Raw genomic sequence first — 69,327 nt, forward strand, 5'->3', positions numbered from 1 at the left:
AAAACAAAACAGGAAAAACTTAAATCCACTCGTAGTAGCGAGGACTGACTGGAGACTCGACCATAGACTGCAGGTTGCTTAGGGAAGGCACCGACCGTAGCAGACTAAGACACCTGCTCACACGCAGCATCTGAAGAAGACAAAACACGACAGGGCGAGACCAGGACACAGAACAGCGAACATCATACAAGGATCCGACAAGGACAGAAGCGGAAAACAAGGGGAGAAATAGAGACTCTAATCAGAGGGCAAAATAGGGGACAGGTGTGAAAAGAGTAAATGAGTGAGTTAGGAGAATGAGGAACAGCTGGGAGCAGGAACGGAACGATAGAGAGAAGAGAGAGAGGGAGGGGGAGAGAGAGCGATAGAAAGAGGGAACGAACCTAATAAGACCAGCAGGGGGAAACGAACAGAAGGGAAAGCACAAGGACAAGACAATATATGACAAAACATGACAAGTCAGTTAAGAACAAATTCTTATTTACAATAATATAATATTAATAATAATATTAATAATAATTAATAATAATTAAATAAAGTTTTAGAAGTAATTTTCAAAGTACCTCGTTTTGATGTAGTTGTTTTGATGTAGTGCTGTGTTTCTGCCTGGTAACAGTTCCCCTAACCTGACCGTCCTGCCCCCCTCTAGTGAGGAGCTGTCCAGTATAACAACAGCCACACTGACCGTCCAGCCCCCCTCTAGTGAGGAGCTGTCCAGTATAACAACAGCCACACTGACCGTCCAGCCCCCCTCTAGTGAGGAGCTGTCCAGTATAACAACAGCCACACTGACCGTCCTGCCCCCCTCTAGTGAGGAGCTGTCCCGTATGACAATGGCCATGCTGACGTGTCTGGCCAACAAGGGTTTCCCCTCAGACTGGACCAGGAGCTGGAAGGTGGATGGCAACAGCAAGAAGCAGGGCGGCAAAGACGGCCTGTACAGCTGGAGCAGTACCCTGACTCTGTGAGGCCTACCAGAGTTCCCAGCCTCCGGTCACCCAGACCCTGGGGAGTGCTGACTGTTCTGGGTAGGACCCACCAGTCACACACCCCTGTGGAGAGAGGATGTTGGTTCCTCGGCTTTGACTTTCTTTGTTCTAAGATCAGTTGTTCTCTGATTTAGTGATCACTCTCGTGTAGACTAACATGGGGCTTAGATTGAGTTTATGTGTCAATCCATTCTGTAGACTGAAATCTTGTTTGATATAGATTTAATGTGATCTGCGTTTATTCACTATCATGTTTACTTTGATGCTTTGATCATGTAATAATGGATTAAAATAAAGATTTATTTTTGGAATGCAAATTTATGTTGTTTCTATTAATAAACTGGATCATATATACTAAACCTCATTTTCACTTAACATCATCGTTGACCAGTAATCACAATATAGCATGTTATAGTCTGTGATTTCAAGCTTAATACATGTAAAAAATAAAAAATATAAAAAATTCTACAAGTGCCACTATTTCAAGAAATAGAGAGCAGAGTGATAGTCTTCTCTACCTCCAACCCCCTGGGAACAGAGTGAACATCTGGTAACAGTGCTGCTCTATTCTGGGACAAGCAGAACCACCCAACCCTGTCTATGTAAATCTGTTTCACTCCCATAGTTTAATTTTCACTGCCTGGATAGAGCCAAATGTGAGTGGGTGGACTCATTTTACTGCAACCTCTATGGTGGATTCAAGGAGGGAGACATTCTTACAATGAATAAATCACCATTTAATAGATGACAAATAAGATGGGTATGACTAAAGACAGACATTGACAGTTACTGACATGTGTCTAATGTCTGAGTTCCACGTCGTTTTCCTGAAAGCAGAGGGCAAGCATCCAGATGAAGATGGTGATAAAAGTCATGGTTGTTTTGGGTTCTGTTGTCATGAAGGACAGCTCTCAGTCATGAAGTGTTAAACTCACAGGGTTATAAATACTCCCAGAGCACTGAAGCATGTGCTGCCAATGCAAACTGTCATATGTAAATAGTCTTACTGCTAGTACCTACATTCATAACTGTTAGCTATATAACTACATACAGATTATGCAGATACAGAATATTTTATTGTGTTATAAATAACTTATACTGTAAATCAGTGATCTAAGAGGGACATGTAATTATCTAAGTGTGTCAATGGATTATACTCATAACCCAGGATTATCAGTCCCTATTATGTTATTCCAGTACTTCAGTACTATCAGTCCCTATTGTATTATATTAGTAGTTCAGTACTCTCTGTCCCTATTATGTTATATTTGTACTTCAGTACTATCAGTCCCTATTGTATTATATTTGTACTTCAGTACTATCAGTCCCTATTGCATAATATTAGTAGTTCAGTAATGTCTGACTCTATTGTATTATACTCGTACTTCAGTACTATCAGTCCCTATTCTGCCCTGCAAAGGCAAAACTCAGTAACAACGAAACTGGTCAAAGATCTTTGATCTGTTGTAATGGCCAAGTATATTACCTGATTAATGTGGTATTTAGTTTCCTGACACAATAACAATAATAAAACAGTTGACAGTTGGTTATCAGAAATTGCTATCTGTCTATGCAGAAAAATACTTTTAAGTCAGATTTGGAAGATTTGCCATTGTTGGGTATTATTGTATTATACTAGCACTTCAGTATTCAGGGTGGGACTGAGAGTGCTCTGTGTGTTAAGGTGCCTGCCCACTCTTGTGTGATGGAGGTTTTTGTATGGTGACTTAACCATTATGAATCGTTGTGGTGGACTTTTGGAAGCGGAACAAAACTAGTGCTGAAAAGTAAGTACATTTTTGTCTTCTCTCATTAAAACAAAATGTAATCATACTATGAACAACATTATGAGATGTTATCATCTTCTCCAGAATAAATACTTCAAGGCTATAGAGATTTCTGGGGACAGATACGTAGAATGTAGAATGTATGCACACATGACTGTAAGTCGCTTTGGATAAAAGCGTCTGCTAAATGGCATATATTATTATTATTATATTAGATAGGTAGATTGGTAAATGGCACCAAAGTGAGAGAATTGTTCACGTACCACCAAGTTTATATTCTAACGTGATTTAAAAAGAGGACATTTTGATACACAGTATTGCACGTCAGCTCATTGTTCTGTCAATATGTAGCAACTACTTTTTCTATATTATAAGCAACACTTTGTATTGTATTCATCGTAGATGTTACCACTGACATGGTTTAAAGGGGAACCTCCTCTATAGTTTTAAAAAGTACTTTGAGGTCATTTTGGCTTGTGTCTCAGGGTAGATTTGACAACATTTACATGTAGATTTACAATTTTAACAGTATATACGATTATTACATCTGAATATGTACTATCTGTTTACTGCATGTCTTTGTAGACTATGGGACGGTTTGTCAGACACATTAAGCTTAGTCCTTAGTCCTAAATGTCTTCATTGAAAGTGGTTTTTAGTCTAGGACAATGCTTCATCTGTGTCCAGGAAACCCCCTCCTAGTATTTTGTTGCTCTTGGTGGGCTATACTGTAGTGCATGAATGTAACATACATGTATCTGATGGATTGCTTTGTCTAAAAATATTTTCAGTGTTTATTTTTGCCTTTATCTTTATAGATTAAGTGTTTTGTTATCCTTGGTACTGTAGCTAGTTGTTTATCCTGTGTATATTGCCTCTCCTCTCCCCTTCCCTCCTCTCCTCTCCTCTCCTAATATATTCCATGATGCAGTAGTAGCAGTAGTATCTGACCCTCCTCTCTCCTCTGTCCTCTCCTCCAGCTGGTCCCTCTATCAGACCCACAGTGTCTCTGCTCCCCCCGTCCTCTGAGCAGCTCTTCGGGGGCTCGGCCACACTGTCCTGCCTGCTGAGTGGCTACTCCCCCCAGGGGGCGATGGTGAGCTGGGAGGTGGATGGGGAGGAGGTGCAGGATGGGGTCCTGACCTCCACAGAAGAAGAGAAGGGCGGCCACTACAGCCGCAGCAGCACCCTGACCCTGAGCAAGGCACGCTGGGAAGAGGGAGAGGTGTACACTTGCAGGGTCGCCCATGATGACACCAGTGATTCGGCCGCCTTCCGGAAAAGCCACTGTAGTGTCTAGAGACCGGAGAAGCCATTGTAGGGGGCTAGAGAGTCCCCACATGGTGCTGGTGAAGGAAATATTACTGTTTTACAGCTGAATGCTAAAGTATAGTAGTGAATCATTTCAGGAGTGATGTGCTAAATGAAGTATTTTGTGATTAAGTTGTAAAGGTCATCTTGCTTCTGAGTTCAAATAAAGCTTGTTTTAATTGAAATATAACCACAAGAGTTACTTTAATGTTCATTCCAGTGATCACTATCTCATGAACAGGAAGCAAATTTGATACTAATTTATATAAAAGGGTATCTGATTCAACAAATACTCTGCAATCATTTCTACAAATGAACGATCCTGTTAAACTGCAGCACCAATAGCAGTGAGAATAATTAGTGATATTTGATAATAAACCTCTAAGATCTGCTCTCAGAACTGTCACGAACCTGCTCAGAGCCCATGGGGTGGCAGGGTAGCCTAGTGGTTAGAGCGTTGGACTAGTAACCGGAAGGTTGCAAGTTCAAACCCCAGAGCTGACAAGGTACAAATCTGTCGTTATGCCCCTGAACAGGCAGTTAACCTGCTGTTCCTAGGCCGTCATTGAAAATAAGAATTTGTTCTTAACTGACTTGCCTGGTTAAATAAAGGTAAAATAAAAAATAACAAAAAGGGAGACAACGTAGGAATAACAAAAATAAATGTATTAACTAAAGTAAACTATTTACAATTAACAATGGTGTGTGCAGGCAGTAATCAGTAGTGTAAGTGAGTGGTTGCGTGCATAGATGGTGATAATGAGGGGTGTTGAAATGTGCCAAAACAAACAAAAAGGCCACAACCAAATCCAACAGTGTGTCTGCATTGAGAGTCTCCTCAATGAATGGGGAAGAGGTGTATTTATCCTGGGACACACCCGGGCCCAGGTGACGACCCTCCCAGCTCCACCCACCGACATCCTATTAAGGTAAACAAAGAGCAAAGAATTCGACAGACAGAGTGGGAAGGTCGTCATAGAGCTCACACTGCTGAACAGTTACTTTCCATAACATATATACAGTGCATTCGGAAAGTATTCAGACTGCTTCCCTTTTTCCACATTTCGTTACGTTAGAGACAGGATTGTGTCGAAGCACAGATCTGGGGAAGGATACTAAAACATTTCTGCAGCATTGAAGGTCCCCAAGAACACAGTGGCCTCCATCGTTCTTAAATGGAAGAAGTTTGGAACCACCAAGACTCTTCCTAGACCTCGCTGCCCAGCCAAATTGAGCATTCTGGGGAGAAGGGCCTTGGTCAGGGAGGTGACCAAGAACCTGATGGTTACTCTGATAGAGCTCCAGAGTTCCTCTGTGGAGATGGGCGAACCTTACAGAAGGACAACCAGCTCTGCAGCACTCCACCAATCAGGACTTTATCGTAGAGTGACCAGACGGAAGCCACTCCTCAGTAAAAGGCACAACAGCACACTTGGAGTTTGCCAAAAGGCACCATGAGCAACAAGATTCTCTGGTCTGATGATGCCAAGACTGAACTCTTTGGCCTGATTGCTATACGTCACGTCTGGAGGAAACCTGGCACCATCCTTACGGTGAAGCATGGTGGTGGCAGCATCATGATGTGGGGATGGTTTTCAGAGGCAGGGACTGGGAAACTAGTCAGGATCAAGGGAAAGATGAACGGAGCAAAGATCCAGAAATATCCTTGTTGACAACCTTTGCCAGAGCATACAGGACCTCAGACTGAGTTTCACCTTTCAACAGGACAGCGACCCTAAGCACACAGCTAAGACAATGCAGGAGTGGCTTCGGGACAAGTCTCTGAATGTCCTTGAGTGGCCCAGCCAGAGCTTGAACCCGATCGAACATCTCTGGAAAGACCTGAAAATAGCTGTGCAGTGACGCTCCCCATCCAACCTGACAGAGCAGAGAACAATGTGAGAAATTCTCCAAATACAGGTGTGCCAAGCTTGTAGCGTCATACCTAAGAAGACTCGGAGCTGTAATCGCTGCCAAAGGTGCTTCAACAAAGTACAGAGTAAAGGGTTTGAATACTTACCGAATGCAATGTATCTATAATGTTTCTTTCCTAATGTGATTTTATTATATTAGATGTTTTAGCAATTGTTTTCAATAATGTGTAGTCTACACTTTTCCATTATTTCCCCCCTGGTCTTCTCTACCTCCAGCCCCCTGGGAACAGAGTGAACATCTGGTGACAGTGCTGCTCTATTCTGGGACAAGCAGAACCACCCAGCCCTGTCTATGCAAATCTGTTTCACTCTTACAGCTACCAGTCTAGCAGTTGACCTGTTTTACTGCCTAAAGGACCATGGACTGGGCCAGATGGGAGGGAGTGGACTGGTTTGAACCTTCATGGTGGATTCCGGGAAGGTACAGTAACAGATATTCCAACATGTAATCTATGACAGATAAAATGGATATTATACATTATGTAGATATATCTAATGCCTGAACCCAGCATCATGTCTTACCCACAGATCTAACCTTCAGTAACCTCCTCATCAAAATAGTTAATATAATGCTAGATGATCACATCAATATCTGGTTGTGAGGTCTGGTTGTGAGGTGAATATGGGGATTGTATCTAGGGGGGGATGCTGATGCCGATGTACCATCACCTTCTTTTTCTTTACTTCTGTGCACCACTCAGGCTCCCGAGTGGCGCAGTGGCCTAAGACACTGCATCTTAATGCAAGAGGTGTCATTGCAGTACATGGTTGAAATCCAGGCTGCATCTCATCTGGCCATGATTGGTCGTCCCATCAGGCGGTGCACAATTGGCCCAAATTGTCCAGGTTTAGCTGGGGTGATCTGAATGATCTGAATGATGCTTTCTAAACATATTCCAAGTTGACTTCACTACACCAGTGGTCCATGTCACTGTCTCTTCTATGACAGAACCTCAGGTTGTTTTGATGGGTTATGATCATGTTATTTCATCTCAATAAATCTTGAATCTTTGCTAGAAACTCATTACCTGACTGGGGGACCTTGCAGAGACTGGGATATTTATTCCGAAATAATGTGAGACATTCTTTCACATGGAGTCCATTCAACTTATTGCCTGAAACGTTAATTAAAGGTTTGTTTGCCATTGCAGGAGGGAAGGAATCTGTATGTAGTCTGGACCTATGGGTGTTGTCAGTTCAGAAATGCTTATAAGTTCTGTGTCTTTGTACTGGATCATCTCCTCCCCTCAGCACCTGCAGTAGGTCCCAGCTGTATCAGTACAGTCACTGTGCAGTCTGACTGAGGGAGGGTTTTGTACGGCTCTGTATTTTTTTTTAAACCTTTATTTAACCAGGCAAGTCAGTTAAGAACACATTCTTATTTTCAATGACGGCCTGGGAACAGTGGGTTAACTGCCTGTTCAGGGGCAGAACGACAGATTTGTACCTTGTTAGCTCGGGGGTTTGAACTCGCAACCTTCCAGTTACTAGTCCAACGCTCTAACCACTAGGCTACGCTGCCGTATCACTGTGTGAACAATCCACTACTGTGGTAATTCTGACAGTAGTAATCTCCTGCATCTTCAGCCTGGACTCCACTGATGGTCAGAGTGAAGTCACTCCCAGATCCACTGCCACTGAATCTAGATGGAGTCCCAGACTGAAGTGTTGTAGCAGAGTAAATAAGGAGTTTATGAGCTCCTCCAGATTTCTGTTGGTACCAGGCTACATAGTTCTACACATTACTGCTGGTTGTACAGTTCAGAGAGACTGTCTGTCCTGGGAGAACAGTTTCCACTGCAGGAATCTGGTGTCCCAGCGACCTGTCCTCTGGATTCTGAAACATAAACATTTAAGATCTCAGAGAACATTTGGTCATGTTGTCTAAATCTGTCCAAGTCTCATTTTCTCAATTTGAGACTAAATTAAGATGAAACAATTAAATAATATACTGATTTTAGACCAGCAAAATGTAAATCATACCTGGTCCTCTGTAGCTCAGTTGGTAGAGCATGGCGCTTGTAATGCCAGGGTAGTGGGTTCGATCCCCGGGACCACCCATACGTAGAATGTATGCACACATGACTGTAAGTCGCTTTGGATAAAAGCATCTGCTAAATGGCATATATTATTATTATTATATTATATAATTAAAGACATCAATATCCACACAAAGCTCATAATAAAAGTCATTGTTGAAGTTCTGTTGTTATGTAGGACAGCTCTCAGTTATGTGTTAAACTCATAGGGCTATGAACACTCCCAGAGCATTGAAGCATTTGCTGCCAATGCAAAGTTTCCTATGTAAATATTATTCCTGGTAAGGACCCACATCCAACTGTTAACTATGATTCAGATTACTTGATCATATATTAAATAACTACTACTGGAAATTAGTCATTCAAGACGAACATTTAATTATCTGCATTCTTCAGTGGACTATATTCATAAACCAGAACTATTATTATAACCCAGAACTACTATCAGTCCCGATTGTATTATACCAGTACTTCAGTACTATCAGTCTCTGTTGTATTATACTAGTACTTCAGGATTATCAGTCCCTTTTGTACTATACTGGTACTTCAGGATTATCAGTCCCTGTTGTACTATACTGGTACTTCAGGATTATCAGTCCCTATTGTACTATACTGGTACTTCAGGATTATCAGTCCCTGTTGTACTATACTGGTACTTCAGGATTATCAGTCCCTGTTGTACTATACTGGTACCTCTGGATTATCAGTCCCTATTCTGCCCTACAAAGGCGAATTACATAAAAAAATCTTTGATCTGTTGTAGTGGCCAGGTATATTATCTGATTAATGTGATATTTAGTATCTTGACACAAAATCAAGCCAGTTGATCAGAATATATGATGGGTTATCAGAAATTGATGTCTGTCTATACAGAATAATAATTTGAAGTCAGATTTTGCAGTAAAAAAAATGACATAGTTAATGCGTTTTGTTTTTATTTGGCAGTATTGTGTTATACTAGTAGTTCAGTACTATCAGTCCCTATTGTAGTGTACTAGTATTTCAGTACTATTAAGGTGGTACTGAGAGTGCTCTGTGTGTGAATGTGCTCACTCTCATCAAATCAAATGTATTTGTATAGCTCTTCGTACATCAGCTGATATCTCAAAGTGCTGTACAGAAACCCAGCCTAAAACCCCAAACAGCAAGCAATGCAGGTGTAGAAGCAAGGTGGCTAGGAAATAATCCCTAGAAAGGCCAAAACCTAGGAAGAAACTTAGAGAGGAACCAGGCTATGAGGGGTGGCCAGTCCTCTTCTGGCTGTGCCAGGTGGAGATTATAACAGAACAAGGCCAAGATGCTCAAATGTTCATAAATGACCAGCATGGTCAAATAATAATAATCACAGTAGTTGTCGAGGGTGCGGCAAGTCAGCACCTCAGGAGTAAATGTCAGATGGCTTTTCATAGCCGATCATTAAGAGTATCTATACCACTCCTGCTGTCTCTAGAGAGTTGAAAACAGCAGGTCTGGGACGGGTAGCATGTCCGGTGAACAGGTCAGGATTCCATAGCCACAGGCATAACAGTTGAAACTGGAGCAGCAGCACGGCCAGGTGGACTGGGGACAGCAAGGAGTCATCATGCCAGGTAGTCCTGAGGCATGGTCCTAGGGCTCAGGTCCTCCGAGAAAAAAAGAGAGAATTAGAGAGAGCATACTTAAATTCACACAGGACACCGGATAAGACAGGAGAAGTACTCCAGATATAACAAACTGACCATAGCCCCCCGATACATAAACTACTTATGTGAAAGACTTCACCAGTGTGAATCACTGCGGTGGACTTTTGGAAGCGGCACAAAACTGGTGCTGTAAAGTAAGTCCATTGTTGTATTCTCTCTTTAAAATATAATGAAACCATGCAATTGAACAACGTTATGAGATGTTATCTTCTCCAGAGGAAAGACTTTCAGGCTGTTTCTTTTTAATAATGTCTGTGGACACATTGGTAGAGGGCAGAGTCACCGAAGTGAGAGAATTGTCCACATAACATCAACCTTATGTAGCAATAATAAAAAATAAACCTCTAAAGATCTGCTCTCAGAACTCACACTGCTAAACAGTTGCTTTCCATAACATATACAGTTGAAATCGCAAGTTTACATACACTTATGTTGGAGTGATTAAAACTATTTTTTCAACCACTCCACACATTTCTTGTTAACAAACTATAGTTTTGGCAAGTCGGTTAGGACATCTATTCGGTGCATGACTATCACGTTCTGACCTTAGTTATTTTGTTATGTCTTTGTTTTAGTATGGTCAGGGCGTGAGTTGGGTGGGTTGTCTATGTTAGTTTTTCTATGATTTGCTATTTCTGTGTTTGGCCTGGTATGGTTCTCAATCAGAGGCAGCTGTCAATCGTTGTCCCTGATTGAGAACCATATGTAGGTAGCCTGTTTTCTATTGTGTTTCATGGGTGATTATTTTCCGTGTTAGTGTTTGTAGCACACGGGACTGTTTCGTTTGTTTCATTTTGTATTTTGTAGTGTTCAGTTTGACTTATTAAAATGGACACTTACCACGCTGCAAATTGGTCCGATCTCTCTTACTCCTCATCAGAAGAAGAGGACGAGCGTTACAATGACATAAGTAATTTTTCCAACAATTGTTAACAGACAGATTATTTCACTTATAACTTACTATATCACAATTCCAGTGGATCAGAAGTGTACATACACTAAGTTGACTATGCCTTTAAACAGCTTGGAAAATTCCAGTAAATGATGTCATGGCTTTAGAAGCTTCTGGTAGGCTAATTGACATAATTTGTGTCAATAGGAGATGCACCTGTGGATGTATTTCAAGGGCTACCTTCAAACTCCATGTGCCTCTTTGCTTGACATCATGGGAAAATCAAAAGAAATCAGCCAACCATGCAGCCATCATACCGCTCAGGAAGGAGACGCGTTCTGTCTCTTAGAGATAACGATATCAACCTAACCTGAAAGGCCTCTCAGCAAGGAAGAAGCAACTGCTCCAAAACCGCCATAAAAAAGCCAGACGATGGTTTGCAACTGCACATGGGGACAAAAATCGTACTTTTTGGAGAAATGTCCTCTTGTCTGATGAAACAAAAACAGAACTGTTTGGCCATAATGACCATTGTGGTGTTTGGAGGAAAAAGGGGAAGTCCTGCAAGCCGAAGAACATCATCCCAACCGTGAAGCACGGGGGTGGCAGCATCATGTTCTGGGGGTGCTTTGCTGCAGGAGTGACTGGTGCACTTCACAAAATAGATGGCATTCGACGGTGGAAAATTATGGGGATATATTGAAGCAACATCTCGACTTATCAGTCAAGGAAGTTAAATCTTGGTTGCAAAAGGGTCTTCCAAATGGACAATGTCCTCAAGCATACTTCCAAACTGGTGTCAAAATGGCTTAAGGACAACAAAGTCAAGGTATTGAATTGGCCATCACAAAGCCCTGACCTCAATCCTATAGAAAATGTGTGGGCAGAACTGAAACAGCGTGTGCGAGCAAGGAAGCATACAAAATTCACTAAGTTACACCAGCTCTGTCAGGAGGAATGGGCCAAAATTCACCCAACTGATTGTGAGAAGCTTGTGGAAGACTACCCGAAACATTTGACGCAATGCTACTGTTGTGGTTTGTTTCCTTGTTCCTTGTCAATCATTGGCTCATTGGTGAAATTAGCATTATGACAATATCTTTAATTAAATCATTAAAAAAACTTTATTAATGCAATTACAGACAGAAGTTGACAACTGGAACATAAAGCATGTTTCCGGGTAAGTTCTGTATCAAAGAAATGGTCCCAAGTTATTTTATTAAACCCAAAGTCCAGCCCGAGTGATGTCACTAACCACATCATTATCTTCTACTGATGAGACCAAAACCATGCCAACTCAACACTAAAACTCTTGTTTATATAGCTATCTAAAAGCTTAGCAGTAAATGTCCAAGTTGATGTATAGTGGAACGTCTAACTAATCTCTTCTCTTACACTCCCCTGCAGAGTTCTGTCTTCACAGTGACACATTTCTCAGAGAGGTCTCTTTATAAGAGGCAAAGAGACCAGAAAACAGTGGTGGAACAATTATAAACATCTATAATGAATATATATTGTTTAATCTGTAGTCTAGAACCATATAAATGTAAGGAGGGTGGGGTCTTATAACCCCTCCCCGTATATTAATACAACATAAGCATAATCAATTATTATAATACTTCAAACATTTGGTAAGCCCCTATCATGACCCCTAGGTGAACCTCCTTCACTACCAAATACTAATGGGGTGTAAGTAAACTTCTGACCCACCGGGAATGTGATGAAAGAAATAAAAGCTGAAATAAATCATTCTCTCTACTTTTATTCTGACATTTGACATTCTTAAAATAGTGATGATCCTAACTGACCTAAGACATGGCATTTTTACTAGGATTAAATGTCAGGAATTGTGAAAAAATGTGTTTAAATGTATTTGGCTAAGGTGTCTGTAAACTTCCGACATCAACTGTATATTTGTAATGTTTAATTCCTAATATGATTTTATTAAATTAGATATTTTTTCAATGGTTTTCAACAATGTGTGGTCTACGCTTTTCCATTACATTTTCCCTGGTCTTCTCTACCTCCAACCCCCTGGGGACAGAGTGAACATCTGGTGACAGTTCTGCTCTATTCTGGGACAAGCAGGACCAACCAGCCATGTCTATGTAAATCTGTTTCACTCCCACAGCTACCAGTCTACCAGTTTTACTGCCTAAAATACCCTGGACTGGGCCAGATGTACCCTGGACTGGGCCAGAATATATATAAAATGGAATGATACTTTCTGATAATAGTGTGTAGTGTATGTCTCTACATCAATGTGTCATGTTTGAGCCCAGCATCATGTCTCATTCACAGATCTAACAGCTCATGAAAAGGGTTAATACATGCTAGATGATCACATCAATAACTGATTGTGAAGTGCATGTAGGGAAATGGTTTGGGGGGCTGATACTTTTCCTCTTACTTCTGTACATCTTACTCTACTATGGACTGGAATTATCTTCCAAAACTACAAATAACTTTTACTGTATATACACTTTCAGTTCATGTCCAATATAACAAGTTACAACCATGATGACGATGATGATGACGATGATGACGTTGGGAGAACATGTGATTTGCATGATACTTTCTAACCATTTTCAAAGTTGACCTCCTCTACTGATCAGTGTTCCATGTCACTGTCTCTTCCCCCTCAGCACCTGCAGTAGGTCCCAGCTGTATCAGTACTGTCACTGTGCAGTCTGACTGAGGGAGGTTTTTGTACAGCTCTGTATCACTGTGTGAACACCCAGACACTGTTGGGAAGGTGGAAACTCTGACAGTAGTAATCTCCTGCATCTTCAGCCTGGAATTCACTGATGGTCAGAGTGAAGTCACTCCCAGATCCACTGCCACTGAATCTAGATGGAGTCCCAGACTGAAGGGTTTTAGCATAGTAAATAAGGAGTTTAGGACCTCCTCCAGGTTTCTGTTGATACCAGTGCAAATAGTGTCCATTGCTGTTAATGTGTACAGCACTGCTGGTCTTACAGCTGAGACTGACTGAGTGACCCACTGAAACAGCTTTCACTGCAGGAGTCTGGGTCACTGTGACCTGGCCTCTTGACTCTGAAACAGAAATGCAATGTATATTTATAATTTAATTGTTCATTCATTTGTCCAGTATAAAATAATTCCTTTATGTTGTCAGGGTAATTTTCTGTAAATTATATTACCTTGGAGACAGAGGGCAAGTGTCCAGATGAAGATGGTGATAAAAGTCATGGTTGTTGTGGGTTCTGTTGTCATGAAGGACAGCTCTCAGTCGTGAAGTGTTAAACTCAAGGCTATAAACACTACCAGAGCACTGAAGCATGTGCTGGCTATGCAAAGTCTCCTCTCTATGCAAATGATGTTCCAAGGAACAGCCATCACCAACAATGAATGCTGAGAACAGGATTTGTTTCAAAGGCTATCTCACCGTGGTATCTAAAAATAACATGAGTAAGCAAAAAGTAGGTGCCTGTGCTTCTAGAATTCAAGTGGCTTCTTACTGTGAGGCTACAGACAATCTGTTGAGGATAAAAAAAAGATGTGGTCTCACTCTCTCCGCAGTGGTTAGAGCTGGTAACAACATAAACCTCAGTGTTTCAGTGAACCTAGATAGATGTTAAAACACACTGAGAGAAAAATATACCACAGAAACATCAATGATATAGTAGTCAAACTCCACTCAAAGGAATTTAATCTAAATTGGTTCACTTGAAAAAAAGCCTTTTTTTAAAGAGTTTGCTAAAAACACAAATTTACATAAAATATATAAATATATAGCCTTTTGTTTGGCAAATAATAACAACAACAAAAAATCTAGAAGTTCAGAATGTCATGTGGTATTGACCAATTGTCGTTACAGTATTCCCTCAATCCAATCCCTTTAAAATATGTTGCTTCGTTAAGTTCAGGTCCTTATGTCACAACACATGTGCACTTACAGTGAAATACATGACAATAAACATCGATAGTCCTTTACACATAGATTTAAGCACCGATACAAAGGTTAAATACGTGTCTGTTTTCCGAAAAAGAAAAGTTGGTTGGATATTGAGTCTCTTCAGCAATATTCAACATAGCAACACTGCATCTTTTATAGAATACAGTACATCTCTGAAAACAACGCAGGAGACAGGAGACGTAGGTCATTGTAATTGTTTATACATCTCTTTTCCAGAAGTCATTGTTGAGTCATTGCATCTGTCCTGTGGCTCTACAAAACTGTCTTCAGATGTTCACTAATGTTTCCTCGTCATCAGATTGGAATAATACTCAGGTTCAGTTGCGTTGCCCTTGTCTGGCACTGCTCTGCTGTTTTCATGAAGCCCTGGTCAGCCATCATTTGAGAGATCTCTGTATAAATGTGTTCCATTTCAGTGTTTCCCCTCAGGTCCTCTTGGATTCTGACACTGCCCCATATGTCAAGGAGGGCTTCAGTCTCCTCAATGCTCCAGGGGAGATCTAGTTCCCACGGTGATGGACAGCTGCCTGATTCTGGAGAGACTGAAAAAAGCGTTGATAGTATACGGTAAAACAGCATCTATTGTACAGCGATTAGGAGATTGTTTCCCTTACCAGTTCCTTGGACTTGGCCACCTGGGACCTCTCCCATGTCTGTGGCACCATTCGATTCCTCAGCCAGAGAGTCACAGGGTAGATACTTGTTCCCGAATATTTGCACAAACTGATCGTAGAATTTGCACTCCACTTTTTCCCCTCCAATCCTGGGCAAATAGAACATTTGTTGTTGACGCAATACTTATTCCTCATATCTGATTGGTTAATGAGCTTTGCTTATCTAACATGAGCATAGCAAACCTCTGACCATGAATACACAACTTTTCCATCAGTATGGAGTCCTCATAATCAATTCACAATTATAAATAGTGGTTATCAATTTCATATGCATATCTTTTCCCCCATGGCTTACTGTTTGCTCTCGCAGAACTGGCGGAAGTTGGCCTTTAGCCGCTTCACTCTAGACTGGCACTGTTCGGCTGTCCTCAGGTAGCCCTCGCAGGCCATGGCCTGAGAGATCTCAGTGAAAATGTGTCTGTTTTTGGTGCAGCCCTTCAGATCCTCCTGGACCTCGTCACTCCCCCAGATACTGAGGAGGACCTGGGTCTCACTGTCGCTCCAGGAGAACTTGGAGCCATCAGTTAAAGGACGGCTAGCTGAAGACAAAGACACCCAATGAACACATTGTTTACAATGGGAAGGGGGTTAGTTGAAATAAGACAACTCATAGAACATTTAAAGGTATGGTATGGCTTTGCTTTACCTTTCCTTTGGTCAACTTCAAGTGTAGGCTCCCAGACAGCAGCTTCCTCATTGTCTAACGAATCTTCGGCCAAACTGTCAACATTGAGCTCCCTCGAGAAAATCTCCTCCATCTGGTCGTAGAACTTGCATTCCATTCTGAGGAAAGGGAAGATTCGACTATTTAATTTCAGTTGAATCATCATATCCTCTGACCACATGTACTACGTAACAATAACAGTGATAAAAACAAGACTGCAATTACATTGTTTACTCATGTGGTGAAAATAAGTAAAGCATTGATTTGTTGACTTAAAGATATTGCGTCAATTTATATCCGATGATGGTGTGATTTTTAAAGTAAATAACTAGACATGAAATGGTAGTTATAAATCTTATGCATTCACTTGTCATGGTGGAAGCTGGCCTTGAGTCGTTTGATGCGGGTGTGGCACTGCTCAGCTGTCCTGATGAACCCCTGGGCCGTCATCCTCCGTGAGATGTATTCAAACACATGTCTGTTCTTCAAGCAGCCGCGGAGGGAGAGCTGCACATGGTCCTCACCCCAGACCTCCAGCAGAGCCTGGGTCTCCCGATCGGACCAGGGCATCTTTCTGCTGGACTCCGCCACAGCGTAACTGACTGAGCCCTGGCCTTCAAAAAAATATGTTTTTGGGAGGCTTTAGGTGGCTACTAAGTACATTTTTGAAGATTGATTATGACTAAGGTCCTGATTTGACCTGACCAAGACAAACAACTGTTGGCACTGACACAGGAAAAATACAGGGCCCTAATTACATTAGACTTTGAGGGTAAGGATAATGAGGAGGCACCATACCCGTTTCCTGATCTGGTTCCTCAGTGGGATCTGGATTGAAGTCATCACACAAATCAACAATCTCTGCATCGAGGGAGAGCGTGTCGTTGCCTAGCACCGGCTCCAGGAACCTGTAGTATCTGAAGAGTAAGGGCTCCCCTCCGTTTCTGTAGGTATGACCAGAGGTAGAGGGAAGTGGAGGGTTCATTTGTAACAGATACCAATTTAGGCACCGTGACTCACCTTGCTCACAAATAATCTGTGCTTTGCACTTACGCCCTGCTGTGGAGACACCGTCGGTAGGTTTTCCTCAGCCGCTTAACCCTCGAGTGGCACTGCTCAGCTGTTTTGAAGTGCCCAATGGTGGCCAGCTTCTCTGCTATGTCGGCGAAAATGTGCCCGTTGCGGACGCAACCTCGTAGACTCGCCTGGACATCCTCGTTCCCCCACAGCTCAATGAGGGCCAGCGTCTCTGGCTCTGACCACGGGATGCATCTCATCCCATCAGCACCTGCTCCGGGAGACATATACATTGGAAACATCCAGTGTCTTCAGTGTAAACAGATAACGGTCTGTATTACCACCGTACCTGTGTCCTGGTCTACTGTTGGATCGTCTCTTTCATCATACGCATCAATGGACGCCGCTTCATGCCCAAGTATTCGCTCCAACTGATTGTAGAACTTGTATTCCACTCCCTTTCTTCCACATCTGAGAACAGCAGACAGAAAAGGAAGCCATTTTAAAAGATGAGATGCAGAATTGTGGCTACGGGTTAGATTAGAGTACACTTATTTGTATGCTTCTGCAAATGAAAATCAACATAAAGGGTCCAATTTAAACCTGTTTTGTACACATACTTTTTCCTGTCGTAGCACTGACGGAAGTTGTTCCTCATGGACTTGACTTTCCAACGACACTGCTCTGGGGTCTTGGAGTACCCTTGGTCATGCATCTTTTCTGATATGTCCATGTAGACAGGGCCGTTATAGACAAAGTCTCTCAGCACCCTCTGGACCTCGTCCTCCCCCCAGATGTCAATGAGGGCCAGGGTCTCAGGATCCAACCATGAGCCTGGTGTGATCCTCTCAGAAGTGGTGTAGTTGTCCACTTCTGTACACTCTAAATACAAAACAGCCCAATAACATTAAAGTGTCTCTGTTTAGACTTGGCAAAGGAACTTGTGTTGAGGGGACGGCACCTACAGTAGAACCAGTAGTTAAATACACTGCTCAAAAAAATAAAAGGGAACACAAAAATAACACATCCTAGATCTGAACGAATGAAATATTCTTATTAAATACTGTTTTCTTTACATAGTTGAATGTGTTGACAACAAAATCACACAAAAATGATCAATGGAAATCAAATCTATCAACCCATGGAGGTCTGGATTTGGAGTCACACTCAAAATTAAAGTGGGAAAACCACACAACAGGCTGATCCAACTTTGATGTAATGTTCTTAAAACAAGTCAAAATGAGGCTCAGTAATGTGTGTGGCCTCCACATGCCTGTATGACCTCCCTAAATCAAATCAAATCAAAATCAAATCAATTTTATTTATATAGCCCTTCGTACATCAGCTGATATCTCAAAGTGCTGTACAGAAACCCAGCCTAAAACCCCAAACAGCAAGCAATGCAGGTGTAGAAGCACGGTGGCTAGGAAAAACTCCCTAGAAAGCCCAGAACCTAGGAAGAAACCTAGAGAGGAACCAGGCTATGTGGGGTGGCCAGTCCTCTTCTGGCTGTGCCGGGTGGAGATTATAACAGAACATAGCCAAGATGTTAAAATGTTCATAAATGACCAGCATGGTCGAATAATAATAAGGCAGAACAGTTGAAACTGGAGCAGCAGCATGGCCAGGTGGACTGGGGACAGCAAGGAGTCATCATGTCAGGTAGTCCTGGGGCATGGTCCTAGGGCTCAGGTCCTCCGAGAGAGAGAAAGAAAGAGAGAATTAGAGAGAGCATATGTGGGGTGGCCAGTCCTCTTCTGGCTGTGCCGGGTGGAGATTATAACAGAACATGGCCAAGATGTTCAAATGTTCATAAATGACCAGCATGGTCGAATAATAATAAGGCAGAACAGTTGAAACTGGAGCATCAGCACGGCCAGGTGGACTGGGGACAGCAAGGAGTCATCATGTCAGGTAGTCCTGGGGCATGGTCCTAGGGCTCAGGTCCTCAGAGAGAGAGAAAGAGAATTAGAGAGAGCATATGTGGGGTGGCCAGTCCTCTTCTGGCTGTGCCGGGTGGAGATTATAACAGAACATGGCCAAGATGTTCAAATGTTCATAAATGACCAGCATGGTCGAATAATAATAAGGCAGAACAGTTGAAACTGGAGCATCAGCACAGCCAGGTGGACTGGGGACAGCAAGGAGTCATCATGTCAGGTAGTCCTGGGGCATGGTCCTAGGGCTCAGGTCCTCCGAGAGAGAGAAAGAAAGAGAGAAGGAGAGAACGCACACTTAGATTCACACAGGACACCGAATAGGACAGGAGATGTACTCCAGATATAACAAACTGACCCTTGCCCCCCGACACAAACTACTGCAGCATAAATACTGGAGGCTGAGACAGGAGGGGTCAGGAGACACTGTGGCCCCATCCGAGGAAACCCCCGGACAGGGCCAAACAGGAAGGCTATAACCCCACCCACTTTGCCAAAGCACAGCCCCCACACCACTAGAGGGATATCTTCAACCACCATCTTACCATCCTGAGACAAGGCTGAGTATAGCCCACAAAGATCTCCGCCATGGCACAACCCAAGGGGGGATGCCAACCCAGACAGGATGACCACATCAGTGAATCAACCCACTCAGGTGACGCACCCCTTCCAGGGACGGCATGAGAGAGCCCCAGTAAGCCAGTGACTCAGCCCCTGTAATAGGGTTAGAGGCAGAGAATCCCCGTGGAAAGAGGGGAACCGGCCAGGAAGAGACAGCAAGGGCAGTTCGTTGCTCCAGAGCCTTTCCGTTCACATTCCCACTCCTGGGCCAGACTACACTCAAACATATGACCCACTGAAGAGATGAGTCTTCAGTAAAGACTTAAAGGTTGAGACCGAGTTTGCTTCTCTGACATGGGTAGGCAGACCGTTCCATAAAAATGGAGCTCTATAGGAGAAAGCCCTGCCTCCAGCTGTTTGCTTAGAAATTCTAGGGACAATTAGGAGGCCTGCGTCTTGTGACCGTAGCGTACGTGTAGGTATGTACGGCAGGACCAAATCAGAGAGATAGGTAGGAGCAAGCCCATGTAATGCTTTGTAGGTTAGCAGTAAAACCTTGAAATCAGCCCTCGCTTTGACAGGAACCCAGTGTAGAGAGGCTAGCACTGGAGTAATATGATAATTTTTTTTGGTTCTAGTCAGGATTCTAGCAGCCGTATTTAGCACCAACTGAAGTTTATTTAGTATTTTATCCGGGTAGCCGGAAAGTAGAGCATTGCAGTAGTCTAACCTAGAAGTGACAAAAGCATGGATTAATTTTTGGACAGAAAGTTTCTGATTTTTGCAATGTTACGTAGAAAAAAGCTGTCATTGAAATGGTCTTGATATGTTCTTCAAAAGAGAGATCAGGGTCCAGAGTAACGCCGAGGTCCTCCACAGTTTTATTTGAGACGACTGTACAACCATTAAGATTAATTGTCAAATTCAACAGAAGATCTCTTTGTTTCTTGGGACCTAGAACAAGCATCTCTGTTTTGTCCGAGTTTAAAAGTAGAAAGTTTGCAGCCATCCACTTCCTTATGTCTGAAACACATGCATCTAGCGAGGGCAATTTTGGGGCTTCACCATGTTTCATTGAAATGTACAGCTGTGTGTCATCCGCATAGCAGTGAAAGTTAACATTATGTTTTCAAATAACATCCCCAAGAGGTAAAATATATAGTGAAAACAATAGTGGTCCTAAAACGGAACATTGAGGAACACCGAAATTTACAGTTGATTTGTCAGAGGACAAACCATTCACAGAGACAAACTGATATCTTTCCGACAGATAAGATCTAAACCAGGCCAGAACTTGTCCGAGTAGACCAATTTGGGTTTCCAATCTCTCCAAAAGAATGTGGTGATCGATGGTATCAACAGCAGCACTAAGGTCTAGGAGCACGAGGACAGATGCAGAGCCTCGGTCCGATGCCATTAAAATGTCATTTACCACCTTCACAAGTGCCGTCTCAGTGCTATGATGGGGTCTAAAACCAGACTGAAGCATTTCGTATACATTGTTTGTCTTCAGGAGGGCAGTAAAGTTGCTGCGCAACAGCCTTTTCTAAAAATTTTGAGAGGAATGGAACATTCGATATAGGCCGATAGTTTTTTATATTTTCTGGGTCAAGGTTTGGCTTTTTCAAGAGAGGATTTATTACTGCCACTTTTAGTGAGTTTGGTACACATCCGGTGGATAGAGAGCCGTCTATTATGTTCAACATAGGAGGGCCAAGCACAGGAAGCAGCTCTTTCAGTAGTTTAGTTGGAATAGGGTCCAGTTTGCAGCTTGAAGGTTTAGAGGCCATGATTAATTTCATCATTGTGTCAAGAGATATAGTACTAAAACACTTGAGTGTCTCTCTTGATCCCAGGTCCTGGGAGAGTTGTGCAGACTCCGGACAACTGAGCTTTGAAGGAAAACGCAGATTTAAAGAGGAGTCCGTAATTTGCTTTCTAATAATCATAATCTTTTCCTCAAAGAAGTTCATGAATTTATCACTGCTAAAGTGAAAGTCATCCTCTCTTGGGAATGTTGCTTTTTAGTTAGCTTTGCGACAGTATCAAAAAGGAATTTCGGATTGTTCTTATTTTCCTCAATTAAGTTAGAAAAATAGGATGATCGAGCAGCAGTAATGGCTCTTCGGTACTGCACGGTACTGTCTTTCCAAGCTAGTCAGAAGACTTCCAGTTTGGTGTGGCGCCATTTCTGTTCCAATTTTCTGGAAGCTTGCTTCAGAGCTCGGGTATTTTCTGTGTACCAAGGAGCTAGTTTCTTATGAGAAATGTTTTTCGTTTTTAGGGGTGCAACTGCATCTAGGGTATTGCGCAAGGTTAAATTGAGTTCCTCAGTTAGGTGGTTAACTGATTTTTGTCCTCTGGCGTCCTTGGGTAGACAGAGGGAATCTGGAAGGACATCAAGGAATCTTTGTGTTGTCTGTGAATTTATAGCACGACTTTTGATGTTCCTTGGTTGGGGTCTGAGCAGATTATTTGTTGCAATTGCAAACGTAATAAAATAGTGGTCCGATAGTCCAGGATTATGAGGAAAAACATTCAGATCCACAACATTTATTCCATGGGGCAAAACTAGGTCCAGCGTATGACTGACAGTGAGTGGGTCCAGAGACATGTTGGACAAAACCCACTGAGTCGATGATGGCTCTGAAAGCCTTTTGGAGTGAGTCTTAACGTCATTTCCGGTTACAACTTGCAGACTTGTTTTCGAGTTGCTGTGCGTTTTGTTGCCAACCTATTTTGCTACCTGACAACTTTACAGTTTTTACTTTTTAATTACCGTTTATATATATATATTTTTTTTTTCCTCAACTTTTTCACTCCGGACGCTTTATCTGGACACGATTCGTCAGGACGTCTAACAGCCGAAGCTAAGTAGTAACATTAACATGATGCCTTCTAATTGCAGTCGCTGTACTCTCCTTACGGCGAGGATAGCTGTGCTACAAGCCCAGCTTCAGACACAATCGTTAGGCAAGGGTAATTTCAGTGTAGGAAAGGATGAAACAGCGTCTGTGCCACCAGTAAGTACAGATAGTAGTATAAATCCCCTGGCACAGTCCCCGCAGCCGGATAACTTTCTCACGGTTTCTGGAAGGAAATGCTGTAGGAACGCTCAACCGGTGTCGCTCATTCAGCCGACAGAAACTTTCAACCGGTTTTCCCCATTAAGCAGCGGGTCGGAGTCAGAGGCCGAGTCTTCTCTGGTCTCTACTCCTCTCGTTACGGGGTCTGAGACGCCGAAGCTTCCCACCATTAGCTCTGACAAATTGAAAACTCTAGTCATTGGCGACTCCATTACCCGCAGTATTAGACTTAAAACGAGTCATCCAGCGATCATACACTGTTTACCAGGGGGCAGGGCTACGACGTTAAGGCTAATCTGAAGATGGTGCTGGCTAAAGCTAAAACTGGCGAGTGTAGAGAGTATAGAGATATTGTTATCCACGTCGGCACCAACAATGTTAGGATGAAACAGTCAGAGATCACCAAGCGCAACATAGCTTCTGCGTGTAAATCAGCTAGAAAGATGTGTCGGCATTGAGTAATTGTCTCTGGCCCCCTCCCAGTTAGGGGGAGTGATGAGCTCTACAGCAGTCTCACAACTCAATCGCTGGTTGAAAACTGTTTTCTGCCCCTCCCAAAAGATAGAATTTGTAGATAATTGGCCCTCTTTCTGGGACTCACCCACAAACAGGACCAAGCCTGACCTGCTGAGGAGTGTCGGACTCCATCCTAGCTGGAGGGGTGCTCTCATCTTATCTACCAACATAGACAGGGCTCTAACTCCTCTAGCTCCACAATGAAATAGGGTGCAGGCCAGGCAGCAGGCTGTTAGCCAGCCTGCCAGCATAGTGGAGTCTGCCACTAGCAGTCAGTGTAGTCAGCTCAGCTATCACCATTGAGACCGTGTCTGTGCCTCGACCTAGGTTGGGCAAAACTAAACATGGCGGTGTTCGCCTTAGCAATCTCACTAGGATAAAGACCACCTCCATTCCTGTCATTATTGAAAGAGATCATGATACCTCACATCTCAAAATAGGGCTACTTAATGTTAGAACCCTTACTTCAAAGGCAATTATGGTCAATGAACTAATCACTGACTATAATCTTGATGTGATTGGCCTGACTGAGACATGGCTTAAGCCTGATGAATTTACTGTGTTAAATGAGGCCTCACCTCCTGGCTACACTAGTGACCATATCCCCCGTGCATCCCGCAAAGGCAGCCTACTCAATCACTTTTTATAGCTACTGTTTACAGGCCTCCTGGGCTATATACAGCGTTCCTCACTGAGTTCCCTGAATTCCTATTGGACCTTGTAGTAATAATAAATAATAATAATATAATAATAATAATAGTCATAGCAGATATTCTAATCTTTGGTGACTTTAATATTTACATGGAAAAGTCCACCTCCCTACAACGCCTGGGCATGCTCCTGATGAGGTGGCGGATGGTCTCCCGAGGGATCTCCTCCCAGACCTGGACTAAAGCAGCCGCCAACTCCTGGACAGTCTGTGGTGCAACGTGGCGTTGGTGGATGGAGCGAGACATGATGCCCCAGATGTGTTCAATTGGATTGAGGTCTGGGGAACGGGTGGGCCAGTCCATAGCATCAATGCCTTCCTCTTGCAGGAACTGCTGACACTCTCCAGCCACATGAGGTCTAGCATTGTCTTGCATTAGGAGGAACCCAGGGCCAACCGTACCAGCATATGGTCTCACAAGGGGTCTGAGGATCTCATCTCGGTACCTAATGGCAGTCAGGCTACCTCTGGTGAGAACATGGAGGGCTGTGCGGCCCCCCAAAGAAATGCCACCCCACACCACGACTGACTCACCGCCAAACCGGTCATGCTGGAGGATGTTGCAGGCAGCAGAACGTTCTCCACGGCGTCTCCAGACTCTTTCACATCTGTCACATGTGCTCAGTGTGAACCTGCTTTCATCTGTGAAGAGCACAGGGCGCCAGTGGCAAATTTGCCAATTTTGGTGTTCTCTGGCAAATGCCAAACGTCCTGCACTTTGTTGGGCTGTAAGCACAACTCCCACCTGTGGACGTCGGGCCCTCATACCACCCACATGGAGTCTGTTTCTGACTGTTTGAGCAGACACATGCACATATGTGGCCTGCTGGAGGTCATTTTGCAGGGCTCTGGCAGTGCTCCTCCTGCTCCTCCTTGCACAAAGGTGGAGGTAGCAGTCCTGCTGCTGGGTTGTTGCCCTCCTACGGCCTCCTCCACGTCTCCTGATGTACTGGCCTGTCTCCTGGTAGCACCTCCATGCTCTGGACACTACGCTGACAGACAAAGCAAACCTTCTTGCCACAGCTCACATTGATGTGCCATCCTGGATGTGCTGCACTACCTGCGCCACTTGTGTGGGTTGTAGACTCCGTCTCATGCTACCACTAGAGTGAAAGCACCGCCAGCATTCAAAAGTGACCAAAACATCAGCCAGGAAGCATAGGAACTGAGAAGTGGTCTGTGGTCACCACCTGCAGAACCACTCCTTTATTGGGGGTGTCTTGCTAATTGCCTATAATTTCCACCTTTTGTCTATTCCATTTGCACAACAGCATGTGCAATTTATTGTTAATCGGTGTTGCTTCCTAAGTGGACAGTTTGATTTCACAGAAGTGTGATTAACTTGGAGTTACATTGTGATGTTTAAGTGTTCCCTTTATTTTTTTGAGCAGTGTATATAACAAACAGGGTTCAATCTGACATAGCCATGCTGGGTGTCAATAGAACGTTTGCATAGTTTGAAATGAGCTGAACTTTTTACCTTGAAGTGAGTCACTGTTTGATTCCTCTGATATGTCATTGGTCAAGTCTGTCACCACTGTGCTGGTAGAGGGAGGCTGCCTCTCAAGTATTTGATCTAAAATATTGTAGAACTTAAAATCAACCTGCTCAGATCCAGATGAACTAGGAAGAGCACAGGTAGAGAGAGATTGCAAAATTAGAATCAACTATGTAATCCAATTCACATTAGCAACATGACAAATGTATCAACAATAGAAGCTGAAATGCAATGGCCACCTGATGGTTTCCTGGCACTGCCGATAGCTGGCTTTCAAACGCTTTATCCTGGTGTGGCACTGCTCTGCAGTTCTGTGATAACCACGGATGTTGAGCTTTTCCGAAATCTCTGAGTATATGTGACCGTTGTGCGGGGAGCGCTTCAGGTTCTGCTGCACAGTGTCGTCTCCCCAGAGCTCCAGAAGGATCACCGTCTCGCCGTCCACCCAGGGGATCTTCTTCCTGTCCTCTGGCACACCCACCACAGCCTCTGGATGGATCAGAGTCAAAGGGAAAGAGTGTGTGAGAAGGATTGGCCCAATCCCAAACCATCCACTCACCCTTGTCCCTAAAACCTTGCTGACTTCGTCTCACAGATATCAAAGAATGAGTCAGATATGCTATGTTGAGTTTCTTCCCAGCCCTTCAAGTTGATCTTATTATAGTATACTAGTGAAAGAGGAACTGGTTAACCAGTAGAGAATGTGACCATACCCCTCTCCTGGGAAGAGTTAACAGAGCACTCGTTGTCTGCTGACCATGCTTCTCTAGACTCCATGTCTAGACAGTTTTCCGACACCTCCACGTATGAGGGAAGCTCATTCCCCAGTATTCTCTCCAGTAGGTCATAGAATTTGCATTCTACTTGCTCTCTGCCTTTCATGCTGTGTTTGGGGAAAGAAAACAAAGCACATTTTTAAAACAAATCATTTTTCTGGCTCAAATAGACCAAATATAAGCCATCACAGGATATCAAACAAGAATGTAAAGGCCAGAGCATAGATCCCTGTGGGACTCCCAATGCACAAAGAAAATGATTGTTAAACTATAACTGACATACTTGTTCTCGTAGCACTGTCGGAAACTCCGTTTCAGTCTTTTAACCCTTGTCTGGCATTGCTCTGCAGTCCGGATAAAGCCCTGGGCAGACATCTTTTGGGATATCACAGCAAAAAGGTGCCCATTTCTATGCATACCCCTCAATTCCCTCTGCATTTTGTCATCTCCCCATATGTTGATTAGGGTGAGGGTCTCCAAGTCTGTCCAGGGAACACTTCTTGTTCCTTCAGTGGAAATAGAGACAAACACAAGAGCAGTGATCACTGATTATTAATCATTTGATTGATTTAGATGAATCACATTGCAAATTCCAAATGTAAAATCAGCTGTATTAACATTCAAGCAGTTTGACCTCTTTGTAAGGTGGTGGGCAACATGCCGCATGCAAACACACATTAGCCCCTTTCCCAAGAGACAATTTTATGTGATTTACCAAGAAAGGCACAATCGGACCATACCCATATCTTCTAGACCAGAGTGGCCAGGGAACTCCCAATCATCAGTGTCTTCTAGCTGGTCATCTGTCACCTCTTCAACATCATAGGTGACCTCAGGAACCGTTAAGGGGGACACATTCCCAAGTATTCGCTCTAGCTGGTCATAAAATTTACACTCCACTCTGTATATAGGGAATGGTTTCAGTGTGAGAATATAGACAAGCACATTCCAGTGATATTGTCCATAAGAAATAAACATATATTATAATAATAAATTCTATATACATTGCAAATGTTCTTTAGTAGTGTACTCACTTCTGCTGGAGAGACTGACGAAAGCTGTTCTTCAATCGTTTGATCCTGGTCTGACACTGCTCTACAGTTCTCATGTAGCCTCTCTCAGACATGTTTTTGGAAATGAGAGTGAACACGTGGCGATTTTTGACACAGCCTTTCAGAACTCGCTGCACAGAGTCTTTTCCCCAAATGTCTATGAGGTTTAGAGTCTCATCATCCGACCAAGGGACTTTGATGTCAGTCGTCATGGGATAGGCAGCATCTTGGGGTTCTTGACAAAAAAAGGGTAAGTAAAACTGTCATGCATTTTCTTTTACCATGTATGGTATTTCACATTTAATTCAGAACGAACAGAGATTCCACACCTGTGTATTCTCCCCATATCGAGATGAGAGGAGATTCACTAAAAGATTTGATATTCACTGGAGAATCCCTGTAAAAGAGGAAGACAGCAATGTATAGAAAGCAGAATTAACCCCCCCCCCCCAAAAAAAAATGGAAGGACATCAAAGGCATGCTGGGAGACACACCAATATAAGCTACTTCAATATCAGTTCTTACTGAAAGAGAGGTGAATCTGCTTGCCGTTTCCGGGGAACCTCCGAACTGTCGCTCATTTTCCTCTTAGAGGGCAGAGTCTGCCCTCGCCTACTCTCATTTGCTGAAAATGATGTTCCCTCCTCCACAATTTCATCTGTTTCAATTCTGTCCCTCTGTTCATTTCGCTTCTGTCTCTTTCTCTCAGATATCCTCCTCTTGCCAGTCTCCAGATTTGATTGGTCAATGGGAATCTCAATAATCTCTTCTTTATTTGGATGGTTTGAATTTGGTGTGGCATCTTGCAGGTGTTTTTTAGTTTGTTTGTCAACAGTAGTCCCCAGTTTTGTGACTGGAGGGAGAGACAGAGAGGAGAGGATGAAGTCGTCCATAGGTAAAGAGCAAGTGTCTGAGAGAAATAGAGAATGAGAGGCTCAGTAAACCACTGCGACTTCTCACCCGTTTAGCTACAGTCAAATAATAAATGTATAATTCTAACAATCAAAGCAAAGTAATGCAGTAGCAAAGATCATGACTCATCAGTCATAATTATCTACTAAGCCAGCCTTACCTTTTACATCAACATGTCCAAGATTTCTGTGATGTTCAATTAAAGCCTTCATCTCCTCTGGCGGAGTCGCTGATTGCAAACACTCATCCAGAACTGAGGGGGCTCCATCAAGCCATGACACCATCTGAGAAAGAGCCCTTAGTCATTAGCAGTGGTAGGTTAAAGTTGAACATAATACATGCTGTATTTTGAAGGCAATAGTCAAGGTGCGTATGTGAAATATAATGTTGAGTTCAATGGTAGCACCTGTGCAAAGTCTGGTACAGGCAGCAGCTCCTCCAGTCTGGAGAGGAACTCCCAAAGGAGAATCTCCAGTGCTGTGTCATACTTCTGGCCGTACTGTACCGGGAACACCTCCTGGGGGAGTTAGAAGACATAAAAATGGAACTGTGAGTGAGAGGGGGGAGGGAGGGAGAGGGGGGGGAAAGAGAAAATTAGGGAGAGTGTCATCATCTCACCAGGAAGAAGTGCTCTTTCACACCTGGGTCTTGAAGAAGGGTTTGGACCAGCTCCAAGAAATTGGCCCCGGAATCTTCTACTTGTGCATCAGTCACCTTTAACATGCACACACACCGCGGGAGATGAATTACACAAACTGTGTGTGTATTTCTTCCTATTGATTAAATGTATTTTATGCACAGGAGGCTGCTGAGGGGAAAACGGATCATAATAATTGCTGGAATAGAGTGTTATTATTATATAACACATGGAAACCATGTGTTTGATAACATTCAATTTATGCCATTGCAGACATTACTATGAGCCCGTTCTCCGGAAATGAAGGTGCCACCAGCCACCTGTGGGTTAATGTGCATAGTAAATCACCCACACAGTGGTCCCTGGGTGTAGTAATGGAAGCTTTGATTCTGTCCAGGTGGGGCTGGATGGTCTCAGGGTCGACTTGGTGATCACCACGACACAACTCCAGAACCGGCTATGGTCACAAAAAAAAGTATTTAAACGCTATCATCTGCGCTGTTGATACACTTTCACCAGTGCGCTACTGGTTTACTGGTTCAACTATCAACCACTGTACGACAGATTGGAGGGAACTAATACGGTTGTTAGCGATAGCTAAATGTACAAAAATAAAATACATTTCAGCCCATTAAACAAATCCATCTGCAGACACACATGCTAACCCTGGCTCTCAGTCCCAGGATGAGTTGGGCCCTCTGCCGGTAACTCAGCAGCTCTGGAACCATCTCTGTCACCGAGGTGACAAACTCCTCCAGCATCCCATAATGCATGACAAGTCCTTTCTGCACAACTTGCCACATAGCAGCTGACAGAAGTTGCAGGGGTGGGGCCAGGAGCCGTAAATAAGAAATTGATAGAAGGGGATCTGTGAGAGAGAGAAATAATTATACTCACACATTAAAAACACTACTAAGATCTACCAGCTCATTGGGTATTTGCTGTTTCAAAGACATTACGTCATAGGACTGACTGGCCAACATTAGTGTAAGGGAGCCCTCTACCGCCCCTTCAAGACAAAAACAATGCCACATTATTTATTTAGCCACCCCATGCTTATACTGTAATTTGAGAATATTCATTAGCAGTGAGCCTCTGTGTTTAGTGAACATATGAGACACGTGATCTTAATTGTTGCCCTTAAAAATAGCACATAGCCTAAACTAAATATGAGCAGCAGGATAAACGTTCACGAGGATGGCACCAGCATGCAGATTCATTACAGACTCAACTATATAATGCTGCATTCGGGAAACTCGGAAAGTTCCACTATATACACGTTGTATGTAAAGCAATGATCGCAAACAGGTTTGTATAAGAAACGTAGGCCAAACACTGCCCAGGTGGTGAAAGAAAATCATTATTTTAATAGTCACGCACCTTTGTAATTTTCTGTACGGCTTCTTTCCATTGCTTGTTTCCAATTTTCAAAAAATATCCGACAGTGTCGCAAATATATCTAAATAACAATGTTATTTAGCGTGTGGTAGTAGTGTCAACGCAAACCAAAATGCTCTGACGCTATCTTGGTCAAATGTGGATGTATTTCTAATAAAAAACGTGCAGAATGATCATAATCATTCTGCAGGTCGAAGTAGATATCTTTGCGCGCATAAATCATTCAGAAATATTAGGAGAAACTGCTTCTCTCAGTTTGAACTTGGATGACCGAAAACCAAGATTCTGGTCTAATCCGCTTTGATCCGGATCACATGAAGCCTGATTCCCCCATTGGTTGTGGAGAACTACAATAGCCGGGGCGGCAGGGTAGCCTAGTGGTTAGAGTAACCGAAAGGTTGCAAGTTCAAATCCCCGAGCTGACAAGGTGCAAAATCTGTCGTTCTGCCCCTGAACAGGCAGGCGGTGACTCCTAGCTCCGTCATTGAAAATAATAATTTGTTCTTAACGGACTTGCCTTGTAAAATAAAAAAAAGCCCGATTTTGCTAACGAAGACCACTAGGCGGAGTCACCGCCACTTCCGGGTTGATTTTAAGGCCTATGGAGATAAAGGCCAAAACAGCCATATAATTATCCATATATCCATATAATCATCCTTTAAACAATCAGTTGTGTGTGTGAATTACACCCATGACACGCGGGGGGGGTCTCCATTTACAAACTCTGTGGTACTGTATTTACTGTCTTTGCTTTGGCCTTTTCCATACATTTCGTTTTTCTTTCATCACAACTGAGGAGGAAGGGTGTAGCCACAGCAACATTGCCAGACTTCAGGGAACGCTTGCCAAACAGACCACGCCGAGGTTAGGGATTTAAGAAGTCAATGAGAGAAGTGAAAAATGATTCCTGAGTTGTTCATTTTCTCGAAATCTAAAGACACAACCTAGATCCGAACCAATGTCTTAAGTAGTTGAACATGTTATTAATCTAACCTCGTTAAATTGACAAACTGACACGTTTTCATTTTCGTCAAAAACGACTTTATATTGAAGAAATGCCTTTGATTTGACTGCCCGCACCTGCGCAGTTTGGCACGAGTGACCGTGACGTCTTTCTACGCATGCGCTTTGCTAGCCAACGTCGTCATGACATCGCCCAGTGCGATCAGGGAGTTCTATTGGAGAAGCAGTTTTAGCCTATCTTCATACTGTACTGTCTTTGTTGTAGCGGTAGCCTGTGGTCCACTGTCCTAAACCAGGAACAAAAGTCGCGCAAGTTATTGCGAGATGGCTCAGCAATTGTTATTAAAATTAATTTGCGATCATCAGGGAACATTGGACTATGCACATCTGGCAGATGTTGGGTTTGGAGCAGATATTATCTGCGCTCTTGATAAACTTGTTGAAAACGATTTATTTTCTATAGCGCTGTGCAATGGAAACAAACGCATTATTGCGAAAACGAAAGTTAGACGCTGCAAAGCGCAGCAATGTGATGGCTGCAATGATTTACACTTATGTAAATTTTATCTATTTGGGGACTGCAAGAATAGTAGGGGAAGGTAAGCATAAAATATGTTTTATATGACGTGCGCTAAATAGGATGCGTTTTAGACAGGCATTCCAATTCGAAACTTATTTCCGATAATCTGATCTTTTTTAGAGTTTATGTGATTTTTTTCAGTGGACCAATTTTTTATATTTTTTATATCAGAATTGGACTACCTTGTCGAAACGCAGCGATAGGCCCAGAGAAGTAAAGTAAGACAGATTGTTTTGCGTGGCCTGGTTAAAACTCTGCTCTTCCGGGGCACCAGGCCATGCAAAACGAACACGCCCATTTTTTAACTCTGTACATGTATCATTGCAACGGGTTATTATTATTACTATTTTTACATTTGAGGTATTTCAGCCCAAAACATGAAACATTGTTGAAAAATTCTATGGGGTTTAGAAGTTTAATTAATTCAGCAAACTGCATTGTGCTTTGTATTTTTCTTGATACTTTTACTCCCAGACGGACATGCCGCTTTGGCCATGACCTTCACTCCGAACACAACTCCATAGTTTTGAGAGAGCATAAACTTGAGACGCTGAGTAGACAGGAACTCCGGCAGCTATTATTACAGAATGACAACTCTCTCCTTCCACCGGTAAGAGCCAACCGTTTACCTCTAACTGCTGATGTGGATCAGTGGAATGTGTGTGTGTGTGTGTGCGCGCAGTGGTGTCTCAACTTGTTGTTGAGCGTTAGAATAGTGTAATACACAACGGTGCAAGTTCGAAATGTGTTTGTGTGTCAGCAATTTATCTCTTATTAGGTCATTCACTGACAGTCACTCAATTAGTCATGTCAGCTAACCATTTTCAGATTGGTCAATTAGTCTATCCAGCTATCTGAACTTATAGTAATCATGGCCAAATAACGACCAGGCATGCAGGGCACATGCCCAGGGCCGCTGACCTCCAGAGGGCCCCTGTTGATTTTGTTAGTCACTCTCACTCAGACATCATTAACATGGGGGGGGGCTGCAATATATGTGTGTGTGTGTGTGTGTGTGTGTGTGTGTGTGTGTGTGTGTGTGTGTGTGTGTGTGTGTGTGTGTGTGTGTGTGTGTGTGTGTGTGTGTGTGTGTGTGTGAGAGAATGATGAAGACGTACTGTCTGCACATATTAAAAGCCATTTGAATTCAATCACTTTTTGACAGCATCCCATTTTATGTAAATAAAACTTTCCACATATTTGCCCATGGAAGAAATGGTCAGTTTGTCCACTCCAAAGTAATTCCAGAGTTAAAACTGCATGTATACTCGTGCCATTTGTTGCATCTTTACTATCACTCAATTGAAGACTTAGTTTTTATCAAAGATTCCTGTAATTAGTATTACACGATTAAAATGAATAATCATGTAACTAATTAACTAGGAAGTCGGGGCATCAAGGAAAGTATTCAGATTACAAAGATATAATTTCCCAATATAACCTTTCAGATATTTTCATATCTGATCAATAGTCTGATTAATGATTTATTTATTTTACCTCACGTTAGTCTCATTCCAAACGTCGTAAATTGTTGGTTATCTGCACGAATCCAGTCTTCACTATGAGTCATCCATACATCAATTGTCTTAAATCATTTATTTATTCCTAACTAAGTAATTCACAGAAATGCATAAACAAACAAACAAACATGGTAAATGTGGTTACATTAAATGATAGGAAAATGTGCCCTAGTGGGCTGAACCGGCATGGCGGCTTGTTCGACAAAGGAGAAGTGGGGGTCGACTAAGAAGTCACTACAGAGTTAATAATTATAACAATTGAAATGCTAATCCTTTACACATGAACGCTCACTCATTCGGGAACAATTTCAATCAATATATATATATTTACGCTCAGTGTGTCGTCTTGATCGCTGAAAAGTTTTTATTTTGTAGAATTGTCCGTCTCTCTCCCTCTCTCTCTCTGTCTTGGTTAGAGGGGACAGTTCAAAGTGACGTTATAGAATAGATGTTTCGGCGCTTGTCGTTCTTCGCGTTCAATGATACCGAATTCCTAGCTGCAGACTAGTAATTCATATCAAAGACTTGTTCTCATTCTGTCGGTATCGATAGTCTAAGAGTTTAACCACGTGGTACGGTTAAAATATTCAGCAATGGTCTGCAACCTTTAGCCATCTCGTAATTGAGGTAAGCTCGGTCTACAACCTTTGTACTCCCGTGATTGAGAGAAACATGGTCGGGTGATAATTTCTCAAAGTTTGGTTTTATTCGGAATGGCAGAAAAGGTCTGTCCCAGGATGTCTGACCCTAACTGGGCTCAGGGGCGGTCCCCGGATGTCTGACCCTAACTGGGCTCAGGGGGCGGTCCAAGGATGTCTGACCCTAACTGGGCTCAGGGGCGGTCCCAGGATGTCTGACCCTAACAGGGCTCAGGGGCGGTCCCAGGATGTCTGACCCTAACAGGGCTCAGGGGCGGTCCCAGGATGTCTGACCCTAACTGGGCTCAGGGGCGGTCCCAGGATGTCTGACCCTAACTGGGCTCAGGGGCGGTCCAAGGATGTCTGACCCTAACTGGGCTCAGGGGCGGTCCCAGGATGTCTGACCCTAACAGGGCTCAGGGGCGGTCCCAGGATGTCTGACCCTAACTGGGCTCAGGGGCGGTCCCAGGATGTCTGACCCTAACTGGGCTCAGGGGCGGTCCCAGGATGTCTGACCCTAACTGGGCTCAGGGGCAGTCCCAGGATGTCTGACCCTAACTGGGCTCAGGGGCGGTCCCTGGATGTCTGACCCTAACTGGGCTCAGGGGCGGTCCTCTGATTTAGTTCAAATCCAATTCCCTTTTTGAGTTTTCCTTCATTAAACAGTCCAAAATCACATTCTAAAATTGTGTAAACAGTATCATACTCACTCATTCATCTTATACAATAATTAGATGTAAACCTTATATCTGGGGCTATTATACTGTATAAACAGTGTTGTGATAATGTGGCCACACCCTCTCTCATGAGCTTCCCAAGTTGTGACAAACGGACCAGTTCGTAGCTGGATTCTTCACCGATCTTTTACACTTTCTCCGGAACATGACATTTGTTCATTACCTCAAGTTCTGTGAGGTAGGATTTCCTTTTTCTCCATGAAAAACTACTCTCTATAACTGTGTGTCCATGAGGTCTTCACAGGAATGTATGACCTCTGACCACAGCAGCCTTAGTTGAAGGAGGCAAGGGGGAGAGGGGGATGGGCTTGCTATACCCAAAGAGGCCAACGTCATGACACATTGTAGTGTAATATTGACTCAGAAATATAATACTCTTACTGGAACTTTCGAATTCAAATGAGACTTTAATACAAAGTAGCAAAGCCGTGCTGATCCATGGAACAACCAACTTTCTAAGCACGGAGCTCGGCCTTTATAGCTTTGCAGCCTCACACACAGCATATGGATACACCCCATAAGTACATTAAATAACTCCCCTTGTCCTTTCGCCTCCATTATCTTTCATCTGAGTTCTTGCTTGTTCACGCTCAGTAACGCCCTCATCTGCTTCGGGTTTAGACTATAATGGTGGCAGGATCCCTTATGTAATACAAAAAATAATAAAACATTTTGTACATTGTCAAAGGAATTTTATTCCTATATGTTCAACCAATTCAATTAAAACACTCTGCCCATTTCTAAGAATTTGTAAGATACTTATTTGCATAAAATGGACAGAGACCAGTCTCAAAATCAATCAATAGCGTTTATTCTCGGGAGTACTGATCATAATGCAATGTACATTGGTTTATATATATCACATTTTGTCATAGCGTTTTGAATGCTGCTCCTCTTTTCTCCGATACAATGGCAATATAGTTCACAAGCCTTCCCACATTGTCTGCCACCTGTTAAACAATCTACTACAAGCCCAAGGTCTCTCCCGTCCCTGGGTAGAGACAGAATGTCCTGTAAGGAACACAGCATTCCAGCCGGTCTGACGATAGCTCCATTAGTTTCTAACAAGGAACAGAAAGTCCTTGTTCTAATTCTTGACGAAAACTACACACATTACATTCAGTATTATGATTAAACAACGGTTTCTGTACCAAATATTAAGTTCAGCTTTTCTGATGTATCATACTTATGTCATGCAATAAAATGCTAATTAATTACTTAATCATACAATGTGATTTTCTGGATTTTTGTTTTAGATTCCGTCTCTCACAGTTGAAGTGTACCTATGATAAAAAATTACAGACCTCTACATGCTTTAAGTTGGAAAACCTGCAAAATCGGCAGTGTATCAAATACTTGTTCTACCCACTGTACATTGGCTAATGGGATCTTTAACCTGAGCTTTCCGCAGAACCAGCTAATGCACTTGGTGACATGATTTTTATCTTTAGTCAAAAAAAAATTTCTCCCACACCATTTGATGAATAGAAATGGACATCTGTTACAAAACACCAAAACGTGTACCTAAAGATATTCAGGGATTACCATTTATTAGTCTACATTAACTGATGTGTCTTTCTAGCAAATACCTTTTTTTTTGTAGCCTGAAAAGTCATGACAACTGAAACAGGGCTGAACCTGTCCTGGGGAAAATGGGATGGTCATCCTAACACACACAGTCAACTTTACTAGACTAGGCTACAATGTGAATTACCATGAACTTCTAATAGGCCTACCGGTAGCCAGTGATGTAGTGGTAACGAATAGGTGGGTAAACTCTGATTGCCAGTCACAGTGAAAAGTAACGCTCCCTATACTGCATTCTTCTGAAAAGGGTGGGTAAATGGCGTTTACTTGCGTTTCCACTCCACTAGGCCTACACCCTGTCAGGCGAGGCAATTTTACACACATGAACATACGCACAACAGGTAGCCTACATTCAATATCATAGGCCTATGATTTGAATCTAAACATTTTTACACCCTACAGTGCATTCGGAAAGTATTCAGACCCTTTGACTTTTTTTCACATGTTGCTACGTTACAGCTGGATATAAATTCAACTAAATGTATTTAAAAAATAAAACATCTAAAATCTACACACAATACCCCATAATGACAAAGCAAAAAATAGTTTTATATATATATATGAAATGAAATATCACATTTACGTAAGTGTTCAGACCCTCAGTACTTTGCTGAAGCACTTTTGGCAGGGATTACAGCCTTGAGTCTTCTTGGGTATGACTCTACAAGCTTGGCACACCTGTATTTGGGGTGTTTTCTCCCATCCTTCTCTGCAGATCCTCTCAAGGTCTGTCAGGTTGGATGGGGAGCATCGCTGCACAGCTATTTTCTCACCAGAGATGTTCGATCAGGTTCAAGTTCAAAAGGTTTCCTATGGAGGATCGACAGTATAATTGAAAACAACATTTTCCCATTCAAGTCAACATTCTCTGATATGTGCACCTCCAACAGTCTTTCTGGAACCATTTTGAAAGTAGACGTTGCAATTGTATTCCCATTTTAGTACATTTATCAGCCAAAACATGATACCCACTGTGTATTCTAGAGCATGTTGTGTCTCAACTGATGGCGGACACAACATAATAGGGTCTAAGCTACAACATTGTTTTGATTTTTTTTTTGTGATTTTCTTTTGATAATTGTAAAAAATATTAACCCTTTACATTCGTACCCAGGTTGAAAATAGCAGATTTGGGCACTCAGTGGCAGTACAGTAAGATGCTCTACATCTTGTCAGACACCCTTGTCAGACACCTTGTGCTCCACAGTGCTGTAAGGGTTTTGACTGACAGACATTCTGAACTTGAGCACCTTGCATGACAAGAAGTTGCCCCCATCCCTCCCACTAATTGGGCAAATTTTGTAAATATTTTGTTGACTGGGTGAGGGAAATGCTGTTAATTAAGAGGTCTCAATGTACAGTATATTGAAATGTGAGATATTGAGGATTATAATAAATACTGCTTTGATGTCATACAAGCCAGCCAAACACCTGTGAGTCCAAATGTGCACATCACATCTCCAAATCATAAAACTCCCACAGTTTCAATGTTTATGATCACTATGTTTGATGTACAGTTACGAGATGACATGGCGTTGTACCCTGAACAGAATGAGCCTATGTACGTCTACTGTGAAGAAGATTTGGCGCTACACACACACACACACACACACCTGAATGTACTCATGACTCCTTTTCCATGTGCACTAAAATTACACTCTGTTTCCCTGAATTGCATTGTGAAAGCCTGACACTGTAATGTCATATTTTATCATTCAGCTAGTCTTGTTGGCAATAGAACAACCTTTCAAATCATGCCCACCTGGACCTAGATTGAGATTTATGTTTTTGGATTACGTAAATAATAGCAGTAATTGTATGGTGGCAGGGCTTGTGTTCCAAACAAATCAACTACAAGTGTGCTTCCTCTAGTTCCTCAACAGCACAGCAAGGAGAACTCAAAAAAGCCCCTTTATAGTTGAAGACTCATCTTTGAGTCATACAAGAGTGTTCAAATCATGTTGGAGAGGTGTGTGTGGTCACTTGGGGACACCAGTTAGTGCTCTCACTCAAACCCTGTTGTTTTATGTGGTACCGATCCCACATTTTCCTGGGAAAGTTTTATCATGTCACTGAATGTATCCAGAGTATTTTCAGATGGTGTTATCTAGTAAATGTCAAATGCATATAAAATCAACAGTGTACTGTTTTGGTTTCAGTCTTGTCACGTGCTGTTGTGTCCTCGCCTTTTGGTCTGATCATTTTCCCATCTCCAAACTGTTCCCTTTCAATTTGTTATGAGTTTCATATTTCTTCTGTAAGAAATAATTCAACGTCTTAATTGTTTATTATTATGATAATTTAATTGATTCTGATATTTCAGGGGGTGGCAGCACCCCTACTTCCTGCGGGTATGGGAATAACCAATGGCGATGCAGGCATTGCAGCCTGTGAAATTTATAGCACGCTTCAGACAACCACGGTGAATGTGACTACAGTAAATTTTAGAAATGATAAAAAGTTTGATACAATTTTCACCTGACACGATCACTCTTAGTTCTTGCCTAAATATGTTGGCATGCATAACTCTTTTTTTTTTACAATTCCCATATTTTCAATAATGTGATAGTCGTTTTGCACTGATCCAAACAGTATGTTTTAACTGTTTTGTATAATATTACCATTATATCTACGCATGACCAATTTCGGTGTCTTTATTAACAATGTCATATTCTGCTTGAAATAACATGTAGGTTAATGAAATAACCAAAAGAAAAATGTGATTTGATTATTAGCCTAATGGTAGGCATTATATCATGTGAATTAGGCCTTATGTGAAATCATTGTCAAAAGCGCAACAGGTACTGTTGCATGTAGGCCTAGATTATTTATGGGTTGATCATATAGAAATATCAAAACATTCTTTCAACTCCAAAGCAATTGCCTGTCTATGATGCCGGAACCACTGACTCGCTACCTTTTTCTATAATCAAGACACCTGCTGGTAACTCTTAAATGGTTAGGACAGCTCACAAGGTGTCCTAAATACCTTACGACTAAAGAGGCTTCTTGCATAGCTTCTATTTTTACCCATAAGAGTAGGAGTAAAATCTCTCTATGCTCAGCACTTATGCCCAATTGTCTACCCTGAGATGCTTTGTGGATACGGGCCCAGCTGTCAGATTCTCGAGGAACAGGTTGTTTCCCCTCATCGGTGAGATGCACGTAATCCCCAAGGTACTGCCCAGGGACACAGTGCTTTATGGCAGAATGGTGGATTGTGGGAAATGCAAACACCAGCTGGTTGACAGAGCACCGGGCCATCTCTTTGTGCTTGTTTTATTAATTTATTTGACCTTTATTTAACCAGGCAAGTCAGTTAAGAACAAATTCTTATTTTCAATGACGGCCTAGGAACAGCGGGTTAACTGCCTGTTCAGGGGCAGAACGACAGATTTGTACCTTGTCAGCTCGGGGGTTTGAACTTGCAACCTTCTGGCTACTAGTCCAACGCTCTAACCACTAGGCTAACCTGCCGCCCTGCTGTTCTCCTCCCACTGGAACTTCCAACTCCTTTACTGTGTGATGTCAGAGTAGATCACCGTTGTCCCGGGGAACAGTTGGATGGCAGCTCACATCTGACGCACCTTTGTGTGTCCCAAGTCGTTTCCGAGGTGGATGACTATGATACATTCACGGTCGCACCTTGCCTTGGTGAGAGAGAATATTTCAGAACTTTTCCTTTGAGAACAGCTCATCCATATTTCACGCTCCTGTCGTCATCTAGCCAGATACATTGTGTAATCCCATTGTAAATATTTGCTCTCGCCAATTTGCTTTGAGCAATGATCAGTAGGATTATGAGCTGGGATCTTATCAATAAGTCAAAACGCACAACATTGTGAGGGTTCACAAGGATAGCATGTGTTAAGCTGTATTATAATGTTGCGTAATCATCTTCCGGTGTGAAACCATGGAAATGAAAAACTACTAGATTTGAAGTCAGAATAGGCATTGGTCTGAAGCCGAAAAAGAAAAGAAATTCACGAGTACCATAATGCTTATTCCACCAACGCTCTACCAAGGTTTTCCAGCACATAGCTTTGCCCTACTACAGTAGCTATGTTGGTATTGTAATTCAAACTGTGGTGGCTGGTTGCTTTGGATTCAAACCTTCTCAAATAGCCTAATTCATACTCTTCAGATGGATAATGGACTGCAATTACAATTATATATAACGGTATAGATATATACAGTACCAGTCAAAAGTTTGTAAACACCTACTCATTTCAGGGTTTTCTTTATTTTTATTTTTTTTCTACATTGAGGAATAATTGTGAAGACATCAAAATCACAAAATAATACATATGTAATGTAGTAACCAAAAAAGTATGAAACAATGCAGAGATCATCCGTTCACCTACTCAACGTCTCACAAAGACACGGCGGTTGGAACTAAAAATGTCAAATTTGGACTCCTCAGAATAAAGGACAGATTTCCACCGGTCTAATGTCCATTGCTCGTGTTTTTTTGTCCCAAGCAAGTCTCTTCTTCTTATTGGAGTCCTTTTAGTAGTGGTTTCTTTGTAGCAATTTGACCATGAAGGCCTGATTCACGCAGTCTCCTCTGAGCAGTTGATGTTGAGATGTGTCTGTTACTTGAACTCTGAAGGATTTATTTCGGCTGAAATCGGAAGTGCAGTTCATTTGTGGCAAACTTATCCTCTGCAGCAGAGGAAACTCTGTCTTCCATTTCTGTGGCGGTCCCCATGAGAGCCAGTTTCATCATAGCACTTGATGGTTTTTGCGACTGCACTTGAAGAAACTTGAAAAGTTCTTAATGTTCCGTATTGACTGACCTTCATGTCTTAAAGTAATGATGGACTGTCATCTCTTTGCTTATTTGAACTGTTCTTGCAATAATATGTACTTGGTCTTTTACCAAATAGGGATATCTTCTGTATACCACCCCTACCTTGTCACAACAACTGATTGGCTCAAACGCATTAAGAAGGAAAGAAATTCCACAAATTCACTTTTAACAAGGAACACTTGTTAATTGAAATGCATTCCAGGTGATTACTACATGAAGCTGGATGAGAGAATGCCAAGAGTGTGCAAAGTTGTCATCGAGGCAAAGGGTGGCTACTTTGAAGAATCTAAAATATATTTTGATTTGTTTAACACTTTTTTGGTTACTACATGATTCCACATGTGTTATTTCATAGTTTTGATTTCTTCACGATTATTCTACAATGTAGAAAATAGTAAAAAATAAAGATAAACCCTTGAATAAGTAGGTGTCCAAACATTTGACTAGTACTGTATATCATTTGTCTATGTATTTTTAGATATAAGCCCATTGTAAATGTGTATTGTTGCATCAACATCTTTACTATAAACATAAATACAATCAGAACTTTAAGCTACATATTATTTTGCACGAGGTAATGAACTGTCCATTGATCAGCCCAGCAATTGATCAAACAGGACCATGTTTGAAACACAAGTGCTTCTGCGCTGATGTCAATATTACGCAGGGAAGCTAACAGTTACTGAAATGAGGAATGCAGATAGATACATCCTATCTGAGATACTGTGTCCAACACACCACCACCTGTTGGGCACATACAGACCAAAAAAGGATGTTCTTTTTTTCAATGACGTGTATTGTTAAAATAAAGGTTTAAGAAAATACAGGCAGGCAACACATTACAAGACAAAACAGCTCAATCAAGCCTGATCGTCTGGTAAGTATAAAAGCAAAGCTTGCTCTAATTAAAAAAATTCAAGCATGAAAAGGTACCGTAATGGTATGATGTCCTACTATGGTGTGAAGAATCCAATGCTTTACCTTGTATGCGGTACAAATCACATTATTTTGGAAGCACCCCCTCTAAGAGTCTGAATTAGGCTGTGTTATTCTCACTTAAAATAGTTTTTAAATCTCTTGTATGTTTTGGCATTAAACTTCAAAAAGTGTAGCACTTGGAAGGGAAGGTTTTTGTCAAAAAGGGATTGAATTCAAATAGATTTACCCAATAGCTCTGTGTGTTCATCTCATGCTTTCTTGCACATAGAGTATGGTAAACAAGTATTTTAAAAGCCTTGTCTCTCACTCTTTCAGGTGTGCAACTCTTATAACAAAGGCACCGGGCAATATGGCAACTGCCCTGATCAGGAGGGGTGCAGGAGACTTCACGTGTGCGACAGGTACATCAGAGGAACCTGCTCCTCGGGAGCCAACTGCAACAGGTGTCATGACTTCTTCGAGCCACACCCACGGAGGACCCTGCAGCAGAGGGGAGTGCCAAACGATCTAATGGCATCCATGTTGTCCACCTACCAGAACATCCAGGCCATGAAAAGTGAAGGTGCCGGCGGTGCTGCTTCCATCAACAGGCCCCAGAGCTGTCCTCAGAGAAATACAGGTAGACGGCTGCAGGAGCAAACAACAGGGTTGTGTTCAGTGGGGAATAATGTTTCAGAACAGTCGCTATAGTTGCCTGCAAAAGTATTTCTCTATGGACTTGCTTGCCAGCCATGGTTGGGGTCAATTCCATTTAAATTCCAGACCAGTTGTCACGCCCTGACCTTGGAGATCATTTTTATGTCTCTATTTTGGTTTGGTCATGGCGCAAGTTAGGGTGGGCATTTCTATGTGTTGTGTTTCTATGATTTTTTTATCTCTGTTCTGGCCGGGTATGGTTCTCAATCAGGGACAGCTGTCTATCGTTGTCTCTGATTGGGAACGATAAGTAGGTACCCTTTTCCCCACCTGTGTTTGTGGGAAGTTGACTTTCTTTATGGCACTTAGCCTTAAGCTTCAGGGTTTTGTTTTGTCGTGTATTGTTTTGTTCGGCGTCTTTTCTTAATTAAAGAACATGTACGCTCACCACGCTGCACCTTGGTCCACTCCTTTCATCAGCGATGACACCAGTCAATTCAATAAGTACACTGATATTCCAATTCTCTTCAATGCTTTTCAATAACCAGGTTTCCATCCAACCTTTTTATGCGAGTAAAGTACATGTTGCATGAAAATGAACATTTCTTGGTAAACTTTCCAAATGTCGACAACAAAATACGCTAGATATCGTGTGGTTTTTTTGGGGGGGGGGGGTCGGTAAAAGTGATTATGCGAGAAATGGCTGTGGAAATACTCATTCTCAAATATTGATGTAATAACCATAATATTTAAGTAAACTTGGAGTCACAGGGTGACATGTTGTGTGGTCCTACTACAACTGGAGAAAGCATACAGATTTAGGCTACAGGTGAAATAAGTTATGAACTTCACAGGGGGGTGAAAGTGCACGGTGACACACTTGATGCTCCTTTCCAATAAACATCAAGGGTCTTATTCTGGTGACATGATCATCAATGCTTGGCTGCCATTTGACAAATAAAAATGATCTTGCTCTTTTGTCTAATGTTTTACATTTATTTCACCTTTAGTTAACCAGGTCGGCCAGTTGAAAACAAGTTCTCATTTACAACTGCAACCTGGCCAAGATAAAGCAAAGCAGTACAACAAAAAAACAAGAGTTACACATGGAATAAACAAAAGTACAGTAAATAACACAATAGAAAAATCTAGATACAGTGTGTGCAAATGGGTGTTCATGTAAGCTATACCAGCACTGTATCTGCGAGCTGGTGGCTAGAGCGCACGTGTCAATAAGAGTGGGTACATTCGCTATATAACGCAAAAACAATTATTCGGTACTTGGGAATTTAACCACAAAAGTTATTTTTATGTGCGCTATGTCATCATGCACAGCCTTTTAATTTGATGGAAGCAGATCTCTGGTAGGAAAATGTGCATATAGTTTGGATGGAAACCTAGCTAGTGAGGAAAAGGTGGAATTGGAATTTCTGGGCTTTATGAATTGACATGGTATTGAGATGGTATTGACCTCAACCTTGTTACCAACTTTGATTTCATGTAACTAAATGTTTGTTTATTTGTTCTTTATTTATTTACAGTGAGGAAGGAGATCTGCCTGTTCTTTGTCAAGGGGGACTGCAAACAAGGAGGTACATTTAACGAGGGAGATATTGTGTGTGGTGGCAGAGTGTCTGGAGGATAGCGTTCCCATGTTTGCTTTGACAGAACACCTTGCCTGATTTTTACTCCGGTAGAAGCTATGGCACCCGGCCGGATATGAGTTTATCTACAACTGTCAAGGTTGTCAGTAGAGACACAATACAAACCCCGGGAAACCACAATTTAGGGACAAATCAGGCTGTTACCCAGGTGCAACAGTGATACTCAGCAACATATCACATCTCACTAAAAATGTATGACTTTCAGAGAAATGCTGGAGAGTCCACTTCAAAATGCCCTACAAGTGGGAAGTGAACGATGGACAGACTTGGTCAGCTCTGCCAGAAAACGAAGAAATCGAGAGAGACTTCTGTGACCCTTCTAAGATACACAGGTACAGTATGTTGTTATGTCATACTTAAAGATAGACTCAGCGACTTCCTCAACAACTAAGAGAGTTGGAGCGCAAGACTCAACTTCCCCGCTGTTTTGGTACCACGCTGTAACAGCGAAGCGAACACGTGCACATGCTCAGATATAGTACTGTGTGTGACTGTCTTGCATCTCAATATCTGCGGTGCTGCTTGTGGCAATATCATTTTGCCGAGTCTACCTTTAACTAGAAAAACCGTCGAACTGTGAATAAGGTACAATATAGCCATTTGTGTTTTTTGTACCATTTACATTTGTCATGCCTTCACAGTGAGGGATCTGAGCGTGTGCGTTTCGACTCCATGAGCCACGGGTTACGGGAAGTTCGCCGTCTCTCCACAGTTTCCTCTGTGACCCAGCCCACATACGTACTCACCACAGAGTGGGTGTGGTTCTGGGAGGACGAGTACGGCAAATGGATCCAGTACGCATCCATCGTAAGTGGTGTGAAAACACTCAAAACAGGCTGATGTGTTACGAGGACAATAATAGATATAGTAAACTGTTGTTCCCCTTGAAATAGATGTTTTTTTTCCCTATAAATCACAGAAAGAGATGCACAGATTGTCGTCCATCACCAGTGAAGACCTCGAGAAAAGGTTCCAGGAGGATCAAAGTGCTGTGGTGAAGTTCACCGCAGGCCAGCAGTCTTATGAGCTGAGTTTCAGAGGTAACACATTTCAAACTCTTGAAAAACAGCTCTCATGTGCAACTTTCTGTTATAATAATACATTTTAGTTAAAGCGCTTAGCACAAGTTACAGTTAGTCTGAAAGGCAACTCTTATACACTACCAGTCAAAAGTTTTAGAACACCTACTCATTCAAGGGTTTTTCTTTATTTTTTTACTATTTTCTACATTGTAGAATAATAGTGAAGACATCAAAACAATGAAATCACATATATGGAATCATGTACTAACCAAAAAAAGTGTTAAATAAATCAAAATATATTTTATGAGATTCTTCAAATAGCCATCCTTTGCCTTGATGACAGCTTTGCACACTCTTGGCATTCTATCAACCAGCTTCAGCTGCAATGCGTTTCCAACCGTCTTGAAGGAGTTCCCACATATGCTGAGCACTTGTTGGCTGCTTTTCCTTCACTCTGAGGTACAACTCATCCCAAACCATCTCAATTTGGTTGAGGTCGGGGGATTGTGGAGGCCAGGTCATCTGATGCAGCACTCAATCACTCTCTTTCTTCGTAAAATAGCTGAAGCTGGTCCCATTAAGCCCAAACCAGATGGGATGGCGTATCGCTGCAGAATGTTGTTCGCTATGCAGGTTAAGTGTGCCTTGAATTCTAAATAAATCACAGACAGTGTCACCAGCAAAGCACCTCCACACCATAACACCTCCTCCTCCATGCTTTACAGTGGGAAATACACATGCAGAAATCATCCGTTCACCCATTCTTTGTCTCACGAACCAATGACTGTTAGAACCAAATTGGTCTGGAGTCCATGTGCTGGGTCATTGTCCTGTTGAAAACAAATTATAGTCCCACTAAGCGCAAACCAGATGGGATGGCGTATCACTGCAGAATGCTGTGGTAACCATGCTGGTTAAGTGTGCCTTGAACTCTAAATACATCACTCACTGTGTCACCAGAAAAGCCTACTCTGCATCTCACAAAGACACAGTGGTTGGAACCAAAAATCTCAAATTTGGACTCATCAGACCAAATGACATTTCCACTGGTCAAATGTCCATTGCTCATGTTTCTTGACCCAAGCAAGTCAATTCTCATTATTGGTTACTTTTAGTAGTGGTTTCTTTGTAGCAATTTGACCATGAAGGCCTGATTCACATATTCTCCTCTGAACAATTCATGCTGAGATGTCTGTTACTTGAACTCTGTGAAGCATTTATTTGGGCTGCAATTTCTGAGGCTGGTAACTCTAATGAACTTATCCTCTGCAGCTGAGGCGACTCTGGGTCTTCCATTTCTGTGGTGGTCCTCATGAGAGCCAGTTTCATCATAACGCTTGATGGTTTTTGCGACTGCACTTGAAGAAACTTGAAAAGTTCTTGAAATGTTCCGTATTGACTGACCTTTCATGTCTTAAAGTAATGATGGACTGTTGTTTCTCTTTGCTTATTTGAGCTGTTCTTGCCATTTTATGGACTTGGTCTTTTACCAAACAGGGCTATTTTCTGTATACCACCCCTACCTTGTCACAACACAACTGATTGGCTCAAATGCATTAAGATGGAAAGAATTTGTGCACATTAAACCTTTAAGAAGGCACACCTGTTAATTAAAATGCATTCCATGTGACTACCTCATGAAGCTGGTTGAGAGAATGCCAAGAGCGTGCAAAGCTGTCATCAAGACAAAGGGTGGCGATTTGACATATTTAGATTTTTTTTAACACTTTTTTGGTTACTACATGATTACATATGTGTTATTTCATAGTTTTGATGTGTTCACTATTATTCTACTACTGTAAAAAGTTTTAAAAAATAAAGAAAAACCCTTGAATGAGTAGGTGTTCTAAAACTTTTGACCGGTATACGCCCCCTCAAATTCTATTACTAAAATTGGCAGCAGGTAGCCTAGATGTTAGAGATGTTGAACAGGAACTGTAAGGATGCTGGTTCAAATAGTTATCTTGTAATTACAGACATGACACAAAAAAACAAAGCATATGGTACTGTAAGGATGGTCAGACGACGTCCAGTCTTTGTTTCAACTGTGGACGCACAAGCTGCAAGGAGCAGGTAATTTATGAATGGAATTGGACTGAGAATGGGTCTATGTTCTGAATCGAACCATTTCTCTTTGTACCTAATAGATGACTTATAATCATAATACTTTTTTCTTGTATATGAAGGTTATTTCTCATATGTCATTTCAGGAGAAATGGACCACGCAATTTCAAAGCTGTTCCTGGATCTTGGGACAAGTCTGCGATTCCTGACATTGGATACAAGGTCACTTGTTTACATGTGATTCTCCGGCTTTGGAATTGCAGGGAAGTTTAGCATTAACATTGCCCTGTCGGCTGTCACAACCATTTTGTTTTTCCCCCTCCTGCAGACAGTCACTCTTCTGAGTTCTGACATGGACTATCAGAAGGTCCAGGGACTTTTCAACAACACCATGAGGGGCTTCCAAATCACCAGCATCGAGAGGGTCCAAAACAGGGACCTCTGGGAAGTCTTCCAGTGGTATGTTCACATCAACTCTCACACACAATCCCAGCGTGTTACTTCCAAAATGCTATGTAAACCCTGGCTTGAATGTGATTATGGGGAAGTAGTGTTAGGATTTGAAAACCTGGTCAGGGTGTGTAGAAATGTGAGATACAACATATAAGGTGACCATCTCCTATATTTAAAGGTTTATTAGACAAAAAGAGACAGACAGACATATGCATAGGAGAAGACCGACATGTTCATGTAAGAGGTCTAGAGCAAATCTCACCTCCTCCCCTCTGACGAGAGGGCTGACCTAAACACTCTTGCCCATCTCTGTTCACTGCCAAAGCATTAAATCAAGGTGGAGACCTTGGGGTTGAATAGACTATACATTTGAAACATATTAATCGCTTAAAGACGCCCATAAGATGTTGTGTCTCGGGCCCAGATACCAGTTACTGAGAGCTGCTTTAAGGTGACCTCTGGCCTTACAGAGGGTACCTAGAGGCCACATTTCAATAGGGAATAACCATCTGAACGTATCAATCTCAACAGCAGCTAATGGTGATTTCATACAGTAACAGCAGCTAATGGTGATTTCATACAGTAACAGCAGCTAATGGTGATTTCATACAGTAACAGCAGCTAATGGTGATTTCATACAGTAACAGCAGCTAATGGTGATTTCATACAGTAACAGCAGCTAATGGTGATTTCATACAGTAACAGCAGCTAATGGTGATTTCATACAGTAACAGCAGCTAATGGTGATTTCATACAGTAACAGCAGCTAATGGTGATTTCATACAGTAACAGCAGCTAATGGTCAATTCTTAATGGTCATTTATTCTTTCTCAGGAAGAGAGATTTAATGAAGAAAAACAATGGAGGTCAAAACAGCAAGGAGCTACATCTCTTCCATGGAACGGACCCAAAACACGTAGAGGCCATTTGCAGAGATAACTTTGACTGGAGGCTGTGTGGAACCAACGGAACTGTGTATGGCGAAGGTACCTCATGTTAACCATCTGTCAGATTTTAGAAGCCGTCATTATCTCACTATAGTCAGTCATTTTGTTTTACTGATGATCTTCTCTGTTTTAGGGAGTTACTTTGCCAGGGATGCCAAGTACTCACACAGCTACACCAGCCACTCAGGAGTGAGGTCCATGTTTGCTTGTCAGGTGCTTGTTGGCGACTACACACGGGGGAACTCGGGGCTCCGTCGCCCCCCTCCAAAAGGCGAGAGAAGCCCCACTCTCTATGACAGCTGTGTGGACAATGTCCTGAACCCATCCATATATGTGGTGTTTGAAAGGCACCAGGTTTACCCAGAGTTCCTCATCAAATATGATGATGGCGTCATGCACTGGTCCACATCGGCTCCAGCTCCACCCAAAACTGTCTCTATCCAATCCACTTCCTTAACCCCAAAATCCAACCGGATTCAAGCCACAGCTGCTGCTACCCCATCGAAGAGAGTTCCATCCACTTTGAATCCATCTAAAACTGCAGCCACCACTTCCTCAAATCCAACCCATTCTCGTCCCACTTCACGTTTTGTCCATCAGTCGCTCCCAAAACCTGCCCAAGCCCCATTGATATTCATTCAATCTCCAGTCCTCATAAAGCCAGCCACAAGTTCTCAATTAGTGGATATCACCCGAGGCCCAGATTTCTCTTCCTCATTTGCAAACCTCTCTCACACACTCACTACCCCAGCCAGTACACCCTCTCGTACGCTCACTACCCCTGCCAGTACACCCTCTCGTACGCTCACTACCCCAGCCAGTACACCCTCTCGTACGCTCACTACCCCTGCCAGTACACCCTCTCGTACGCTCACTACCCCTGCCAGTACACCCTCTCGTACGCTCACTACCCCTGCCAGTACACCCTCTCGTACGCTCACTACCCGTGCCAGTACAACCTCTCGTACGCTCCCTGCCCCAGCCAGTACCCTCTCTTGTACGCTCCCTGCCCCAGCCAGTACCCTCTCTTGTACGCTCCCTGCCCCAGCCAGTACCCTCTCTTGTACGCTCCCTGCCCCAGCCAGTACCCTCTCTTGTACGCTCCCTGCCCCAGCCAGTACCCTCTCTTGTACGCTCCCTGCCCCAGCCAGTACCCTCTCTTGTACGCTCCCTGCCCCAGCCAGTACCCTCTCTTGTACGCTCCCTGCCCCAGCCAGTACCCTCTCTTGTACGCTCCCTGCCCCAGCCAGTACCCTCTCTTATACGCTCCCTTCCCCAGCCAGTACACCCTTTCCTACACTCACTACCCCAGCCAGTACCCTCTCTTATACACATCCTACCCCAGCCAGTACCCTCTCTCCTACACTCACTACCCCAGCCAGTACCCTCTCTCCTACACTCACTACTCCAGCCAGTACAGCCTCTCGAAGACTGGCTCCCCAACCCCCCACCCTCTCTCCTACACTCACTCCCTCAGCCAGTACCCGCTCTCCTACACTCACTCCCTCAGCCAGTACCCGCTCTCCTACACTCACTCCCTCAGCCAGTACCCGCTCTCCTACACTCACTCCCTCAGCCAGTACCCGCTCTCCTACACTCACTCCCTCAGCCAGTACCCGCTCTCCTACACTCACTCCCTCAGCCAGTACCCGCTCTCCTACACTCACTCCCTCAGCCAGTACCCGCTCTCCTACACTCACTCCCTCAGCCAGTACCCGCTCTTCTACACTCACTCCCTCAGGCAGTACCCCCTCTCGCACACTTTCCCCTTTAACTGGCACCCTATCTTGGGCTCACACCCGCTCAACAACCACTACTCGCACTCTCTCTGACAGTAGTTCTTCTCACCCACTATCCCCTTCATCCTCACTGAGCACACATTATCACACACTTTCTCACTCATCCTACTCCCCCACTTACACACAAACTCCCTCACGCACTTCCCCCTCCACGTCAAGCAATCCTTCTAGCACACTCTCCCCCTCAGATAGGTTGCTAGGTGCCTTCACTAGATCTCCTCCTGAATCACTGTACAGTGTTCCAACAGCTCATAGGAGGGACACCAAAGAAAAAAACAAGTGCCTTCTACAATAACTTGCCTTTGTCAGGGTGGAGCAGTAAGTTAATAGAAGGTTTTGATGGCGAACATCACATTTTCAAAAACAGAACATTTATTGAAATGATATACTATATATTTTATAGCTATGTATCTTTACCTTGTAGTGGCTTAATAATAGTGCAGACGTTGTTAATTTTGCACAAATATGAATTTGATGAGCATGTTTCCTTTACTCAGGTCTGCTGACACAGTCCATACATTTTGTAAATGAAACAGGTTTGATTTCTCTATTTTTAAACTGAATAAACTCAGAAAATAATTGATTGTGGATGTTTTTTTGGACAATCCTACTCTTTTCTAAGAGATTTTGAAACACTTAAAATGTCAGAAACATATCTTTTGACAAATATCATCTTTATTGATTTTAAACTGAATCAATGATTAACTACTGCTGCTACTGTGTGTCGAACAGGCCTATTGTGATGTAAATTAATGTTCCACATGCCACTCGGCCAGAGTTCAATGTGACGGATTTAAAAGGCTGTGTACCATCATTAGTGTGTTCTGTTGCCTGTTTGTTATACTTGGCTACCTTCATAATAGGGGAGTGGTTAAATACACTAAGTTTCATTTAGTCAGAAATGGTTTTGTCGCATGCTGGTCATCTGTTTTGTAGTTAATGGAGAGCAGAGTTCGACTTCATATTTGACTATATATGTACAGTTCATGTAATTGCAAGGACCAACAGTCATGTGTTGTACGGTGACTCACATGGATACAAGGGCTCTGATCTACAAGGTCCTCTGTGCCCATAATGGGTCCTTTGAGCTGGGAGAATTGCGTGCCAACATTAGCACCACAGAAGATGACCTGGAAAGTGTGTTAGGGAATCAGGAGATGTTTACCAGGGCTGTCTCTATGGGAAACAAACTGATAGTTGCCCAGACGAAGATGAGGTTATGCAGAGCTAAAGGATGTAGTGGCTGCAGCAATTTACACCTGTGTAAGTTCTACCTGTATGGAACATGTCCATCCAATGAGAGGTAAACCGTTTTTACTTCTGTTTTGTTTTTACTCTTGCAGTCATTTTACTTCTACTACTATTTTGTCTTCCATTTCCTAAATTCACATGGTCTTACAGAATGTGACAGAGGTAATGCACTACACTATGAATGTCAATTGCTACAAGTTCATGGCAGTGTGTAGATTTGACATTTAAGCCATTTAAAAACATTTTTTTTTTTACAAAAATTAAGAGCTAAATAAGAAATTGGCTCTCGCTCTTCTTGTGATTTCCAGACAAGGATGCCGTCTCTGCCATGAGCTGACGTCAGAGCACAACATCAGAGTCCTGAGAGAGCACCACCTGGAAGAACTGGACAGGAAGGAGCTGTTTACATTACTGCTGCAGAATGACAACGCCCTTTTACCCCCAGTATGTGCGTTATAGGCATTCAGGAAGTATTCAGACCCCTTGACTTGATCAAAATGTTACGTCACAGCCTTATTCTAAAATGGATTCAATATTTTTTTCCCCTCATTAATCTGCACCCAATACCGCATAATGACAAAGCGAAAACAAGCTTTTAGAAATTTGTGCAAATGTATTCGACATAAAAACAAATACCTTTTTTACATAGGAATTTAGAGAGTCTCCCAAAGAGTCTCCCTTTGCTATGAGACTCGAAATTGAGCTCCGGTGCATCCTGTTTCCGTTCATCATCATTGAGATGTTTCGACAACACGACTGTGGTAAATTCAATTGATTGGACATGATTTGGAAAGGCACACCTGTCTATATTTTTTATCTTACCTTTATTTAACCAGGCAAGTCAGTTAAGAACAAATTCTTATTTTCAATGAGGAACAGTGGGTTAACTGCCTGTTCAGGGGCAGAACGACAGATTTGTACCTTGTCAGCTCGGGGATTTGAACTTGCAACCCTTTCGGTTACTAGTCCAACCCTCTAACCAAAAGGCTATGCTGCCGCCCCGGTCACACAATTGACAGTGCATGTCAGAGCAAAAACCAAGCCATGAGGTGTAGGAAATTGTCCGTTGAGCTCCGAGACAGGATTGTGTCGAGGCACAAATCTGGGGAAGGGTACCAAAATATTTCTGCAGCATTGAAGGTCCCCAAGAACACAGTGGCCTCCATCATTCTTAAATGGAAGAAGTTTAGAACCATCAAGACTTTTCCTAAAGCTGTCCGCCCAGCCAAACTGAGCAATTGGGGGAGAAGAGCTATGGTCAGGGAAGTGACCAAGAACCCGATGGTCACTCTGGCAGAGCTCTAGAGTTCCTCTGTTGAGATGGGAGAACCTTACGGAAGGACAACCATCACTGCAGCACTCCACTAATCAGGCCTTTGTGGTAGGGTAGCCAGACGGAAGCCACTCCTCAGTAAAAGGCACATGACATCCCGCTTGGAGTTTGCCAAAAGGCACCTAAAGACTCTCAGACCAAGAGAAACAAGATTATCTGGTCTGATGAAACCAAGATTGAGCTCTTTGGCCTGAATGCCAAGCGTCACGTCTGGAGGAAATCTGGCGCCAGCCCTACAGTGAAGCATGGTGGTGGCAGCATCATGCTGTGGGGATGTTTTTCAGGGGCTGGGAGACTAGTCAGGATCGAGGGAAAGTTTAATGGAGCAAAGTACAGAGAGATCCTTGATGACAATCTGCTCCAGAGCGCTCAGGACTTCAGACTGGACAAAGTTTCACCTTCCAACAGGACAACGACCCTAACCACACAGCCAAGACAACGCAGGAGTGGCTTCGGGACAAGTCTCAATGTCCAATGATCGAACCCGATCTAAAATCTCCGGAGAGACCTGAAAATAGCTGCTCAGCGATGCTCCCGATCCAACCTGACCGAGCTTGAGAGGATCTGCAGAGAAGAGTGGGAGAGACTCCCCAAATACAGGTGTGCCAAGCTTGTAGTGTCACGCCCAAGAAGAAGCCAGGCTGTAATCGCTGCCAAAGGTGCTTCAACAAAGTACTGAGTAAAGGGTCTGAATAATTATGTAAATGTTTTTGCTGTGTCATTATGGGGTATTGTGTGTAGATTGATGAGGGGGGGGAATGATAATACATTCAATACATAAGGCTGTAACAAACTTTTGTTTTTTAAGTCATACTTTCTGAATGCACTGTTTATGTCAGCCTCTGTACAATTCAAGTTGAATACACGCATAAAGTGTCACGTCCGTCATAATGATTGGACCAAAGCGCAGCGTGCGTAGAGTTCCACATATTTTAATTACTCAAAACTCACCAAACAAACCGTGACGCTACTGGTGTGCACACAGGCAACTATTCGTAGACAAGATCCCACAAAGCACAATGAGGAAATGGCTGCCTAAATATGTACCCCAATCAGAGACAACGATAAACAGCTGTCTCTGATTGGGAACCATACCTGGCCAACATAAACCGTTAATCACCTAGATGACCCACCCTAGTCACTATCACGCCCTAACCAACAGAGAATAAACAGCTCTCTATGGTCAGGGTGTGACATAAAGATGCAATGCCAGATGGGAACACAAGCTGACTCTTACTTTTGATTCACAGGCATTGTATATTCAATGTTTATTTCCCCATGTCCAAAATGACTACTGATAAATGCACGGACTTGGGGCTGTCATCCAAGTGTGTGTACTAAACTGAGCATGCAGATATCTGTACAAATAATGAATTTCAATTGGGACTCTGGTGCACTTAAACAGAGTTTGCACTTATCCAATGTCTTTATCAAGCCCTCATCAGGAGTGGTCTGTGTTTGGCTCCAGGTTTGCTTCACATACAACAAAGGTAGTGGAGAGTACGGATACTGTCCTGACAAGGAGAAATGCAGAAGACTCCACGTCTGTCAGCGCTACATTACAGGAACCTGTGCTGCAGAGGTGGACTGTGACAGGTCTCACGACTTCTACGAGCCCCACCCACTCAACACCCTACAGCAGAGGGGAGTACCTAATGAACTGGTGGCATCCATGTTGTCCACCTACCGCAACATCCAGGCAATCAGGGATACAATTGATGATAGTGACAACCTACGTTGGTAAGAGACCTTGTAGAGTAGCCTACACTATCTTCGTCTCCGGGCTCAATTGCTATTGGATATAAATTCGGAGAGAGAGAGCTGGCAGGTGGCTGAGATTATACTGTACTGACCTGTATTTTCTTATAATGCTGTCTAACTTTCTCTACTCCTCCTCAGCAAAAAAGACTCTGGTAACCGCCTGAAGAAATTCAAAGCTTTACCAAATCACTGGGATAAATCTTCAGTACCTGAAACTGGATTCAAGGTTCATAATAATGTTCTAACTCATAAGATCTTCCATCTGGTCAGAAGGCAGTGAAACATAAAGCTATTACATTGGTAAAAGGAGGTGATCTTTTCAAACGCATTCTCTCTAGAGGGTTGCTGTGCAGAGTTCCTCAGCTGAGCACAAGAATATTCTGGATCTTTTCCATCAAACTATGACTGGCTTCAGTGTGACGACTATTGAGAGGGTGCAAAATCGGATCCTGTGGGAGGTCTTTTCGTGGTAAGAATCACAACTCCTCATGCCAAAAGAAATGTAAATCTACCCAAGAAATATATTCGTATTGTCTGCGTTAATCAAAGCAGTGACAACATACCATATGCAAACAGATGTAACATGTTAATGGTAACTGGTCATTTCTAGTTTTCTAGCAGCAAACGAGCAGACACATGCAAATGCTATGAGGTGACATGCCAATGAAGATACTGACAAATGCATCTGTTGTTCCTCTCCCAAGGCAAGGAGATGTGATGAGAAAGACAAACGCAGGGAAGGAGAATGAGATGCAGCACTTCCATGGAACAGACTCTAAAAACGTGGACGCCATATGCCTGCAGAACATAGACTGGAGGATGGGTGGAACACAAGGAACGCCCTATGGGCAAGGTGAGTTCTGCATTTCACGTGATATCTAATAGATTTTTACGTTTATATCAGAATGTATGTTACGTGGAAATGGCATTGGACCACATCTTTGTTTCTATGCTCTTTCACGTCACAATGTGGAAATACAGTGGAAAAGTTGACAAAACAAATGTATCTGTAATGTCACACTGTCACTGTGATTGTTCTCATTCTAACCCATCTCTTTCCAGGAAGCTACTTCTCCAAGGATGCCAAGTTCTCCCACCGCTACACCAGCCAGTCAGGAGTCAGGTCCATGTTTGTTTGTAGTGTGCTGGTGGGAAATTACACGCAAGGACACTCCAGCTACCTCTGCCCCCCTTCAAAAGATGGAAGTCACACCATCTCCTATGACAGCTGTGTGGATGATATCTACAACCCCTCTGTATTTGTGGTGGTCGGGAAGCATCAGGTTTACCCAGAGTACCTTATTCAGTACAGGGAAGGGTCCAGGCCTGGGACCTATGTTCCACCACCTAACTTTATCCAGAACCAGAGCCACCACAACATGCACTGGACATCTATTCCAGTCATGCTACGCTCACCAGCCACCCCTGTGATGCCCAACAATGCAAGGTTCAGATCTCCTTGCCCAACAGGACCTGCCTTTGCCCAGCCCACACTCAGTACCCAGCCACTATTTTCACACTACTCAAACCCACCCAGGCCTCCCTCCAATCCCTCTGTTTCAAACCCTTCAAGACAGAGAACCTCCAGACCTACCTTGACATATGCTTCTGCACAGTTTGGCTCCCTGAACTCCGTGACACATCCATCGTTTCAGCCAGGCCTGATGACTTACGTCCCTCATCCACCACCCTGGGTCGGCTCTATGACCTCCATTCCACGCGCACCTCCACCCAGGACAAGATCACAGTTTGCTAAAATGAAAGCAAAAAGTACATCAATGGCATCACTAGATAATCTATAATCCTTGGTTGTCTAATTTGATTTATTTGGAGGGAAATTACCTTGTGTAAATAAATTGTATTTATGGATTACATTTTGAAATGTGTCCTTTTTAGCTCAGTTGGTAGAGCATGGTGCTTGTAATGCCATTGTAGTGGGTTTGATTCTCAGGACCACCCATACGTAAAGGGAATGCACGCATGACTGTAAGTCACTTTGGATAAAAGTGTCTGCTAAATGGCATTTATTATATAATGTGTAGTTCAGTGTTGACAAAATAATCCGAATTGGGCTGCCTGTGTAAACGCAGTCATAATAGTTTCGGAATGCACCACTGCATAAAATAAAACGTTCATGTTTTTTCTACTTTTTAAGGCGTTTGCTTCCCCCTAGGGGTGAAGTTGCTGAAATGCACCCTGCTTATTCTGCATTACTCCTCACATCTAGTCAATTACTTTCTATTGGTCATTGAGTTTATTTAATTAAACACAGAAATCCAACTACTTTACTAAATGTGTCAGCAGACCATAGGAAACGTGCTCATCATATTCCCTGTTACTAGTTGAACATCACAGGAGGCTGCTGAGGCGAGAATGGTTCATAAATGACCGAAACGAGGCAATTGGAATGGCATCAAACCCCTGGAAACCATGTTTGATGTATTTATCATTCCACCAATTCCTCTCCAGTCATTACCACAAGCCCGTTCTCCCCAATTAAGGTGCCACCAACCTCCTGTGTTTAACATCATTCTTGCTTGCTGCAAGGGTTTAACACACCAACGATGTATATTTGACATGAAAATGGAATTATCATTCAGAAACACTACAAATTGACCAGCAAATTGTTTAACTCCTGCACTCCAGATGATGTGATAGTAGCAGAAGATGTGTCAGAAGTAGAGCTCGATGTGGAGTGGTGAGACCCCGAGAGTGTGGAAGAGTCTGTGTAAGTGGGGGAGTACGATGAGTGAGAAAGTGTGTGATAAGGTGTGCTCAATGAGGATGAAGGGGATAGTGGGTGAGAGGTACTGCTGGCAGAGAGAATGCGAGTAGCTCTTGCTGAGAGGGTGTGTCAGTTGAACGGAAAGTGTGCGAGAAGGGGTGCTGGCAGGGGTAGTGAGTGTGCAAGTTTAAAAAATCTATTTTTTTTTTACATTTTACCTTTAACTAGGCAAGTCAGTTAAGAACAAATTCTTATTTTCAATGACGGCCTAGGAACTGTGGGTTAACTGCCTTGTTCAGGGGCAGAACGACAGTTTTGTACCTTGTCAGTTCGGGGATTTGAACTTGCAACCTTTCGGTTACTAGTCCAACGCTCTAACCACTAGGCTACCCTGCCGCCCTAAAACAGCAAGGTGTGGGCAGAGGGGGCACTGTTTGAGAGAGAGAGTGTGTAAGAGGGGGCACTGGCTGAAGGAGTTAGTGTGTGAGAGGGAGCACTGGGTGAGGGCGTGAGTGTGCGAGAGGGGATGCTGGGTGGCCAAGTGAGTGTATAAAATGGGGTACTGGCTGTACAAGAGGGGATACTGGCTGTGGGAGGGAGTGTAGGAGAGGGGGTACTGGCTGGGGTAGTGACTGTATAAGAGAGGCTGCTGGGTGGGGTAGTAAGTGTACGAGAGGGGGTGATGGTTTGGATAATGAGTTTTTGAGGGAGTTTGCAGAATAAGGGAGTGTAAGACCAATTAGCTTGGCCTAGGGTGGTATCCAACAACTGAGAACTTGGATTGACTGAATCCCAATGGAGTTCAGGCAGGTTTTGGGAGACGTGAAGGGGGAAGAGAATCGCTTGGATTAGAGGAAGTGGTGGCAGGTTGAGATGAACTCAAAGTGTAGGAGCAGCTGTTGCTTGAATCCGGTTGGATGTTGGTTATTGGACTATGTAAGTGGATTGGATAGAGACAGTTTTGGGGGGAGCTGGAGCCGAAGAGGACGAGTGCATGACGCCATCATCATACTTAATGGGGAACTCAGGGGACACCTGGTTCATTTTAAACACCACATATATGGGTCCAGGACATTTCCACACAGCTATCATAGAAAGTGGGGGTTCCCTCACCTTTTGGGGGGGGTGGAGGTTCCCTCGTGTGTAGTCACCAACAACCACCCGAAAACAAACATGGACCTCACTCACTTGACATCCCTGGCAAAGTAACTCCCTAACATTAACAGAGAAGATCATCAGTAAAACAAAATGACAGACTATAGTGAGATAATGACTGCTTCTAAAATCTGACTACACTTCTGACAGATGGTTAACATGAGGTACCTTCGCCATACACAGTTCCGTCGGTTCCACACAGCCTCCAGTCGAAGTTATCTCTGCAAATGGCGTTTACGTGTTTTGGGTCCGTTCCGTGGAAGAGATGTAGCTCCTTGCTGTTTTGACCTCCATTGTTTTTTACTTCACCAAATCTCTTTTCTTAAAGAAAGAGGGATAAAAACAGCTGCTTCCCCATAATCTTGTTCAAGCCAGGGTTTACATAGCATTTTGGAAGTAACACACTGGGATTGTGTGTGAGAGTTGATGTAAACATACCACTGGAAGACTTCCCAGAGGTCCCTGTTTTGGACCCTCTCGATGCTGGTGATTTGGAAGCCCCTCATGGTGTTGTTGAAAAGTCCCTGGACCTTCTGATAGTCCCTGTCAGAACTCAGAAGAGTGACTGTCTGCAGGAGGGGGAAAAACAAAATGGTTGTCACTGCTGAAACAAAAATCTGAACACTAACCTTCCTGTAAACCCAAGCAGAACAACCACATGTAAACAAGTGACCCTGTTTCCAGTATCAGTAATGGCAGACCACAGGGGGAAGTGTGGATGGAAGGTGGAAGGGGATCTTCACTGAATCCGTGGCTCGTGACTTCAAAATGTACACACTGTGAAGCCATAAGGAAATGTAAATGGTAAAGCAATCCATCCCCATGACAAGAATGTACTTCATTCACACTGCAAATGATTTGTATCTAGTTTAATATGACATAACATACTGCACCTTTGTATCTTAGAAGGGTCACAGAAGTCTCTCTAGATTGCTTTCTTTTTTCTGGCAGGGCAAACGAAGTCTGACCATTCTTCACTTCCCAATTGTAGGGCGTTTTATAGTGGATGCTCCAGCATTAATCTGAACAGACGTTAGGTTTATATAACAGACATTACATTTATGTAACAGTCTGTCATGAGAGACTTGTGTTAGCCAGAAGGACAAAATCATATCCTGCCATGGCCTCCATTCACAGAATTGATGTTAGGCTTCTAGTGTTGCTTTCAAAGGTTTATCAAATGGAGCACAACATAGTGCATTATTGTGGATGTACAGTATATGGTTGATGTTGTCCTATGAGGAGGATATGCTATTGTGTATCTACTGACAACCTTTAGATCTAGATAAACTCATATCCAGCCAGCTATCCTGGATTCTTTTGGAGTAAGAAAAGGGACAAAAAGTTCCCCTGATCTCAGGTGTTCTGCCAAAGCAAATGTGGGAAAATTACACCTCCCAGCAAAGCTCTCTCTCTTAAACTTGACCTCCTTGTTTGCAGTGCCCCTTGACAAAGAACAGCCAGATCTCATTCCTCACTGTCAACAAACAACTGATGTGTCATAAAAGAAATGCACCATCCTCCCCAATGTTAATATTTTCAATCGACCCTCCCCTTGTACGGCAAAAAAAAAAAAAAAAAACCTCTCCCCTTATAAACTCAGCAAAAAAAATAAACGTCCCTTTTTCAGGACCCCGTCTTTCAAAGATCATTTGTAGAAATCCAAAAAACTTCACAGAGCTTCATGGCAAAGGGTTTAAACACTGTTTCCCATGCTTGTTCAATGAACCATAAACAATTAATGAACCTGCACCTGTGGAACGGTCGTTAAGACACTAATAGCTTACAGACGGTAGGCAATTAAGGTCACAGTTATGAAAACTGAGGACACTAAAGAGGCCTTTCTACTGACTATGAAAAACACCACAAGAAAGATGTCCAGGTGTGAACCTCCACAATTCTGGTTCATCCTTGGGAGCAATTTCCAAACGCCTGAAGGTACCACGTTTAGCTGTACAAACAATAGTACGCAAGTATAAACACCATGGGACCACGCAGCCGTTATACCACTCAGGAAGGAGACGTGTTCTGTCTCCTGGAGATGAACGTACTTTCGTGTGAAAAGTGCAACTCAATCCCAGAACAACAGCAACGGACATTGTGAAGATGTCCGAGTAAACTTCACGTAGCAAATAAGCCATTCATTTTGTTGTTGACCAAATTCAACACTTTCCAAATTAAACTGATAATTGTTTCCACTTGGATACAACATACTGTAGCCTACTGGCATGACCTAGAGAGATACAACCTACTGTAAACTCCTGGCATGACCTAGAGAGATACAACCTACTGTAAACTCCTGGCATTACCTAGAGAGATACAACCTACTGTAAACTCCTGGCATGACCTAGAGAGATACAACCTACTGTAGCCTACTGGCATGACCTAGAGAGATACAACCTACTGTAAACTCCTGGCATTACCTAGAGAGAGATACAAACTCCTGGCATTACCTACAGAGATAAACTCCTGGCATGACCTAGAGAGATACAACCTACTGTAAACTCCTGGCATTACCTAGACAACCTACTGTAGCCTACTGGCATGACCTAGAGAGATACAACCTACTGTAAACTCCTGGCATGACCTAGAGAGATACAACCTACTGTAAACTCCTGGCATTACCTAGAGAGATACAACCTACTGTAAACTCCTGGCATTACCTAGAGAGATACAACCTACTGTAGTCTACTGGCATGACCTAGAGAGATACAACCTACTGTAGCCTACTGGCATGACCTAGAGAGTTAAAACCTACTGTAACCTACTGTCATGACAGAGAGATACAAACTACTGTATCCTACTGGCATTACCTAGAGAGATACAACCTACTGTAGTCTACTGGCATCACCTAGAGAGATACAACCTACTGTAGCCTACTGGCATGACCTAGAGAGATACAACCTACTGTAGTCTACTGGCATGACCTAGAGAGATACAACCTACTGGCATGACCTAGAGAGTTACAACCTACTGTAAGCCTACTGGCATGACCTAGAGAGATACAACCTACTGTACAAACTCCCTCACGACGCCAGGACAGCGGAGTCAATCACCACCTTCCGGAGACACCTGAAACCCCACCTCTTTAAGGAATACCTAGGATAGGATAAAGTAATCCTTCTCACCCCCCCCCCCTTAAAAGATTTAGATGCACTATTGTAAAGTGGCTGTTCCACTGGATGTCATAAGGTGAATGCACCAATTTGTAAGTCGCTCTGGATAAGAGCGTCTGCTAAATGACTTAAATGTAAATGTAAGATGCTGGAGGAAACAGGTACAAAAGTATCTATATCCACAGTTATATCGAGACCTATATCGACAACCTGAAAGGCCGCTCAGCAATGAAGAAGCCACTACTCCAAAACTGCCATAAAAAAAGCCAGACTACGGTTTGCAACTGCACATGGGGACAAAGATGGTACTTTGAGGAAAAATGTCCTCTGGTCTGATAAAACAAAAATAGAACTGTTCGGCCATAATGTACGGAGGAAAAAGGGGGAGGTTTGCAAGCCGAAGAATGCCATTGCAACCGTGAAGCACAGGGGTGGCAGCATTATGTTCTAGGGGTACTTTGCTGCGGTAGGGACTGGTGCATGTGGCATCATGTGGAATGAAAAATATGTGGATATATTGAAGCAACATCAAGACATTGCCAGGATTGTTCCGGTTTTGGCCACTAGATGCCCCCATTGTGCTTTTTTGACCCTTTTGTTTTCCCCTGTTTCCAGATTATTATTTGCACCTGTGCCTCGTTTCCCTTGAATGTATTTAAACCCTTAGTTTTCCCTCAGTTCTTTGCTCTGTGTTTGAATGTTAGCAGCCAGCCCCAGTGATGCTGTGAACATTTGTTACTCCAGTTGGACTTTCTTGTGGTACTGTTTTTGTTCTCGTTTATTTATTTTTGATTATCTTGAGATTTACTTTTTCACTTGGAGGATTACCTCTTTCTATTGGAATTACTTTTGACGTTGTGGATTTTATTTTTGCCTGAACATTCCTTTTACTTTATTAAAACACCGTCTCAAGTACTGCTGTGTCTGCCTCATCTTCTGCCACACTATTAGTGGCTCAGTTTGCTAAGTGACTGTTTCTCACACCGGAGACCCGAGTTCGTAACCGGGTCCTGACAGACATCAGTCAGGAAGTTAAAGCTTGGTCAAATGGGTCTTCCAAATGGACAATGACCCCAAGCACACTTCCAAAGTTGTACCAAAGTTGTGGCAAAATGGCTAACAAAGTTAAGGTATTGGAGTGGCCATCACAAAGCCCTCCCTCAATCCTATAGAACATTTGTGAGCAGAACTGAAAAAGCATGAGCAAGGAGGACTACAAACCTGACTCAGTTACACCAGCTCTGTCAGGAGGAATGGGCCATTATTCACCCAACTTATTGTGGGAAGCTTGTGGAAGGCTACTCGAAACGTTAGACTGAAGTTAAACAAAAGGCAATGCTACCAAATACTAATTGAGTATGTAAACTTCTGACCCAGTGAGAATGTCATGAAATAAATCACTGTTATTCTGACACTTCACATTCTTAATAAAGTAGTGATCCTAAAACAGGGATTTTTTTACTAGGATTAAATGTCAGGAATGGTGAAAAACTGAGTTTAAATGTAAACTTCCAACTTCAACTGTATATCCACACAAACACATTTTTCTAAGTGTGTGATTTATTACTCCTGTCGACAGCACTGTATGAGCAGAGAAAAATACTTCCCTGCCCCTGTCAACAGCACCCCCAACCTAAAACATCTTCCCCGCCCTGTCAACAGCACCCCCAACCTAAAACATGTTCCCCGCCCTGTCAACAGCACCCCCAACCTAAAATATCTTCCCCGCCCGGCAACAGCACCCCCAACCTAAAATATCTTCCCCCCCTGTCAACAGCACCCCCAACCTAAAATATCTTCCCCGCCCCTGTCAACAGCACCCCCAACCTAAAACATCTTCCCCACCCCTGTCAACAGCACCCCCAACCTAAAATATCTTCCCCCTGTCAACAGCACCCCCAACCTAAAACATCTTCCCCGCCCTGTCAACAGCATCCCCAACCTAAAACATCTTCCCCCTGTCAACAGCACCCCCAACCTAAAACATCTTCCCCGCCCCTGTCAACAGCACCCCCAACCTAAAACATCTTCCCCGCCCCTGTCAACAGCACCCCCAACCTAAAACATCTTCCCCGCCCTGTCAACAGCATCCCCAACCTAAAACATCTTCCCCGCCCCTGTCAACAGCACCCCCGCCCCGGTCAACAGCACCCCCAACCTAAAACATCTTTCCCGCGCCTGTCAACAGCACCCCCGCCCCGGTCAACAGCACCCCCAACCTAAAACATCTCCACCCTGTCAACAGCACCCCCAACCTAAAACATCTTCCCCACCCCTGTCGACAGCACCCCCAACCTAAAACATCTCCCCCCGCCCCTGTCAACAGCACCCACAACCTAAAACATCTCTCCACGGCCATGAACCTACGCAGAACATATTGACAAACAGATTGAAAGGTTAGTAACGTCAACTTCTGTGCAGAGCCCTCGCTCCTTGCATCATCATCTATGGTAGATAAAGTATAATTGATGACCGGATCAAGAGATCAGTTCAGGGTAGAAATACTCTGTTGAATCTTCATAGGATAAGATGAGAAGAGCTCTATGATAAAAGACTCAAAGTTTCTAGAAAAGGAAGATTTATTTTTGTTCTCGTTTTAAAAACTGTGTTTTGGAAAACCACAACTGGATTAAAACCAACAATGTGCAATGCTACTCCGAGGGGATAACATACTGGAATCTAGACACCGGAATTATTGTCCCTGGGCTGTGAATCTGGGATATGGCTCTCTCTCCAGACACAGAGACAGGGAATAGATAGATTTGGGATAGAGCCGGAACTCTGTGTAAATATCAATGGTTCAGGACATGACATACTATATTACTCAAGGTGCCAACCAGCCACATAGAACCAACCCACATTTGGCTTTTTAAAGAGGCAGAGACCAAAGCACAGAAAATATCAGGTTTAACACAGAAGCTGCATTGAAAAGGCAATTAGGCCTGGCCCCCATCATCATCATCACAGTGATAAGTAGCTTACAGAGTGGGTGGGGCCAGAGCTGCATCGTTCACTTCCCACCCACCCCTCCCATCCCTGTCCAATCAGACGATAGCGTCAAAGGCATTTAGAATGTTCATTTTGTTCTGTTCTCATTGGAAAAAAGGCTAAAAAATATTAAACATTTCAGAGAAAACAAATAAAATGGGTTCAAATCTGTCTGAACCATTTGGTAGAAGTCAAATCCTTTGTTCAGCCCATTCTGAACAGAGCTTAATTCCTATTTCACAACAATGACATTATCATCAATATTAAAGGAGGAATCAGAAATGAGGTTTGTGTGTCAGGTCAGAGGTTACCTCCCCCCAGATCCATCTAAGACTGGCAGAGGATATCCCTCACACAGTTAGCATGTTAGCGGCTAAAGGGTCAGTCTAAGCATTTCCTTTGGGAGAGAGAACACATAACTCTTGGGGTGAATTCACCCCTTATAGACTAGACCCGTGGCAGTTCCACTGCATCTGTTAATAGACTATATAGAGTACATAAGACACCATTTATCCACAAACCCGCATACCAGTACACAGAAACAAGAGGCAGTCCTGCAGTTCATTACCATTCCTTTGTAAAAAATTAACCACTCTTCACGGACACTCAGACAAATATTACACTTTAAAAAAGAAACATTGTCCTTTGTCTCTTTTTTTTCAATTATAAAACATTTCATCACTTGACAGTACACAGGTACACACAGACAAAGCTCTCTCACATGGAGAACACCCCCACCCCCTGTACATACACTGACACACAAGTCTCATTCCTGTCAGTGTGAGTGTGGGTGAATGTGTATCATAGTGGCTTGGGGGGGTGGGAGTGAGACTGTGTGTGGATCAGAGCCAGAGGTCTTTAATACTGTCAGTGTGTTAGTGTAATTAAGGTGACGTAAGTACGACTCCGCAAAAGACAGGGAACCAATCGAGGGACCCCTTGTTTCCCCTATAAAGGTTATACGTAAAGCTTACCACCTGTATAGTGCAGTTCAATGTCCTATTGAGATTGACAACCACACAAAGACCAGTGTCCGCAATAATACTGTATGTGACTGGTCCTGCTTCCTCTGTAGCCACCATCTGATTGGTCAGTCTTGCTTTTGTAGTGGCACACTGGCACCGTTTGGAAACAATTTCCCTCAAGGAGTTCTGTCCAAACTCCAAAAGACAGAGAGGAGGAGACACGAGGGTGTTGGGGTGTAAGGCTACATTGTAAACACCGCCCCATTTCATCTATCGCTATGACAACATCACAGAGTTCCAAAGTCGCAAGCTCGGTATGGGTGGTGCCAAACCCACAGTGTGAGGGGGACAAAATCAGACTGGGTGGAGACTAGCTTAACATGGGAGGAGTCTAGCTCAGTGTGGGAGGAGCATGCGTTCCAGGGCACACTGCAGGTGCTCCCAGTTCTTCCAGATGACCACCAGTAGGGACAAGCCCATGCAGGTGAAAGCCAGGTGCATGCGGCTCCGCAGGAGGGGCGCGGTGAACTTGGCCGCCGTGGAAACGCACACCAGGATCACCGTGACGATGGCCAGCATGATGTTGATGCATTTCCCCAGCAGCACCTTGGCGTCTGTGTTCTCCACCTGTACCGTCTGCTGCTGCTGCTGCTGGAGCTCCAGCTTAGAGACACGCGTCTGACACGACTCCAGAGCCTCCTGTAAACACAGAAAAACACACGCGTTCAGTTAACATTTGACACACAGGCTTAGATAAAGTTACTGACCATATACAGCTTAGATAGATTTGCAGAGGGCATGTTTGTAGGTATGTGTGTGTGTGTGTATATACCTGGATGTCCCTAGCTCTCTCGTAGGCCTGGTAAGCCACCTTCTCCTCGATGCTGGCCAGCTCTTGCTTCAGGTTACTGGTCTCATGCTGGTGCAACTCTGTCAGGTCATTTAACTGGTCCTCTAACCGCTCAAACCTATTAGGGAGAGGGAGAAAGGGAGGGGGGATAGAGAGAGAAAGAAAGGGAGGGGGGATAGAGAGAGAAAGAAAGGGAGAGGGGATAGAGAGAGAAAGAAAGGGAGAGGGGATAGAGAGAGAAAGAAAGGGAGAGGGGATAGAGAGAGAAAGAAAGGGAGAGGGGATAGAGAGAGAAAGAAAGGGAGAGGGGATAGAGAGAGAAAGGAAAGGAGAGGGGATAGAGAGAGAAAGAAAGGGAGAGGGGATAGAGAGAGAAAGGAAAGGAGAGGGGATAGAGAGAGAAAGAAAGGAAGGGAGAGGGGATAGAGAGAGAAAGGAAGGGAGAGGGGATAGAGAGAGAAAGGAAGGGAGAGGGGATAGAGGGAGAGGGGATAGAGAAAGAAAGGAAGGGAGAGGGGATAGAGAGAAAGGAGAGGGGATAGAGAGGGGATAGAGAGAGAAATAAAGGGAGAGGGGATAGAGAGAGAAATAAAGGGAGAGGGGATAGAGAGAGAAATAAAGGGAGAGGGGATAGAGAGAGAAAGAAAGGGAGAGGGGATAGAGAGAGAGAGAAATAGAAAGGGAGAGGGGATAGAGAGAGAAAGAAAGGGAGAGGGGATAGAGAGAGAAAGAAAGGGAGAGGGGATAGAGAGAGAAAAATAAAGGGAGAGGGGATAGAGAGAGAAAGAAAGGGAGAGGGGATAGAGAGAGAAAGAAAGGGAGAGGGGATAGAGAGAGAAAGAAAGGGAGAGGGGATAGAGAGAGAAAGAAAGGGAGAAAGGGGATAGAGAGAGAAAGAAAGGGAGAGGGGATAGAGAGAGAAAGAAAGGGATAGAGAGAGAAAGAAAGGGAGAGGGGATAGAGAGAGAAAGAAAGGGAGAGGGATAGAGAGAGAAAGAAAGGAGAGGGGATAGAGAGAGAAAGAAAGGGAGAGGGGATAGAGAGAGAGAGAAAGGGAGAGGGGATAGATAGAGAGAGAGATGAGGGGGGAGAGAATGAGTCTTATTATTGAATGCACAGCTTTAAATCCAAGCCTGTGTGTCCATCTCTTCCTTCACCAATGTGTGTGTGTGTGTGTGTGTGTGTGTGTGTGTGTGTGTGTGTGTGTGTGTGTGTGTGTGTGTGTGTGTGTGTGTGTGTGTGTGTGTGTGTGTGTGTGTGTGTGTGTGTGTGTGTGTGTGTGTGTGTGTGTGTGTGTGTGTGTGTGTGTGTGTGATGGAGAAAGAGAGAGCAACTGCATGGGCCCACCTGTGTGTTAGTCTCTGTGTTGACTCGTGTTCTCTGTTTGTGGTGTGTGAAGCATTATCTACATATGCATGTTGATACATCAGCCCCAAGTTGACAGTATCAACAGCCAACAATATTAAAAACAAGATTACGATTGTGGGAAATAGTAAAGCAGGCCTAGATAATCATAAAGTGAAACCGCTAGAACGATGGTGGAGGATGTTGTTGGTGCGTCTGCATGGAGGGTGTTGTTGTTGATGCGTCTGCATGGAGGGTGTTGTTGATGCGTCTGCATGGAGGGTGTTGTTGATGCGTCTGCATGGAGGGTGTTGTTGTTGGTGCGTCTGCATGGAGGGTGTTGTTGTTGGTGCGTCTGCATGGAGGGTGTTGTTGTTGGTGCGTCTGCATGGAGGGTGTTGTTGTTGGTGCGTCTGCATGGAGGGTGTTGTTGTTGGTGCGTCTGCATGGAGGGTGTTGTTGTTGGTGCGTCTGCATGGAGGGTGTTGTTGGTGCGTCTGCATGGAGGGTGTTGTTGGTGCGTCTGCATGGAGGGTGTTGTTGGTGGTGCGTCTGCATGGAGGGTGTTGTTGGTGGTGCGTCTGCATGGAGGGTGTTGTTGTTGGTGCGTCTGCATGGAGGGTGTTGTTGTTGGTGCGTCTGCATGGAGGGTGTTGTTGTTGGTGCGTCTGCATGGAGGGTGTTGTTGTTGCGTGCGGAGGGTGTTGTTGGTGCTGCATGGAGGGTGTTGTTGTTGGTGCGTCTGCATGGAGGGTGTTGTTGTTGGTGCGTCTGCATGGAGGGTGTTGTTGTTGGTGCGTCTGCATGGAGGGTGTTGTTGTTGGTGCGTCTGCATGGAGGGTGTTGTTGTTGGTGCGTCTGCATGGAGGGTGTTGTTGTTGGTGCGTCTGCATGGAGGATGTTGTTGTTGGTGCGTCTGCATGGAGGATGTTGTTGGTGCGTCTGCATGGAGGATGTTGTTGGTGCGTCTGCATGGAGGATGTTGTTGGTGCGTCTACATGGAGGATGTTGTTGGTGCGTCTGCATGGAGGATGTTGTTGGTGCGTCTGCATGGAGGATGTTGTTGTTGGTGCGTCTGCATGGAGGATGTTGTTGTTGGTGCGTCTGCATGGAGGATGTTGTTGTTGGTGCGTCTGCATGGAGGATGTTGTTGTTGGTGCGTCTGCATGGAGGATGTTGTTGTTGGTGCGTCTGCATGGAGGATGTTGTTGTTGGTGCGTCTGCATGGAGGATGTTGTTGTTGGTGCGTCTGCATGGAGGATGTTGTTGTTGGTGCGTCTGCATGGAGGATGTTGTTGTTGGTGCGTCTGCATGGAGGGTGTTGTTGTTGGTGCGTCTGCATGGAGGGTGTTGTTGGTGCGTCTGCATGGAGGATGTTGTTGTTGGTGCGTCTGCATGGAGGATGTTGTTGTTGGTGCGTCTGCATGGAGGATGTTGTTGTTGGTGCGTCTGCATGGAGGATGTTG

General features: G+C 43.4%; 4 protein-coding genes, 1 long non-coding RNA gene and 1 gene segment (V, D, J or C); 3 read left to right on the plus strand and 3 right to left on the minus strand.

Annotated features, from left to right (window-relative positions):
- Positions 1-2,012: 2,012 nt before the first annotated feature.
- LOC124014385 lies at positions 2,013-4,277 on the plus strand. Its single transcript, XR_006835010.1, has 2 exons — positions 2,013-2,776; positions 3,757-4,277. It is a non-coding gene; the product is annotated as an uncharacterized LOC124014385 (long non-coding RNA).
- Positions 4,278-12,446: 8,169 nt separating this feature from the next.
- On the minus strand, positions 12,447-14,145 carry LOC124014207. The segment is given in 2 exon segments: positions 12,447-13,691; positions 13,799-14,145. Coding segments are annotated over 2 exon segments (408 nt in total).
- Positions 14,146-14,290: 145 nt separating this feature from the next.
- On the minus strand, positions 14,291-30,499 carry zgc:113263 (uncharacterized protein LOC503753 homolog). 4 transcript variants are annotated; one of them, XM_046328966.1, is made up of 23 exons: positions 29,994-30,499; positions 29,279-29,481; positions 28,966-29,070; positions 28,595-28,690; positions 28,383-28,493; positions 28,137-28,260; positions 27,590-27,974; positions 27,394-27,461; positions 27,047-27,299; positions 26,753-26,913; positions 26,296-26,518; positions 25,950-26,119; positions 25,476-25,725; positions 25,219-25,361; positions 17,550-17,811; positions 17,279-17,400; positions 16,966-17,200; positions 16,711-16,856; positions 16,280-16,526; positions 15,895-16,031; positions 15,544-15,787; positions 15,189-15,337; positions 14,291-15,116 (listed from the first exon to the last, which is right to left on the minus strand). In XM_046328966.1, exons 1-23 carry the CDS (start codon positions 30,022-30,024, stop codon positions 14,869-14,871), a joined length of 4,113 nt encoding a protein of 1,370 aa, XP_046184922.1. In that variant the 5' UTR covers positions 30,025-30,499; the 3' UTR covers positions 14,291-14,868. The 4 variants fall into 4 exon arrangements, with proteins under 4 accessions (XP_046184922.1, XP_046184923.1, XP_046184921.1 ...); XM_046328967.1 differs by having other exon boundaries at positions 27,590-27,917; positions 28,962-29,070; positions 29,271-29,481; XM_046328965.1 differs by having other exon boundaries at positions 28,962-29,070; positions 29,271-29,481.
- On the plus strand, positions 29,781-50,959 carry LOC124014205 (protein mono-ADP-ribosyltransferase PARP12-like). 4 transcript variants are annotated; one of them, XM_046328973.1, is made up of 12 exons: positions 29,781-29,921; positions 32,029-32,164; positions 42,104-42,407; positions 43,966-44,016; positions 44,294-44,420; positions 44,730-44,895; positions 45,008-45,128; positions 47,087-47,183; positions 47,321-47,396; positions 47,503-47,633; positions 48,462-48,613; positions 48,708-50,959. In XM_046328973.1, exons 1-12 carry the CDS (start codon positions 29,908-29,910, stop codon positions 50,666-50,668), a joined length of 3,336 nt encoding a protein of 1,111 aa, XP_046184929.1. In that variant the 5' UTR covers positions 29,781-29,907; the 3' UTR covers positions 50,669-50,959. The 4 variants fall into 4 exon arrangements, with proteins under 4 accessions (XP_046184929.1, XP_046184927.1, XP_046184926.1 ...); XM_046328971.1 differs by lacking the exon at positions 29,781-29,921 and adding an exon at positions 31,206-31,573 and having other exon boundaries at positions 47,324-47,396; XM_046328970.1 differs by lacking the exon at positions 29,781-29,921 and adding an exon at positions 31,207-31,573.
- A 328-nt stretch (positions 50,960-51,287) lies between these two features.
- On the plus strand, positions 51,288-56,867 carry LOC124014206 (protein mono-ADP-ribosyltransferase PARP12-like). Its single transcript, XM_046328974.1, has 7 exons — positions 51,288-51,676; positions 51,933-52,068; positions 54,426-54,697; positions 54,857-54,944; positions 55,057-55,187; positions 55,423-55,571; positions 55,781-56,867. Exons 1-7 carry the CDS (start codon positions 51,384-51,386, stop codon positions 56,518-56,520), a joined length of 1,809 nt encoding a protein of 602 aa, XP_046184930.1. The 5' UTR covers positions 51,288-51,383; the 3' UTR covers positions 56,521-56,867.
- A 7,408-nt stretch (positions 56,868-64,275) lies between these two features.
- LOC124014208 (transmembrane and coiled-coil domain protein 3-like) overlaps positions 64,276-69,327 on the minus strand; it is a 34,296-nt gene continuing 29,244 nt past the window's right edge. For both annotated transcript variants that reach the window (XM_046328976.1, XM_046328975.1), the window contains exons 5-6: positions 66,500-66,635; positions 64,276-66,366 (exon numbers count right to left, since the gene is read on the minus strand). In XM_046328976.1, the coding sequence (XP_046184932.1) occupies positions 66,064-66,366; positions 66,500-66,635 (439 nt within the window). In that variant the 3' untranslated portion in view covers positions 64,276-66,063. The remainder of the gene's footprint in view (positions 66,367-66,499; positions 66,636-69,327) is intronic.

The sequence above is a fragment of the Oncorhynchus gorbuscha genome, linkage group LG25 (assembly GCF_021184085.1).
Source record: "Oncorhynchus gorbuscha isolate QuinsamMale2020 ecotype Even-year linkage group LG25, OgorEven_v1.0, whole genome shotgun sequence".
NCBI lineage: Eukaryota > Metazoa > Chordata > Actinopteri > Salmoniformes > Salmonidae > Oncorhynchus > Oncorhynchus gorbuscha.

What these genes read in the sequence shown, in the direction of transcription:
- zgc:113263 (XM_046328965.1), bottom strand. Translation starts at nt 30,024, where the DNA reads ATGGAAAGAAGCCGTACAGAAAATTACAAAG. An exon ending in CCGTACAGAAAATTACAAAG is followed by an intron (nt 29,482 to 29,993) that starts GTGCGTGACTAT and finishes TCTCTCTCACAG; the next exon opens with ATCCCCTTCTATCAATTTCT. An exon ending in TAACTCTTCCCAGGAGAGGG is followed by an intron (nt 25,726 to 25,949) that starts GTATGGTCACAT and finishes TGATCCATCCAG; the next exon opens with AGGCTGTGGTGGGTGTGCCA.
- LOC124014205 (XM_046328970.1), top strand. Translation starts at nt 31,299, where the DNA reads ATGGCTCAGCAATTGTTATTAAAATTAATTTGCGATCATCAGGGAACA. An exon ending in ACAACTCTCTCCTTCCACCG is followed by an intron (nt 32,165 to 42,103) that starts GTAAGAGCCAAC and finishes TCACTCTTTCAG; the next exon opens with GTGTGCAACTCTTATAACAA. An exon ending in CTCTGGGAAGTCTTCCAGTG is followed by an intron (nt 47,634 to 48,461) that starts GTATGTTCACAT and finishes ATTCTTTCTCAG; the next exon opens with GAAGAGAGATTTAATGAAGA.
- LOC124014206 (XM_046328974.1), top strand. Translation starts at nt 51,384, where the DNA reads ATGTGTTGTACGGTGACTCACATGGATACAAGGGCTCTGATCTACAAG. An exon ending in GATAGTGACAACCTACGTTG is followed by an intron (nt 54,698 to 54,856) that starts GTAAGAGACCTT and finishes ACTCCTCCTCAG; the next exon opens with CAAAAAAGACTCTGGTAACC. An exon ending in CTGTGGGAGGTCTTTTCGTG is followed by an intron (nt 55,188 to 55,422) that starts GTAAGAATCACA and finishes TCCTCTCCCAAG; the next exon opens with GCAAGGAGATGTGATGAGAA.